Below are 63,891 nucleotides of genomic sequence, written 5' to 3'. Positions count from 1 at the left end.
TCTTTAATTTTCCCCCTTAAAAATCCGATTTAAATAAAAACACACCATTTAATTTATTTCTTTTATTATTTATTACTTATTCAGATTGTGTGGCAACTGTCGATCGCAGTATAGAAGTCACTGCAGTAAAAAGGTGAGAGGGCTGATCGTTCGTGGTAACTGAATGGTTAAAGCCTTATTTGAGCACTAAGCATGACCAAAATCGCAAGAGCAACTCCATGATTCGTTCATGCTCTTGTGGCATTAACAATTTCGCACTTATTATATTCTCATGGAATGGTGTGTTCATGAGCGAGATACACCCATACCCTTTAATCAATATTTATCCTTTCCTCTCGCAGACGAGGTATATCTTTTTTTTTTTTTGCTCCGTGTGGGATGACGAGCTAGGGTTTACAATAAACCTTACAGCTCCAGGTAATAGTAGGTGGACATGAAGGGAGGAGGGTTCGGGACTAAATACTAAATTTTGAGGAATTCCAACTGCTGACGAAAAAGCTTATCCAGAGACTGAGTGTCAAGCCATTTGCGCCTCGCAACTAACACTGGAAGTCGCGGAAGCGCTTTACAACTGCAAATCGACATAACTTATAAAACATAACCAGTAACCATATTTACACTGAACAGTTACTTGAAAAGTAAGCATTTCAGTATGCAGCAATTGGTATAATCACCCCTTTGTTTCTCATAATATGAATATGGTAAATCTGAAATAGGTCTAATGAATGACAATAGAATAGTTAAGTTATATTTAAAATAGGTATGTGGTCATGAAGACTTCGAAGGATGTAAATTGCAATCATGCAACAGAAAAAGCAATGAACTCTTGACAGTCAGAAATATGTAAAATTTAATACACGTGGAAAATAAATTGCCGAGTTTTTGGGTTTGAGAGTGTATCGGGACTGATTGGGTGCTGGCATGCTGGTTATAAATAATGTCATCTTGAGTACAGGCTAGAGATCATCAACATAATTCTAATGTGAACAGATTAAAAACATGCCATTAACGGTTTTAAAGCATTAGAGGCGGTAACAGACTTTTTCTTCTTTTTTAAATCCCTCCCCGGCTCCACTTAGCTCTATGAGGATGACAAACACTATCCACACAGGCTCACAACCCCTTTTAATAACGGTCAATGATAACAAAAATCCAAATAATTTAAAAAAATGCATGCAATAAATTTAATGTGCTTATTAAATGAAGCGTCTACTAAATTACAATACAAGTTAACAGTAAACTAACACGCATGCGAGAAATAAATCATAAAATACACGCAAATATCGCGTGTAATAAATTATATGGATTAAACGCGAAAAAAATAACTATTTATAATGAGAGAATGAAAAAAAGTACATGTCAAATTGGATATTAAAGAAACTTTGGTGAAAATGAATTAATAGAATATCTACAATGAGTACTATAAAATCACAAAGGAGAATACAATAATCAGAGAGAGTTCATGCCGTCATGAAGAAAGTGCATGCCAAATTGAGCATTGAAAATAATCGAAATACAGGGAGACGTTATTCAAACAACCTATCATGGCATTTAGATAATTATCTACAGTAAAGTAGAACATGCTTCGCTTGAGCATGTCTTCAAAAAAGAAAACTAGTCATTATTTTCATGCTGCAATTTTTCACTTCGGTCATGATGTTGGCTTGAATACTCTCGGTTTCCAGTCTAAACCTTTTATTTTCAAACACTGTACACTGACCTTACACCGAAATTTGGATCAACTTGAAACTCAAACTGAACTGAATTCAAAGACTTATTTTTGCCGGTTGAACCTCCAATCACTGAGCCAAGGCATGTAACGTCATCGGTAGACGTAGCCAATTAAAAGGCCAAGGGCAATGGTTGACGGTCCAATCAGAGAGCCAAGGGCAGAAGGAGGAGCTTAACTTTTCTGCAGAATACGGCCGCAGATGTAAACTTTCGAAGCGAGAACACTTCAGCCAAGCCTTCTACTCCCCCTCTTTCGACGCACTGAGAGTCAATGCGCACCATAACAAGAATGAAAACTTCAAAGCTATAACCCGATAACGATTAGCCCTTTCAATGATCTAATTGCTACCATGATGCTTTCTTCTATTATAAAATCTAAATCTGATTAATTAAACGTGTATTTAACTTTCGGCTCACTCTGAACCGTTAATGTCCCTTCATTACAGACACGATAATCAAAACCCAAAGTTTACTCCAGCCCAGGTCTCAATTATTTACTCTTTGGTTCACTAAGCCTGTTGCGGATCAAACTTGATTTACCCGTCAGAATCCAAGCTTTACCTTTCTTCATGTAATAACCAAACCAAGGATTATTCTATATACAGATGTAGTATAGCTTAAGTAATATAAAAACAGCCATTTCAAATAATAATATTAAAAAACATCCTTGGAATATCAAAATGAAACAGAGCTTTAAAGCTACAAAAGTACTAAATGCATCGTAATTACGAAAAAGATTTCCACATATTCACTTTATATTATGGAAAAACTGAATATTAAGGTTCTGTAGGATTTCATAACACATCAAACCAAAGCGAACTGCTAACGGACAGACACACAAAGACAAAAAAATAGACTGCTTTTTAACTCTTTCCGTATTAATTTTGAATTGAAAAACAAGATTATCTTAAATATTAAAATAAATATAATTAATATTTAATATTTTCTTCGTTAGTTGTTCGCCTTTTTGAGTGTTACATCGTTTTAAGAAAGAATAATTAAACAACCTTGAGAGACTTGACTATTATTGACGTTTGAAATGAAGCATCCTCCTGAAATCGCAGCTGTAGACAAGAACATCGCAATTGCGTGAACCTTGGAGGAAGCCAGGTGTACAGACTGGTGTCCATGTGGAATGGACAAAGGATAGAAGATGGTGGTGTTTAGAAGCCAGTAAGTACAGACTGGTGTCCATGTGGGGTGGACAAATGAGCAGAGTTGTTAGACAGGTAATGGAGTAATAGACTGTAAGTGGAATACAATTTCCGGGAACTTCAAATGCGGTCCGGAAATTAAAAATATGTTTGCTCCGATTTGCAAACTGCGAACGCGGTCACGTGGGTGTAACATCAGACAGACACACAGAAACGTCGAAAATAGTACCTCTCTGTGACATACGTCACTCGGAGAGGTAAAAATAAGTGTATAAATGTTTTATAAGTTGATTGTTGCCAGGTTAACTTAGACATGCATAAATCCTTAAGAGGCGTTATCAAAGGCTTAGTCAGTAAATGATTCACTGATAACCCTTGTATAGTTAATTCTACCGTGGTTTTTGAACTATATTTCTTTTTAGCAATGCAAAGTGTACGTGTCATGTGTTATTGAATTTAGAGTTATAAACTTGTGTTTTTACTACATAGATTTCAGGTTGTTGGAGTTCCTGATTCAAAAGTTGGCGAACAAGTTTGCACCTGTATAATTTCAGACCCAGATGCAAACTTGACCACCGAACACATCAAATCATTTTTAAAAGAATAGGTAACAGTAAAACTATCAGAGTACTACTTGGAAACATTAAGTATAAGCATACCTCAGAGTAGATGAATGAAATAGGCGGGGTTGAAGAGATACGTTAGTCGATCCAGAGTTCTCATCTTAATTGTTATAATGCCAAGACTACTTTTTCTCATGACAGTGGTAAATGTGCGCGCGAAATTAGAGATAATTAAGAAAAGACGTGGAAATTGGTTGGGATCAAGGAAATGAAGTATATCTAAAAACCAAGTGATCAGACATAAGAGTTGAGATAGGTCAGCTTTTTCCCTTTGATCGAAGGTGTTAGATTTGTCATGAGACCGGAAGTTAACCTGTCCCGCTATTTGAGACGTGCCCACTCGAATGATACACAAAGTGTTTTGAATTGCCAAAGGTAGGAGATTCCGCTCCCTTTATTAAGTCTCTTTGGTGCCTGGTTTGCGGTAGATTTAACTAGTCTGGTGAAGCAAGTAACATATCAATCTGTTCACGCTCAAGATGCCGTAAGCGTGCTGATTGGCGAAGGTGGTCTTATTAAATTATCTTCTACACAAGGTTTACCATTGCCAGTAAGGCGCTTCAAATGAATTTTAAAGTAGTCGACATCGTGTCGGGTATATAATTTTGGAAATTGTTCAATGTAAGGTCCGAAACCGGTTTGGAAAAGCAGACCGAAGCCTCTTCAACTTAGTTTTACCATAGTATCTAAAAAGGGGCTACCTCTTCCTGCTTCCAAATAGTACTTTCATGAATTACGGTTAAAAAAGAAATAAGTTAAAGTATTATCTATAAAAATACTATTTCATTTTTAGATCTCATACTTTAAAATACCAAAATACTGCCTATTTATGGACTATTTGCTTCAAACTCCAAGTGGGAAAGTTATGAAACGCGAAGTTTCGAAGCTGGCACTTCATCATTTAAAAATATCTGAAGGATTGAGCTTCGAAAATTTGACGACCGCAGTTTCAAACGGTTTTTAAGACATTTTATTCAAAACGTATCTAAGTATACGACATAAGCCTTTGACGGACGAATTGTGTAAAGTTTTAAATTTTCACTGATTTTAATGATTTTATTGGTTATAATCATGGTGTTTGTAAATAAAGATTTTGAAAGCACTACTTCCACACTTTTAACCTCAACTAAAAAAGGTTATCCACAAATTGTAAAGGATACAAAAGCAAAACTCGTAGTCCGTTTGTAGCGTCATTTGGGCTTACGTAATTGAAGTAGTAAGTTTGTCACTGGTTACTGAGAGTTTGTCGTATAGCGACGCCAGGTGAGGCGCTGTTAAAGGCTAAATGGGAAGATGGACAACAAAACCGAGTGTAGTCAATTCTCGCGTCGTTCTCGAACTAGCTTTCAGTACTAGCATTATGAAGTATAGGTAGTGTCATATTTGTAGAACATATTAACCCTAACGACGATAATGGAATTGCGAACGCATTCCGGATATAGCATACACGTTAGCTCCGATTTGCCAACTGTCAACACGGTGACAGACACGTCCAGTGTAATACGTCATCGTCACTCGGAGTGAATTTAGATTGGTTTTTATACATGTTCGTCATGTACGTTAATGCAAATGGTCGGGGAAATTTGGGGAATTTAGTCAGGGAAAGCCTGGAAAACTCAGGATAGTCTTTACACTGTAACCATGTTGTGAATATACCTTTGAACATAGAGGGAATACAGTTGAGGCGTAGACAATTGGGCCTTTACAAACATAAAGGTAATATCTCTCCAAAATTTGAACATTTACATTTTTTCCCCATTGACTGATTTCCATGTGTCCAAGACAGATTCTTATTGAATGTAAAATGTCATCTGCTTTTCTGTATGCTTTTAATAATTCGTAAATTTTTATTTCAAAAAGGAGAAATAATTCTATATCTAGGTAAATAAGTTTGTAGTAGTAGTAGTAGTCCTCTTGACTCGGAGAGGTAATATTTTGGTTTTTCCAGCTTTCTTAACTCTTCGAGTGAACTATGTTTACGGAGCGTAGGTTTGCATCGACACTGGTGAAGAGCAGTTTCTTTAGAAACTTAGACACGCACGCTCGTTACTATTTGAAAATATTTAATCAACGCGAGACATGATTGTTAAATATTTTATGTTCTTATGATGGCGTTTTGGGATTCCTATAGTTTTACGTGAGGTCAACTTGGGTTTGGTCAGGTTCGGTTGAGTCAGCATAAGTTTCGTTTATTGGAGGCATTAGTGCCTCAAACTGTAGAAGTTATAAAGAGATGAATTATTTTGCTTTTCCTAAGTGTTCAATCTTTGCAACGTAATAAAACAAGCGCTTTAATTTAAATTGATAAATGCTTTATTATAAACAAGTTGGGATACCGAAATAAGCCTCTCCGAGTCGAGACGCAATTATGAGGTTTTTCTTAAGTAATTAAATAAATATCACCAGGCATGTATGGAGGGGGGTTGGAATAACTAAAGGGGCTCCCGGTGTTCCCTTGATGGTGGAAACATATCGCGAGGCCTTATTTTTTTTTTTTTTTTGAAAAGTGTAGCTTAGCCATCTCCTGAAGGCGGTAAATGTCTAGTCGTTTCAAACTAGGGACCGAGCGGAAGGAGGGTGGAGTTAGCTGAAGAATTTTCACTTTTTTGGCAGCCAATGAAAATATTTAAGCGGGAAATAATCATATTTCGTCAGTCTATGACGTCGCTAACATAAAATAAGCCACGCCAGATGTTTCCAAGATGATTTCACGCCTATTATGATTTGACCTTAGCCATTCCAACTCCCCTCCATTCATTCTTGATATCATTGATATTATCTCAACTAATTGTCATTAATTTATCTTAATACTTGTTAAATCGTTTTTAGAAACTTTATTCCTGAAATCGTTTCAAAAAACTTTATTCCTGAAATCGTTTTAAAAAACTTTATTCCTGAAATTGTTTTTAAAATATTTATTCCTGAAATCGTTTTTAAAAACTTTATTCCTGAAATCGTTTCAAAAAACTTTATTCCTGAAATCGTTTTAAAAAACTTTATTCCTGAAATCGTTTTTAAAATATTTATTCCTGAAATCGTTTTTAAAAACTTTATTCCTGAAATCGTTTTAAAAAACTTTATTCCTGAAATCGTTTTAAAAAACTTTATTCCTGAAATCGTTTTAAAAAACTTTATTCCTGAAATCGTTCTAAAAAATTTATTCCTAAAATAATTTTAAGCATAGCAATTGTTGACGTTTGAATTCAATTTTTGGAAATTTAGAGTTTATAAAGCGACTGAGTCAAAGCTCGGAATTGCGTGAACCTTTCGTGAAAGCCCTGCCATTGGGAGGCTAGATGTTTCTCGTAACTCTTGCGAACGCGTTTGCTCCGATTTGCCAACTACGAACGCGGTGTCAGACAGAGACACGTCCAGTGTAATACCTCTCTTGTGACGTCATAGTCACTTAAGACCCTAGTAGCACTGCCGACGTAGGGCCTACATGGCCGGCTTTGTGTGTTACCGACGAGTTGGTAAAAAGTCACTAATAAGTCGGGAGAGTAATAGTTTGAAAGTCGAAATGTCCGCCTGGAGGGACGACGGCCCGCCGGTTTTCCTTCTGTTTTGAGGCTACTATAAAACGACTGTTGGCCGACTATATGTCGGCGTCATTATGCCTACCTAAAGCCGCGCTCAATCAGACGATTTCGCGGCTTTTTAGTATAGGAACGGTAAATCGTCGGTAAAGGGCTGGTAGAGTAAGGGTTTGAGAGTCGAAATGTCCGCCCCGCGGGACGACGGCCCGCCGGTTTTCCGACTGTTATGAGGCGACTATAAAACGACTGTTGGCCGACTATATGTCGGCGTCATTATGCCTACCTAAAGCCGCGCTCAATCAGACGATTTCGCGGCTTTTTAGTATAGGAACGGTAAATCGTCGGTAAAGGGCTGGTAGAGTAAGGGTTTGAGAGTCGAAATGTCCGCCCCGCGGGACGACGGCCCGCCGGTTTTCCGACTGTTATGAGGCGACTATAAAACGACTGTTGGCCGACTATATGTCGGCGTCATTATGCCTACCAAAAGCCGCGCTCAATCCGACGATTTCGCGACTTTATAATATAGGAACGGTAAATCGTCGGTAAAGGGCAGGTAGAGTAAGGGTTTGAGAATCGAAATGTCCGCCCGGTGGGACGACGGCCCACTGGTTTACACGACACGAATGAAATGCGACTCTCATCCAACACGTTTGATAGTCGACTTAACCGCCTGTCAGCAAGAAGTCCGACGCTTTTGCGATGATCAAACCTTAACTCGAGGCCCGACGGTTTTGCGACGATCAAGCCTTAACTCGAGGCTTCATTCGCTTATAGTAAAGGATACTGATACCTAGTATTGAAATTTCTTTAATACATTTTCAATGAACAACACTTAAGAATTTGTACTTTGAATATTTCAAGTAACATGCAGGTCAATTATAACAACTTCAAATATTAAACAATGTATTCGATATTACACGACTAGTCGAATGGAAATATTAGCTGCCCAGCTAATTGGTTTTAACAAAAAGTAAAATTTTTCAGGGCGAGTATAATATTTACATCAATTAAAGCATTTATTAATATTCATTGTTAATATCTTCGATGTGGCCAGTTACTATCTTTTAAATTACAAAAATCTTACTGAAAAATATACACTTACAGATTTTTTAAGGAAAAAGAAAAACATACAATTCTAAAGGGTATTACTTGACACAATTTTCTCTTAAAATGTTTGAAACCGCATAAAAATCCTCTAACTAAAACAAATTGAGATCTATTTTTGAATTCAGTATTATTTGCACAACCAAAAATCTTTAAAATACTTAATTTATAAGGTTTTTGAACTCAAAGCGCCCCAAAACACTTGCTTCTTTTATATTAAAACAAAGAAACTGAAGGTATACATAAACGTTCAAGTTTTGGTTTCACTTTATAGGGGTGTGGTTCCCAGCAGATGAGAAGCTAGGTAAAAAAGCAAAGGCTTATGCATAAAACTGGCTCTAAGAGGTAGATAAATTAATAATTCAATAACAAAATGCAAACCTTACGTGACAAACGAAGACGTTTCTAGTTTATATAGTGTGACAAAGAACCTTAGCGATGAAATTAAAAGTTAGCAAGCCTATAACTAATCATTTTCGACCACAAAAATCTCGTTTAAACATTCTAACGACCCAGCCGCGTCAGAGACTGGAAAGGCTAACTTGCTTTCGCACTAGCAGCGCCCTCTTCGATGATGACGTGCATGGCGTTACCTTAGTTACGCCAATAGAACAGAGGCGTGTCACCTGACCCGAGAAATTACAGGAGGGAAAATTCAAACTAGAAAATCAGTTGTGTTTTCTTGCTTTGCAGTTTTTTGTAACGTTATGTTTCTAGTGTTGCCAAAAATATAGTATTATCAACTTCTGCTTGTGGGTCGAAATATAGTATAAGTTAAATATATAACAAAAAAAATTTGGTGGCATTTCGGAATAGTAAAAGTCAAAAAAAACCGTCCAACCGAAAAAGAAGGCCTATACAACAGCTTCGTTTTTCATTTTACTCTTTTAAAACGTGACCATACCGACTAGCGGGAAGGAGTTGGTAATCAATTGGCAAAAATGGGTTACATGTTTTGGACGGTAGGAAAGCCAACTTCAATCCACCACAGTTCCAACTGTCGGATAAATGTCGGTTACTAAACTGCCTAAGAACAACTTTGCTTTTAATTTTACTCTTCTTAAACGTCACAATACCGACTAGCGCGAGAGAGTCGGTAATCAATTGGCAAAAAATAAGTTGGAATTTTCTAGACGGTAGGCAAGCCTACTTCAAACCACCACAGTTCCAACTGTCGGATAAATGTCGGTTACTAAACGGCCTAAGAACAACTTTGCTTTTAATTTTACTCTTCTTAAACATCACAATACCGACTAGCGCGAGAGAGTCGGTAATCAATTGGCAAAAAATAAGTTGGAATTTTCTAGACGGTAGGCAAGCCTACTTTAAACCATCTCTGTTCTAACTGTCAGATAGATGTCGGCATTGCCAACTAAAAGAAGTAGTCGGCTTCATGAGTCAGAAAAGTGTCGGAATAAGCATTGGACAGCTGACTGGACCGTAAACCGACTATTCGACCTTTAACCGACTGTTATGCGGAAGGCTTGTGCTACTGGGGGAGAGGTAAAAATAGGAAACATTTTAAGGGTCAAACATTGCCTCTTCTAATGAGGTCGGGTTTAGTTTGTGAGAATAATTTCGGAAACTTTTCACACCAAGTTTAGGGAACAAGCAGATAAATTTATTAAGATAGTATGCAAAGACTAGGCTAATGCACTTGATCTTAAATTTTTGATATGCATTACAGCGAGTTATATTTATCATCCTTTTTTCGAAAATTTCTAGTGAAATATAAAATTTGAAGTTAGAAAGCGAGGAAAAAAATATTAGTAAGCAACAACACTATTTGTTAGTGTGTAGAAACTCATTAATCACACACTCGTGTCCTTAGCAAACACTGACAAAAGTATAGAAATGCCTGTGGTTTATTTTGTTTAAATTATGATAACTTAAATTACATTAAATTTTCATAGAATACATACTATATGTTTATGAGTAGATATAAAATGACATCACATGTAAACAACATTTAAGAGCTGAAAGTTTTTCATATTTTCAAAAAACAATTTTTTCTTGTCGTGAAAAATAATACTTTCAGCGGTTATGCGAAGTGATTTAAGAATATTTCGGTTATAACAACAGATAATGTCCCTGACATCAGCATGAAGAGCATGTAGAAAGGAACTATAACGCTACTGAGGTCCAAGGCAACGGTGCTTTTCAACGGTCTCTTCCACTTGACTTGTTCGATGACGTGACTCAACTGAAATAGCAGTTGATTGAAAACTTGTGTTTCGAAAATTGGTTCTAGGCTGAAAAAAAAAGTCGTCAAGGCAGTTAACGTTCACTACCGTTATTGAACGGTAACTGTTGTCAATCCCGTTAAACGTTTTGCGATAAAATTTGCACCGACCTTAGTTGGGCGTTCTCGTGCACAAGCGGACTGCTCCTTATCCAAGAGGTGTTGTAAATAAAATGCAAGTACTCGAAGCCAACTTCATGCTGCGAAAAGTAAAATCCTCCTTTGCTCGCGAAGAAATCTTTACTCACGGAATCAGTTGTCAGGACAGTTCCCATTGCCCAAACCAGAAACGGATCCCTTGTAATCAGAGCTTTTTCCCCAGAAAGAATAGGAATGAATCCATCACGCTGAAAATATTCTAGTGGATTGCTGAAAATTTTCTTCTGATCGAGAGTGTCTAGCCATTTCCTAATAACAGGATCCTTTAATGCCTAGAGATACGCAACAATGCCGTCAGAAGAAAAGAGAACTTAACACGGTAACGAAAATTTACCAAAACTTTCAGATGGTCAAGAGTTCCGGTTTCTTATATCATAGTAGGTGGAATTCCCGATTTGATCAAGTCCGAGAGGCTGTCGATGCAATTGTAGCTTTCCGCCGTGAAATCCGTATGCAAGGAACAACCCAAAAACACAAGAATGAAAGTGACTCCGATTAGCCACGATGAAACTAGTAGACGAGAAGAAATGTGGGGCGATTCGCTGGGAATCGCTAAAAATAATTATATAAAAAAGGACTTGGTTTGCCCAAGCCTAAAAAACAAAACGATAAGAGTTTTTTCCAGTTGACTGAAGCGCGGATATTTTATTTTTCTATATAATTTTAAAGACAATCCGTATTTTACTACTCTTTAGAATTTAATTCAATCTCCTGATTTTACTGGTAATGGATTTATTTCCTATAAATTAATTGATATAAAAAATTACTTATTTCAGATTTTTCATGATAAAATGGAATTGTTGAAAAATCTGAGATAAGTAATTTTTTATATCAATTAATTTATAGGAAATAAATCCATTACCAGTAAAATCAGGAGATTGAATTAAATTCTAAAGAGTAGTAAAATACGGATTGTCTTTAAAATTATATAGAAAAATAAAATATCCGCGCTTCAGTCAACTGGAAAAAACTCTTATCGTTTTGTTTTTTAGGCTTGGGCAAACCAAGTCCTTTTTTATATAATATCTGTTCCTTCAGTCTGCATTTGTATTAATCTATTATAAAACAATTTCTTGCCTGAAATGCGAAATTTTTCACTTCTAGGACGAGGTTAAAAATGGTTCTACACTTCTACTAATTCTTATAAGATACGGCTCACAATTCGTTTTAGAACCCGAGTTTTATAGTCAAATTCAAAACCAACACCCTGCCACGATTTTTAAACTATCAAAACCGTATCTTTTACAGTCCACTTTACGATTGCAATTATCCATGACATTGCGTTCACTGCCCTTGTACGTTTACAGTGATTGGCACCGTGGACAGTTATTTTAATTAAAATACCTAGGCCACAGATCCAGTTTTAAAAATATCCTTATTTCCAACACTGATCCATCTATCCTTCCAGCTTTTACAATCACCCATTGCATAGACTCACTCAATAGTCTGCCTAAGCAGGGATTTATAATAGAAGCTTACGCTTCCTGGATATTTTACTCACCTTAAAACGCGCACAACATTTATTCCTCGTCTGAAATAGTACCAGCCTGGCACGCGCGTTTGTGACGTAGAATTTGAGGCAAATTCAGAGGGGGGTTGAAGTATTTCACGTGATCGAGTTCTAATTTTGAATAGCGCGCGCGCACGCGCGCCAAAAGAAACATTTTGCCTCAATTTCTACGTCATCAGCCCCCCCCCCCCAGTCCCCACCCGCGCGAATTTTTGTGACATAAATGTGTTTAAAATCAAAATGCCTTACTGAAGGCTACAGGGAAATATCCATGAAGCGTAAGCTTCTATTATAAATCCATGGCCTAAGTAAGGCAACTTAAGCCTTGGTCGAAACTAACATCTAAAATATAAATTAAAAAGGTATCTTAAGTATAGAATTTCAACCGTGACACATAATTAAACGAAAATTAGACACGCCAGAGAAGTTTTTAATAAATATAGTGTTATATTTATTGAAAAATATCAAGTTAAAGTTTCAAGGCGGTGAAATGGCAAATTAGCGTCGTCTACTGTAGAGTAACGAACAATTAGCGTCGTCTGCTGTAGAATAATCTTTTGAGGTACTTACATTTTTAATTAAATTAACATACTTAGACTTAATTAAATTTGATGAAACTTGAAAAAGGCACACCTTGAATAGTTACTTGATAATTTAAAAGTATTCCGAAAGCTAACTTTCATGTAGTTTTTAAATGATTCGATGTACAGGAGCACCAAAAACCCCATGTTATTCCTATGGGAAAATCGGCGAAAATCTGTGAATTTTCATTTAACATTACGGGAGGGTGTGGGATCTTATCTAGAAGGGCCTACCGGCCCTCTAGAATTATTGCATGATTATTGTGCTTGCCATCTTTCCAGGCTCTGTTTATTAGATAGCTTATTCATAACTGGCTTGCTCTACAATGTGTCGTAATGGTTTTTTTTTCAAATGTAAGCGATCACTAAAATACTTACGTTCGGCGCAGAAGAGGGACGCGTTGTCCCAGACATTTCCGACGGTTTCTTGGGCTAGTTTCTTGACGGCTTTTTTTGTGGGCAACGATTTGTATTTGTTCGTTACGAAAGAGTGAATGACGAGCAAAAGGGACAGAAGGAGCACGGTTGACACCGTTAAAATCACCAGCTGATAGAACCAAGGAGGAAATTTAGTGCATTGTTATTGATCAAAATTTACTTCAGTGTCCATATTTAAGAAGGACAAAGAAGTTGACATGACTCTCTTTGGGGCGGCGGACACGATAATTGTCCGAGCCGTATTGAATACCGGAGACGGACTAAAATATTTTGTCGACCAACGAAAAAAGACCTTGACACAGGTATTAATATGAAGTTAGCATTCTAAAATCAGAATAAGGTTCTTGAAAAATTGTGTTCTTTAATTTTGGTCCAATTTCTCTTTCACTTACGTTGAACACATCAGGCGCTGTATATATTTTACTAGCGTTTAAAAAGTTAACTTTATGCCCTTCGTAAATTGACCTAAAATCATCGACCAAATTAAATTACAATAAAATATAATAGACTCAGTTCTTGAGAATGCCGAAGTTCAATTCGGAAAATTTTATTGAAGGGGTTCGGAACCATCCATATCTTTATGATATGGCACACAAAGATTACAAAGACCAAAATAAGAAGAACAATGGGCCGCAATTGGTGCAATTTTCAGATAATCTGGTAAAAGCTTTGGTTCCATTATTTGCGGGAAATACGCTTAGAGAAAACACTATAACCTGAGCAACAATGGAAAACAAATCCGACGTTTGACGTCCAGCCGCAAAGTGTTTTTTCGGTCTAGTGAAAACCATGCTTAGGTGCTAAAATGATTCTTTCTTGTTAAGAACTAAAAAAAATACTTCATGTTGGAGATCGTTGTAAATAATCTCCCATGATTTTGAAAATTGACACTTGATTCTCCTTCTTCCACGTTTCCTGGGATAAATATTAAAAGTTTGATTTTCATCAAGAGCACAAGCGACCGAATGTTGACAAACTCACTGTGATTGTCGAGTTTCTTTGGCGTACCTATGATAACTTATTTCAAGTCAAATATGACATTTCAAATTTCAAAATACAAATTCTACCTGTATTTAAAATATCGATCTTTTCCAAGAAATTCGAATTATTTTAGTTCCATTTTGAGCTAGCATGAATCGGAAAGATGAACACTAAAGTAACAAGCCTTTAACACGCGAAAACCCTTAAATCTATAAGAGAAAATAACATATTTATTGGAAAACTTTCAATACAGTTTTGGCATTGGGTATTTCAAGACTAGAAATAAAAATGCGTTGATAAAACCTCTTAAACGTCTCTTGTGTTTAGCCATGCCTATCTCCCGCTCATGAAACTCTTGCTATGGTAATTGAAAACAAAACAGAATAACTTGGAGAAATCTTGCAGCATGACGCGATAAACGCAAAAGTTAAAGGGAATGCGAATTTACAATTTCATATCATATTTTACCACGAAAGTGGTATTTTTTTCACTTTTGAGTCTCTACTTTCAAAATATCAAGTTTTTAATATAATTGAACCAAAGTTTCGATTTTTATAATCTATTGAAAAATCAATAATTTTGTCTTGTTGAGCTTGTTCGCCCCGACTTATTACTCTCTGGTATCCGTTCACGAATTTTCTGCCAGCTTATATTCTTAGTAATATTCGAAACGTATCGTAAGTAAACAAACAGTGAAATTATATTGTTTGGTGTATAGCTGATGAAATCAAAAACTATTTACGAATTCAACATTTTCTGCTTTTCCTTTTCCATTAGATTAAAGTATATACCACTTTTAAACATCTCGGAAACCCTTCTGAAGGTTCACGGTTATCAAAATAATGAGATTGGTCACATGTTTGCCACCGCAGTAAGGGAGTTCATGAAATTTTTATAATATTTTTGATCATTCATTGACTCACATCGTAATAAAACGCTACGGGTGAACTCATGATGATTAAAGACAAAGTCTCCATTCCGTTTAAGGTTACAATGTATGATCATTCATACCATTGATTCAACCGCATCCCCTCAAAAACCATATACCTTTAAATAATTTTCAACGAAGGCGAATTTGAGACCTGTCTTTTTTCTTTCTTAAAAATACGTCACAGTATATTTTAGCAATGGTTATATAATTATGATTGCCTTTGAAATTTAGTTGCATTTCATCTCGGCTTGAGGTAGTTCCAATACTAGACAATATGTAAAATAAACCTACTATGGTTTTTGACCCAAAAATTTGCCACCATCTTAATTCGGGTAACATTCACTATTACAACACAAGAGACAGTCTCTTATTGAAAGAATAGTTTCTAAAAGAAGGAATTAGCCAAAAAAAAAGAGAAAGGATTTTAAGCGTTTGCCTTTAAAAAAGTCATTTTGCTGGGTATTGGAACAATATTAATCGTTAAGACCAGAAGTTGATGACTTCTTATCCTGGGAAGTATTGGACACTAAGGCATTATATAGTATCCATCCCTGCAAGTCAAAATTGCCTATGGCAATCGTAAAAGAGGGTCGAAATTTCCTCCCCACTAGGAAAACTTTCTAATCTACTGGAAAAAATCCCACGCCGAGAGGCTGTGGCACTCAAACTGTGGGGCGTGTTCAAAACTTCTTCAGCGCCAATCGTTGAAAAGCCGTCTGGCTAGAACTCTATGAAAATCCATTACAATCCGTGGGCCTAGGACCCCACACTAGTTTGACCGGAATTTCTAGCAGTCTATTAAAACAGCTGTTCTTGTCACCGTTTCTGATTCGTTACCTCAAACCACAGGACACACCTTAAAGTTTCGTTTCTTGCCCGCTGCTGGCGCGCAAATCAGCCTAACACCTCAAAATGAGGGAAGCGCCGTAGGTGGCGCGGTGATCGGACCTAATAAGAAGTTGGCTAACAGAGATGGTTCCGGATATGGTTAGAGTCCAATACTTCCCAGGATAAGAAGTCATAAACTTCTGTTATGACTTATCAAATACGACGAAAGAGTACTGAAAAGTTATCTTTTATCATTGCACATTCCGGTTTTTTAGCTCTTCCTTTTTACGTTTGTATTGATGATTACAGGTTATTGATATGGGTGTCGTAACTTATTCATTAGTACCCAGTGACCCTTTTCTTTATCACGTTTCTCCAACCATTTTAATGGGTGATTCTCGCATTGCAACGTGCTTCGACACAGTGAATAAACACGACACACGTTTATCCGTGGATGGTTTAGATACGCCCACGTGGTGCCTGATCGCTACGGCATTGCTAATCATGACTATGGTATCATCATTGGCTACATCCTTATCATTAGCAAAAGGTTACAGAATTCAAACAGTTCGTGAACAGTTGACTTTTTAATTAAAGAGTCAGCTATTTTTACGTTTCTCAAACAAATTTATTTCACATTGAATGCACTTGTTCTAGGATGGATACCTGCTTTGACGATTAACTTCAATCAGTATGTTTGGCAATATTTATCGGATTTCCTAGAAAACAGTTTCGAGAACATAAATTCGAAGTCACCGAGGATCATTTTGTGCGGATGGTTACTCGGGTGTTCGGTGTTGACCAAATGCTTTTCTGGTGCCTTGAAATCAGAATTGCTATTAACCAAAACAAAATACATAAATACCATTGACAATCTTTGTGAGCAGAAAGACATTACTTTAATGATACCGGAAAACAATCCTATTCACGTGTCGATGGAGGTAGCACCCTCCATTTTCATTCTGATCGTAATACTTTCAGTGGAGCTAGGGGTGTGCGCTTTCAAACTCACAGGACCGAGTTTTGGGGATGTATACTAGAGCCCTTACTCGAAAAAATAAGCGGAGGTGAAGGGTCGAGCATTATGTTCATTTTCATGAAACTATAAGGTAATATTCGAGATGGTCCACTAAGTTCTTTTACAGAAGGGGTTACTCAAATAATTATATTTACCACTCACTTATTTCAAACAATACTTAAAAACCAAACCGTTTATTACTAAAACTGTATATTTTTTCATGCTTTAGAAAAAGTAGTTCATTAATGTGTTGAAACCAATTAGAGCTATTCAAACGACATATATCGCAATTCACTTGCTTTAAAACGACTTCATCTTTTACAAATATATACCTGGAATTATTCCACATTCTCAGGCTAGGAAAATATATTATATTAGCTGTTACCCGCGGCGTCGCTCGCGTGTAACTTCCATCAAAAAGTTATAAAGAAAGGGTAAATTTTACTGATAACTAATATTTTTGTAGCACCCTAGGAGCAAAGGCACTCGGCGTTTCCCGTCAGCCCGTCGCGACATTTTTTATTACTTTTCACGCGGACATTATTCCATAAAGAAGGGTTTTTAAGTTTTTGGCCGTCATTTAAAAAGATGGCAACAAATCGAGCCCGAAGGACCATTCAGCCCGTCTACAGTTTAAAGGAAACCAGTGTACTAAATATTTGTGAAATCGGTTGAAACGCGCGGACTTTATTACGTAGAGAAGATTATTTTACATTTCTGGGCGCCATTTTTTAAGATGGCGGCGGATTGAAAAAAACTTTCTTAGTACGCGCCTACTACGTATGAGTAACGTTCCTGCAAATTTTCAGCCTTCTAGGGCTAGCGGTTTGGGCTGGGCGTTGATTATCAGTCAGTCAGTCAGGACTTTGATTTATATAGATATAGATATAAACGAATTACCCCTTCAGTGTTTCAATTGATAGAGTACGCATTGAACCGATTGGTATATTTACATATACAAAATATATATACATGTATGCAAGCGCTGTGACTAGTTAGAAAGTCATCCGCCCCTTTCCCTCCCACTAGCAGGTATTACGAACCGATTTTCATCTTTCAACCATCTAAACTGAAAACTATAAAATTATTTTTCAACCATTCAGAGAAACTCGTCATTTAGCACCAAACTCCAGAAAAAGATTGATCAAAATGGGTTCATCTACAATTACACTATTACGCTTTACATACTTAAAGAAGCTTTTCTCCGTGGCACCACTGCGCTTTTTCAAGTTAAGAAATACATTCTAACAGATTTATTATATCACGCTGGAACCAATTTGGTGAAATCAAGAAGAAAAATTTACATTGGAAAAGAGTCTTACGAGTCAAGATATTATCACTATTTCATAAACAACCACGTCCCTCGTGACATACTTGAAAACATCAACTATTTGTAAGTACTGTACTTGATGTTACCAAAATGTATAGAAGCGGTTTTGCTTCTCCGAGTGACGATAACGTCACGGAGAGGTATTAAACTGGAAATGTCTGTGAGTGGGTCTGTCACCATGCTCGCATTTGGCAAATCGGAGCTAACATGTTCGCAGAAAGCAATATTTGGCTTGTACTCTCATCATTAGGATTAAGGAGCACGCCGCGAACGGCTTGGGTTACGAGAAACGTTTACCCTCCCGATGGTAGGGCTTCCACCAAAGATTCACGCAATTGTGGGTTTTCGTATCACGTATTGTGAATCAATCGACTTTTATACCCTAAATTACCAAAAACTAAGTGTCGTACGTTTGAATTCTAACGTCAACAATAGCTATGCTTAAAATAATTTTAGGTGTAAAATTTGTTAAAACGATTTAAGTAGAATTAAGGTAAATTAATGATGATCAAAATAATTATATTTATTTAATTATTCAAGAAAAACGTCTTAATTAATTGGGGCAGTCGGCACTTATAGGGTAGGATTGCCAATGTATGTTGTATTCTCCTTTAATCTTTGTCGCCCAAAACCTGGACTAACAGGAGAAATACTTGAAAAATATGTATTCCTTTTGATATGCAAACGTGTTGATTGATTTCAAATAGTTACAGTTTATGCTATGTCTATGAAGGGATGTCCACACTAACCATTACTATTTGTTTAGATGCAAAATGATGAATTCATTTTTTTTAATCAGAACACTTATGTTTTCGGAGACTAGTCAAGGAACTCCAAAAGAAATTGAGGACGCCTTTAAATTTCGGGAATTGCTTTTGACGGTGTAGAAAATTGAGATAAAAAATGATAAATCAGATAAACAAAATAGAATATCTAGGCCTATTAGACAAATTCGTTTTTATTGGTTTTTTATAAAGATAAATACTTTTTGGACGCTATTTTTTACTGAGAAAAGAGTTTTCCTTTGAGATTGTTAATGATAAGGCAGACAGAGTTGAATTTTTCTTTTAACGTGTACTACGCGAATTGTTTTCGTGCGAATAAAACTAATTTAAGAACTATCCGTGTAAAACTTTCTTTTAAAGATCCACGCTATCACCCACCTTTAGATAATTCAGTTTAGTGCGAAAATATACGCGAAGATATATTTCAGACGGACTTCAATCAACCATAGCTGTCCGCGCTCACCTCAATTTAGCGAGCCCGAGCGCGAATTGAGCGAGGCTCTTCGAAATAATTGATTAAGTCACGAGCCCGAGCCGAGCCCGAAAGTTTATGAAAAAGTTTTCTGAGCTTGAGCCCGGGCTCACAATACGTCACAAACAAAGTGAGCCTTGAGCTGAGCCCAGGTTCGACTGTAAAATCAACGAGAGCTTGCCCTGAGCTCTCTTACAAATGTTTTGGCTTTCCTGAGCTCGAGCGAGGCCAACTGAAAACTATGAGACCGCTCATTTTGAAAGGGCGCTCACTGTTTTGAGACTGCGCTCAGCTTGGCTCAGCGCCGTATTCAGTGCCAACAGAAACTAGCGTAACTCATCGGTAGATTGAAATTTTTTTAATACAAATGAAGTGCAAGTCATTTGGATAGTAAATATGTATTGTAGTTTTGCATTTATCGCGTAAAAATAGCTGCAAAATTATTTATTTCAACATCTACACTGTTTGAAAGAAATATTCTCCGGAAATATGAGACCAAGCTCGAGCTTGAGCTTACTAAATTGAATGAGCCCGAGCTCGAGGTGAGCCTTAAATTCTATCAGTTTTGAGCCCGAGCTGAGCCCGCGAAAGATATTAGAGAGAGCTTGAGCTCGAGCTTAGCCCATCAAAATTATGCGAATGAACCCGAGCCCGAGGCGAGCTCATTTATAAAAACTAACTGAGCTTGAGCTCACATTGAGCTCTAAGGAAACATTGCTTCAATTTTGAGCTTGAGGTGAGCTCGTTGTCAATTTCTATAAAGTAACGTGAGCTGAGCTGAGCCCAAGCGATGGTGGACAGGTATGCAATCAACTGGAAGAGACCATTCCGTTGTCCCTTGGGTTTCTCAGTCCCGTTTTCACCATATACTTTTACGGAATTTCAATCGCCACTGTGGTCGCCATTTGCGAGATTTTATCCAATTTAAAGAAGCAGAATTTATTTCATTAAAAATGGATTACGCACCAAAGTCAATTTAAATGAATGATTCGAAGTAGTTGTTTTGCTCATTAGTTTCCCCTGAAATTCAAATTGAATGACCAGTTTTCTCCACTGTTATTATTAGGCAAACCATAATTCAATATATAAAAACCAAAAAAAACTTCATAAATCGCTTATATATAAATAAGAATTTACTATCATGTTCAGCAGGAGACATTAAAAACATCTTAATAATAGAGCAGTCCCAAAAACCGTACTTTTTATTAATAACATCCATATATCTCAATGAAATCTAATCTATGAAATATCAATGTACATATACTATACGCTTTTTCATTTAAAACTGAAATAAATCACCACGATAAATATTGAAATTAAAAATTAAATTCGTGGACGACACACGAGAAGACACACAAAAGAATACAAAAAACTGCTAAAAAGTTACACAAGCAAATATATAATTATTCTGACGTTACACTTTTACTCAAAACATATATAAAATCACTTTGAAAATATATAATTCACATTTGTACATTTGTGGAAACGAAGACCTTTTAAAAGACTTCGAATGCGTACGATAATTTCTATAGTTATCGATAAACTGTATGTTTTAAATATTCATTATTTTATATGAACTTCAGATAATAAAAAGTTTCACTCTTCGCATATTATTTATATTTTTTGCGGATATATATTGCTCTGATATTGAAAAGGTCTGTTTCTCGTCGCAAAAAAAAATGAAAGTGTAAACCAAATATTGTCAGCTAAAAATAATAATGTGGAACCTTTTATGACACGAGAAGTCTTTTGGCATCTTAATCCGACGTTTAACATTACTATTTTCTCTCCGGTTTACAAGACCAGGCACAAATCGTAACGCAGGCAGAGTTCCTCGAAAAAATGGATAACGAACTGATTTGATTTGTTGAACTGAAAGTATATTTTTTTCAAAGCCAAGAAATCAAATCTTAGTAGCGATGCTTATGTATTTTTTTCAGTTTCCTTTAAAAATTAAGGTAATTTTAGACCACAATTTAATTTTTGTTGTATAAATTCAAAAGCTTCCCATAATAGATGTGGAATATGTTTAAGAACAGAGGTTGTCGTTTTCACTTTCGGAACATAATGCAAGAGTTCTTAAACCGTTTCTTCGTAAAGCCATGATGAAAGAATGCCTTGGCAAGCTCACGAAACGATCGCATTATGGCAGTGGCGTCGCTAGGCCTTTTTTGGGGGGCTATAGCCCCCCAAATTCCAAACTTAGCCCCCCCAAAATAATCCGTAAACCCTACCAAAAATTGCTGTTAGCAACCTAAAATTCTGTAGCAATATATAAAAAATTTTCAATATCAAACAGTAAAATTTTGAAGAAAAAAACAGATGGAAACAAGTAAAATGTTTCATGTTCTTTCCCAATAGTGTGGACTAAAAGCTAACAAAAACTAAAAATAAACCTAAGACGAGTGAAAATCCTTTATAATCGGTTCCGTAGTCCTTATCAATAAAAGGTTGTACATCTTTAAAATACGAATAATTTCTCTTTGACACAAATTTACGGATAGTTTTAAAGGTCTACACATTTTCCAAAGAACCCATTATGCAATTTTTAGCCACATTGTAGTATACGATAGGATCTTAGTTTGACCCGAGCCGTAGTAGTACTGGCCGAGGTTTTCGCTTTCGTTATCGTCAGATTTTAGCTTAAATGGAACCAATAGTGGTAGCTGAGCTCAGTGAGAGATTTTATTTTAATTAAAAAATTTTCACACCGCACCCGGGAATTGAACCCGGCTGGCTGGCGCAGCAGTAAGACACGCTACCACTGTGGGGTCGGACACTTCTGATTTTTTGCTTAGGGTCTTTGAATTTTTTTCTTTTTATTTATGTGCTAATTAAATAGATAATGATGTGGCTACTATTAAGTCACAGCCCTTGGGCCATCTTGTTTATATTATATATAAAAGACTTGGTTTGCCCAAGCCTTAAAAACAAAACGATAAGAGTTTTTCCAGTTGTCTGAAGCGAGGATATTATTTTTTTTTTTCAATTGAATTTTAAAGACAATCCGTATTTTACAACTCTCTAGAATTTAATTCAATCACCTGATTTTACTGCTAATGGATTAGTTTCCTATAAATTAATTGAAATAAAAAATTACTTATCTCAGATTTTTCAAGAACAATTCCATTTTCCTGAAACATTTTATCATGAAGTTTTTTCTTTTCAATGGAGAACGTACTTTAATTTTCAAATAATACTCTCATTAATAATGTATTATATGCAGCCTTTCGAATACAAAAGGGGGCTGTTATCACCTTTCTTATATTTGATAAAGGTGTTCGTTTCTTCTTTAAGCACAGTCACAATTATTGAACTGTGTATATCAGTACTTGTTGGGAAGATTTTAGAAGTGTTGGTTGAGTTGCTATTTAGTTGACAACATTATGAAAACTTGATGTGTTTAAAACCTTTCGAAAGGAAAATTCTCGGAAATTAAAAAAGAAAGAGTCAATTTGATTAAATTTACACGATATTCTTCAAAATAATAAATGCATGATAAAATGATTCAGGAAAATGGAATTGTTGTTGAAAAATCTGAGATAAGTAATTTTTTATTTCAATTAATTTATAGGAAACTAATCCATTAGCAGTAAAATCAGGTGATTGAATTAAATTCTAAAGAGTAGTAAAATACGGATTGTCTTTAAAATTCAATTGAAAAAAAAAATAATATCCTCGCTTCAGACAACTGGAAAAACTCTTATCGTTTTGTTTTTAAGGCTTGGGCAAACCAAGTCTTTTTTATATAATATCTGTTCCTTCAGGCTTAATTTGTATTAATCTATTATAAAAATAATAATATGCTTGTCAAACTTCATTAATTCGATGTTCCAGTAAGATGTTCCCTCCAATTGCCTCTCATTATTTTATGGGAAAGATTAAAATTTTAAATTATTTGGCAGGGGAGTGGTAAATTAATTCACAATTGGTAGGCAGGTTGTAAATTAATTCACCATAGATAGGCGGGTGGTAACTTATTTTATATTAAAAGGCGGTTGGTAACTTATTTTATATAAAAAGGCGGTTGGTGACTCAATTAAGTTTAGTTTACCTTTTTGTATAGATTTAAAAAAAGTTATTTCTAAACCACGCGCCAGCACGCGCACATTTCATTGAAAGTTTGTTATTTAAGAATTTTCCCTTCTATATACTAAGATTCTTCATCAAAAATAGACAACGAGCTTTCCAAGACTCGAACCTGCAATGTTTTGCCTCGAATGCAAACGCGTTATCCATTACGCCACAAGCCCGTACTTCGTAAAAAAAAGTTATCCAAACATCGTATTTATAGGAATATTTCATTTATGTTGAATAAAAGATCTGTAAAAATATACACTGAGCTTGCCAGGACTTGAACCTGCAATCTCCTGCTCCATAGGCAGACGCGTTATCCTATGTGCCACAAACCCGATGAAGGCTGAACGAAATGCTATGAAAACAGTGTCACGGTTTTACCATGATTTATAAATTAATTAAAATACAAGTTGGGAAAACCAAAATATTACCTCTCCGTGTCAAGAGGTCTACTACTACAAACTTATTTACCTAGATATGGAATTATTTCTTTTTTTTTGAAGTAAAAATTTACGAAATATTGAAGCAGTATTCCAAACATAGCGAATGTACAGTAAAGCAGACGACATTTTACATCCAATAAGGATAAATCTTGGACACATGGAAATCAGTCAATGGGGAAAAGAACAGGAAATGAAGTCTACGCTTCAGCTGTTTAGCCTATATTCTGATAGCTACATTCACAACTGGTTTGCAATGTAAACACTATCGTCTCGTCTCACCTCAACAATATTCTTAGTTTGCCAACATGAATGTTAACGTTAAATAACACCAAAGCTAAATTGTAGCTAGACGCACTAATAGTCAATGCGCACCATAAAGAGAATAATAAGTCTGTAGCTACTACCCGTTCTCCATTAGCCCTTTTACTAATCTAATTGCCACCATGATCTTTTCTTCTATTATAAAATCTTAACCTGATTATTTAAGAGTGTATTTAACTTTCGGCTCACTCTGAACCGTTGATGTCTCTTCATTTCAGACACGAAAATCAAAACCCAAAGTTTACTTCACCTCAGGTCTAAATTATTTACACTTTATTTCACTAAGCCTATTGAGGGTAATACTAGATCTACTCACCTGAGTTTAGATCTTAGCTTTCTTCATGATATCACTAAACCAAGGATTATTCTATATACAGATGAAGTATAGCTTAAGCAATATGTAAACAGCCATTTCAAATACAATATTAAAAAAAATCTTTGGAATATCAAAATGAAACAGAGCTTTAAAGCTACAAAAGTACTTAATGCATCATAATTACGAAAAATACTTCCACATATTCACTTTATATTATGGAAAAAGGGAATATTAAGGTTCTGTATGATTTCTTAACACATCAAGTTATCAACATAAGGCTAACTGCTAACGCGACGCACTAGTGTAACAATGGACGGACACACACAGACACAAGGAGTATAAACCCATTAGTGGAAGCAGTATTTTTTTCCGAAACAATCTCGCTTATGTTTATCCTCTCTAAACTTCGCTAAAAACGTATTACTACTACGTAAAATATTAATAGACAGGCAAGGATTGATACCATTAAAGAAGGAGCGCAATATTATCCATATTTTCATTTCATATACAGAGAAAAGAAATTAATATGTTTCTGAGAGGAGCTTCCCATTTTGGTTGTTGTTTTGAAAAATATATCGCAATGCACGGGCCTTGATAGATATAGGAGGCAATGAATGAAATATATCGCATGCACGGGCCTTGGCAGATATAGGAGGCGATGATAATCTCTCTCTTTGCACGAGAGGTTTATCTTTAATATTTAAATAAATATAATTATTTTTAATTATTTTAATCTTTAATAATTAACATTAATAATAGTTAAATCGTTTAAAATAAAGTTATACCTATTATCATCTCACACTTTGCTAATATTGACGTTTAAAGTGAAGGGTACCCCTCTTGCCCGCTTCCTTCAAACTTTGGGGTATATATACGATTCGTTTCCATTATAATATTAAGGAAAAAGCGCAATTGCGAAAACCTTTGGTGGCGATCCCACCTTAGGGAGGCTAGACGTTTCTCGTAACCCTAGCTGATCGCCGCGTATATCCTAAAACCAAACGATGATAATGGAGTAGAAGCCAATGATACAGATTGGTGTCTATGTGGAATAGACGGAAGACCAGTGGATGGTGGTGTTAGAAGCCAGTGTAAGTGCAGACTGATGTCAATGTGGGATTGACAAAAAACAGAAGATGGTGGTGATTAGAAGCCAGTAATGTACAGACTGGTGTCCAAGTGGAATGGACGAAGACCAGAAGATGGTGGTGATTTAGAAGCCAGTAAGAACAGACTGGTGTCTGTGTGGGATGGACAAAGACCAGAAGATGGTGGTGTGAGAACTCAAGTAGAGGAGCCATTTCCGTGACTGTGAAAGCAGTTCGGAAATGGCGAACACGTTTGCTCCGATACGCAAACTGCGAACGCGGTCACGTGGGTGTAACAACGGACAGACAGACAGACAGACAGACAGACAGACACACACACACACAGACACGGCCGTTACAGAACCTCTCCTGGACTACGTCACACGGAGAGGTAAAAATACTTGCAATTAATTGTTCTTAATCAAACTTCAGAAGTTCAACATTCAATAGTTGCTTGATAATTCAAAAGTGTTCCGAACCTTAACTTCGCAGTAATTTCTGAGTTATTCGATGGAGTGGACCACCAAAAATCCCATGCTTTTTCTATGGGACGCTAAGCCTAAAATCTGTGAATTATTTCTTTAACATTACGGGACGGTGTGGGTTCTTATCTAGAAGGGCCTACCGGCCCTCTAGAAAAGGGCCTACCGGCCCTCTAGAATTAAGTTCTTATAATAACTTTAAAATAGTTTGCCCAGATTTAGCCCCCCCCCCCAAATTTCAAACCCTAGCGACGCTACTGCATTATGGGGTTTTCTGTCGGAAGTTTGGTACCGTCCGAAACGACACGTTAGCTACCAGGCGTTCTTAGAATTCAGCAGCAGCTGTATCCGCGTACTCTATATACCAACTAACAGACGCAAAGTGAGAGACGGTCAGTCAAACTCAACCGGCGTATTCTTTAATTACTATCGTGAGGTTTGCGAAGTTTCAGATTTTAGGAACGATTTAACAGTGGGACTTATACAGTTACTGTCTAGTCTTTTTCGAGATACCCTTTTAAGAAGTACAAAGGCGTAGCGCGAAGTAGCGATAACGTGCAAAGAGTGAAGTTGTGTGTATATTCCTTAAAGGAATACTCAGTAATAGATTTTTTCTATCTTAATTGAAAGAGCTTAAAAAAATCATCACTTGCAAACGTGATTCCATCCACAATATTATTGAAGATATGAACAAATAAGTTTGGGTAATGGCGTGTAATGGACACTACACGTTAGGCTTTCTCGCAAAACACTGAGAGAACCCATTTTCTTATATGATAAAAAATTAAGGTTAAGCAATGTTTAACTTCTAAGTATCTCTATATTTCAAGAGATGCTAAAAAGATGGTTTTCGTCATTTTGTTTGGTAAAGTCTTCGATTCCCGTGGGAATACCGTATAAGTGGAAAACTGTGTGCTAGAGATAAATTGAGACCGCGTTGCGAATTCGACACGTTTCCGAAGACTATACCTCAGTAGCGTCGCTAGGGTTTGAAATTTGGGGGGGCTAAATCTGGGCAAACTAGTTATTATAAGAACTTAATAGAAACAATTGCATAATGGGTTCATTGGATAATGTGTAGACCAGGGCCGGATTAAGGGGGGGGGGCCAGGGGGGCACTGGCCCCCGGGCGCAAGGCTTGTTGGGGGCGCATTGAGTTCAAGCTAGGGCTTCCTAAATTTTGCATAGAGTTAAATTTTTGAATTTCAATTTCCTCAGTTTATTATTAAAATAAATTATGTTCCTCTCGTGTTCCGTCAGAATTTTGGAGGTATGTGGGAGAGGGGCCCTGTAAATACGAAAACTGGAGCCTATTAAGAATGATAGTGAGGGCGAAAATATCGAGTTATAACTTATAGCAGAGGATTTCAGCCATTCTCTTCAGCACAACAGAGAGAGAAAAAAATCAAAAACCACGATGATCTCGGCTTTGCGCCGAGGCAGGCGCGTATGACATACAGTAAACCTTGCCGTTTAAGTTACCTTCCCTCTTTGACTCCCCTAAGAGAGGAGAGAGAGTCAGCTAACGCTTACATCGTTATACGAATACGATTGTTGATTGGAGGGCGTAAGACCCCGTGACTATGTTTCAAAACCCTCTATCCATATTTTTCGAGTGCAGGTGCAGTGCGGTAGCACCCAAAGAAATAAGACTGTTTCAATATTTTTAAATTTTTTCATTTAAAAATGAGTGAATTCGGAAAGAAATCAAGTGGTGCGCAAAATAGGAAAAGACTTTTGGAGAAAACAAAACGGGAAAAAGACCTTTTAACTAAAGTTTCAAAAATAGACAACTTTTTCATCGGGAAGCAAAAAAATTGTGAGCTTGCCCAAGTTGCCCAGCTTGAAGAAAAAGGGACTCCGACTGAAGCAACCGAGTGCGAAAAAAATGAAGGAGCTCCAAGGGATGGCGAAATATTATTGCCGTTAATGGTAAAGGATTATTTGAGATATCATACTTTTAGAGACAAGATTTTAAATTGGATCTATTATTTGTACTACTGACCAAGCTGCCAAGAGTAAGAGGCAACTAGTTTAATGACGTCATGACGGTCACGTCAGTGCCCTTATCTCTTACCGCTGCTTTTCGCTTGGTAATATTATATTTTAATTCCGGATTTGTGATTTGCGTAACATAATAGGATGCACAAGAAGAATGTGAAGAACCACATCCTCTTCTCGCTTGTTGTTCAAAATCAACAAAAACGATATTCAATTCCAATTCCGAAGAAAAACCACCTGAACATATAGAAACCTTACACCAATCCAAAAAGCTGCCCGATTCTTGTCTTAATATAAACACATTTGGAAATGATCCAGCTCTTTGGGAAATGAATTCGGAAACTCAAAAGTTGCTTTTGGCCAATCCTGTAAAACAAAATGTTGATGATATCGATTTTGGCAGAACAGAACGAAAATTTGGAGAAAAAATCAGATATTTATCGAAAAACATTTTCGAGAGAGATCTAGTCAATGGTGAAAAAATCAAAAGAGAATGGCTATTATACTCGAAAACTGCAAATGCTTTGTATTGTTTTCCATGTCTTTTATTTGCGACAGATACGAACCCTAATTGTGTAAAGTCTCCGTTTGTCACTCTGAAAGACGGATTTACCAACTGGAAAAAACAGTTTGAGAAAGTTGAATCGCACGAAAAGAGTGCTAGTCATTTATCGAGTCAATATAAATTAATTTTACGAGTTAATAGCGTAAACTCTGAGACGGCGATTGACATGCATTTAAAAAAACAATTTGAAACCGAAATTGATTATTGGAGAAATGTTTTACGAAGAGTTGTCGCGACTATTAAGTTTTTAGCCACAAAAGGCCTAGCTTTTCGAGGACAAAATGAAATCATTGGATCAAAATCCAACGGAAACTATCTGGGTTTATTAGAACTTATAGGAGAGTTTGATCCGTTTTTAGCCAAACACCTATCTGATAGGGGAAATTTAGGTCGTGGTCATGTTTCTTATTTGTCTTCTACCATTTGCAATGAATTTATAGAACTGATGGCCAAGAGAGTACAAGAAGTAATCGTAAATGAAATTAAGTCCGCGAAATATTTTTCTATAAGCGTAGACTCCACTCCTGATATCTCAAAGATAGATCAACTAACGTTGATATTTCGATATGTTCTTCCCAATGGCGACCCAGTAGAGAGATTTTTCAAATTCCTCCCTTCAGTTGGACACAAAAGCGCAGAAATGCGAGATGCAATCATTTTAGATTTAGAAGCGCAAGGAACGGACATCAAAAACTGTAGAGGTCAGTCATATGACAATGCTCGGAATATGTCAGGTGCGTATGCCGGGCTTCAAGCATTGATTCGAGAGAAAGCTCCATTTGCCGACTACATTCCATGCGCTGCACACTCTTTGAATCTGGTTGGAACATGCGCCGCTGACTGTACCACCATATCTACAGATTTTTTCATGTTTCTTCAGGCCATTTTCGTGTTTTTTTCCTCCTCAACTCACCGATGGGAAGTTCTATCTAGTCATTTAAAGAAAAAAAAGAAACTAAAACCATAAAATCACTTTCGGACACAAGGTGGTCAGCCAGAGAAGACGCGTGCAATTCACTATCGTGTGGATATGGTGAAATTAAGGAAGCATTACTTGAAATAGCAAAGGACACAATGCAAAAATCGGCCACACTTCATGAAGCTAAATCTCTTCTAGAAAAAATGTGTACCTTGGAAATCGCCTTTATGATCGTATTTTGGACTCCTGTCTTAAATCGAATAAATTCAACTAGCAAAACTCTTCAAGAAGAAAAAATAGAGTTATCAACTGTAACATGTCTGTATAACTCCTTGATGGTGTACATAAGTTCATTGCGGGATGAGTTTGATCGCTTTCAAGCCGAAGCCGAAGCTTTGTGTGGAAAAAGCATATACAAATGGGAAATAAGTAGGACGAAAACACGAAAAAGAGCAGTTGATGAAGGTAAAGCTCTGGAAGTTGTATTAACTGGGAAAGACAAAATGAAAATCCAGACATTTCTAGTCATAATTGATACATTCAAGAATGAACTTTCTAAAAGGGCTAATGCCTATCATTCCCTGCAAAGTCGTTTCAAGGTATTGCTTAAAGCGCCTATGCTCACTAACGACGAAATTGAAGGCGGTTCCACATTGCTTGCAGAGTATTATTCTAGCGATATTGAGCCCGACATTTACCACGAGTTACTACAGTTAAAAGGATTACTTCCTGCTTTCGGTTTGAAGACTGATAATATTACAGCTAAGCAAATTTTAAAGCTATTATTAGAGAAACAGTTAAGTAGTTCCTTTCCCAATGTCGAAATTGCTTTAAGGATTTATTTATGCCTTCCCTGCTCTAACTGTTCGGGAGAAAGATCTTTCTCAACACTGAAGAGAGTAAAAAACTACTTGCGTTCTACAATCGATCAGGAAATACTTAATTCTCTATCTATACTTTCTATAGAGTCAGATATTTTAAATAGCCTTAGTTGGGAGGAAACTATTAACAAATTTTCTGTATCGAAAGCGCGAAAACGTAATTTTTAATAAATTGCATTTCATTTTATAATAAACAACAATTGAGGTTCCTATTTTCCTGGCTTAGGGGTGGGCGCACATTATCTCAGACCCCGGGCGCAAAACGGCTTAATCCGGCCCTGGTGTAGACCTTTAAAACTACGTAATTTTGTGTCAACGTCAAATTATTCCAATTTTAAAGATATACAGCCCGTAATTGATAAAACGGAACCGATTATGAAGGATTTTCACTCGTCTTAAGTTTATTTTTAGTTTTGGTTAGCTTTTAGTCCACACTATTGGGACTCCCTTCGAAAGAACATGAGACATTTTACAGGTCTCCATCTGTTCTTTTCTTCAAAATTGTACTGTTTGATATTGAAATTCATCTCTGCAGAGATCAAAATTAACGAATCTATCATTATAATTTTTTATATATTGCTACAGAATTTTAGGATGCTAACAGCAATTTTTTGGTAGGGTTTACGGATTTTTGGGGGGGCTAACTTTGGAATTGGGGGCTATAGCCCCCCCCCAAAAAGGCCTAGCGACGCCACTGCTATACCTTCCTCAGGGAATAGCTATTTAGCTAAATCAATTCCTGCAGATTTCTATATGAGATTTTGTGTTGAACTCACGAACTGGAACCCTCGGTCAAACTGATAGACAATAAATGCTTTATCTCATTTCGTTTGAAGTTTTCTTATTTCGCTTTTATTTCGAAAATAATATATTTTTTGGAAAGAAACAATCTAGAGGATCTCTGTATCCGTTGGTTTCTTATCTTTCGGACCATGTTCAGCCTCGTCCTGTAATACAATGTGGGTATTAGTTTGTACTTCGACGCCGAAGAAGAAGAAGAACAAGTAGAATTAGTGCTTACGGGTTTCGGATATTGTAACATGGCAAGTAAGAAGAAATGGTTAGGGATCAATACGGTAATAGTAATCGTGGTGATGTGTAAAAAATTGAAGAATTCAAATTGGCTCTAACCTTTTATATCTCTGACCTACGGCCGGAACTACACAGCGCTTCACAGTTTTTGTGGCTTAAGTATTTGTAGAAGTATAGGATGAGACTAGAAGTAAAGAGCTCTAGCATTGGTAATAGATACTGGTACTAGTGAACAAATTTGAGGACTTTATGCCGCTTCCATCGCGCCTACACTAGAAAGAAAAAAATTGGTCGAGTTCCAAAAAATTTCCTATCCCCTTCCCCTCATCCTAAAGCCGTGGAACAAGGACGCGGGTGCTTGAATCTAGTTCGGCCGTCTACCACCGCGAGCGTCTCACGTTTTGGAGGGAAAACTCAGAAACCGCTACCAGAGGGCCAACCGTTGGTGTGTTATAAACAATATTCACTTCCGCCAAGTGAAGAATTCGGTTAGCTCGATACTTCTAGTCCCTTATCTTACTTCTGGTATTTGTTAAGGGAAAGGTTAATGGATTAATTAAAGTAAGGTTAGATTTTCATCAGAAGTTAATTACCTGAAGCGTGGTTACATTTCATTAGATATTATATTAATTTAAATAAATTATATATTAATTTAAATAAATTATATATTAATTTAAATAAATTATATATTAATTTAAATAAATTATATATTAATTTAAATAAATTATATATTAATTTAAATAAATTATATATTAATTTAAATAAATTATATATTAATTTAAATAAATTATATATTAATTTAAATAAATTATAACAATATGTCGACTTTGTGTTGAGAACTTTGTGGTTTGCATTATGGAGCATCTTGTTTGGTTTTCCTTCTATCGAAAAGAATTCTAAGAAATGCGATAAATCTATCCGAATTCTTACCCGGAGGATTTCGTTTTTACTTTAAAATAAAAATAAAAGAGAAAAATTCTTAAGTTCTACAGTAATAAAGAATTCATTAAATACATTATTCATATAAAGGATGGGCCGAACGATATAACATATCGTTTAAAAACTACAAATAATTTATTTTTCCTTGTACCCATAAAAAATGATTTGAACAAACACGTTATGTATATACACAATTAATTCAATTTCATTATAATATTTGCATATTGATTAATAAAATCGTAAGAGCAGACTTACAAGTGACAGTATATCAACCGAATTTCTTTGTTCAATATGTAGCCGTTACCCGCGATTTTCTCTCGAATAATTAGTACATAATGCTAAACGGGTAGATTTTATAGTAGCATAGTATCAGAAGTGGTATGATACTACAAGTATTGAGCTAACCAAATTCTTCACTCGGCATTAGTGAAAAGACTTGATAAAACACAAACGGTTGGCCCTCTAGTGGCGGTTTCAGAATTTCCCCTCCAAAACGCGAGACGCTCGCGGTGGTAGACGGCCGAACTAGATTCAAGGAGCCGCGCTCGTGTTCGGCCGCTTTAGGTTGAGGGGAAGGGGGTAGGAAATGTTTTTGGAACTCGACCAATTTTTAGCCATATCGTAGTATACGATAGGCTCTTAGTTTGACCCGAGCCGTCGTCGTCGTAGTAGTAGTAGTAGTAGTAGTGGCCGGGGTTGTCGCTTCGTTATCGTCAGATCTTAGCTTAAAAGGAACTTTATATTACCACAACCCACCCATTGGGGTAACTGGGCTCGGTTAGAGATTTAATTTTAATTAAAATTTTTTCAGGTCAGACCCGGGAATAGAACCCGGGACGCTGGCGCAATAGGCAGACATTCTACCAACTGAACCATAGAGACTTGATAGAAACTCCGAGTTTTTTATTATTTATTTTTATCTCTAAAATGTCGGGGTGATGTGGGGTGGGGTACCTCTTAATCTGTGGGGTCGGATACTTTTGAATTTTTATTTGTGGGGTCGGATACTTATGAATTTGTATGTTTTGGGGTTTTTATATTCGTTTTCTTTTTATGTATGTGCTAATTAAATAGATAACGATTTTCCCCGTTTCCTACCGCGCTCCTCATGTGTTTCGTTCTCGTTCGGTAGCTATCGTCATCTATGTTATGTTTGACTGGAACGTTTTGGCGGTGAATTCAAATGTGGGTTTAGATAGAGCTAACATAGTGTTAAATGAGCGTTACGCGTTTGATCATTTTAGTTTTGCTAAAGGTACTTCGAGGGTATAATCACTAAAGTGCGTAATTACTATAACTTAACTTCCTCTTTCAAAAGTTTCTGGGCATAAGTCCTTGTTAGAAATTTATAAGATGCGATAAGTGTGCATCGGCATAAGTCTATGTTGTAAACTCATCGAGGGGATTATCACTAAAACTATCTGTTCTTCGATTCGCCGGAAAATTAGAATTACAGCATAAGTAAATTTATACGGTTATAATTTATTCACTGTTTAGAGTAGGGAATCGAGGGGCTATTCACTCTGATTTTATGCACGGTAAATCATTTGAGCATTGAAAAAGATAGCGCTATTCACTCATTAGGGTAAGGTATAGGGGGATTATCCACTCATTAGGGTAGGGTATAATCAGTTAAGTTTATGCACATTGTCTACCATTTTATAAGAAGATCAAAAACTGTCAGCCCGTCATGGTATTTTTGATGTTTCTCGGGTCAAAATTTTAAAAGATGGCACAGTGTTCAACTTTTAACGCGTTAGTTAATCCATGGCAAACTAGTGAACTAAATAGTAATGAAATCGGTATTTTTCTATGAAGTAGCGTTCATAAAACGAACGCAATTGTGAGTTACTAAACGTAGTCCATAATGTCTAAACGATGGCCTTTACGGAAAAATGCCATTGAACATTTTCGACTCAAAACGCTCCATTGAACCCAATGTACTTCGGTTCTATCATCCAGTTTGGAACACCTTGTGTAGAATTAACCGGCTATTCCATTAGCCATGGAAATGACGAAAATTTCACGTAGTGCTAAAAGGGTCATTTGTCCTTCTTTTTCCCAACGTTTCTATCTTCAGAAAACATCCCCAAGAATCGCTGTAGACGTTAGCTTCCCTTTGAACCCCACCGAGGGAAAAAAACCCGAACAGAGTAGAAGTATGGCCGTTAACACTATTAACTTGTTTCGGGACTAGGCCTCAAGTTTTTTAGATGTAAAAAGGAAATAAAGCGCTTCGGAAAGCTGTCACTAGATGATAGTAATAACGCGTACTGGTTTTGAAATGATGCACATGTTTCATGACAAAATATTTTGACTAATTTTGGTGAAAAAAACTAAGATAAGAATTTTTTAAAATAATCGATGTTTTATGATCATGTCTTCAAAAGTAAAAATTTTAATATCTATTACTTCTGACAATTCATTTTCTACACTTATCTTTTACACTTTCCCGTCTTTGTCTACAATGATGGTTTTTATTAATATCTGTTACTTCAGTCTTAATATTAATTCAAATTCAGAAACCTTAGGAGAGTAAAAGTATTAGGGAATTGTGCATACATTAGTTAACGCGTTTGAACTAACCAACCATCTATTATAAAACTATCATTCCTGACTCCTTGACTTGACAATGAACGTCCGATCAAACTCAATTTGCTTTCCCGTCATTTCACATGAAAATACAGAGGAAGCTGTACATAGTTATACCACAAAAGATTCCGTACACCTGAGCACCAACACATGTCATATACTTATCAAGTTTAATTACCAGTCATCTGTAATCTGGCTTAATTACCAGTCGTCAGAAATCTAGCTTAATTACCAGTCCTTGGTAATCTAGCTTAACTACCAGTCGTCGGTAATCTGGCTTAATTACCAGTCGTCAGAAATCTAGCTTAATTACCAGTCGTCGGTAATCTAGCTTAACTACCAGTCGTCGGTAATCTAGCTTAATACCAGTCGTCGCTAATCTAGCTTAATTACCAGTCGTCGGTAATCTAGCTTAATTACCAGTCGTCGGTAATCTAGCTTAATTACCAGTCGTCGCTAATCTAGCTTAATTACCAGTCGTCGGTAATCTAGATTAATTACCAGTCGTCGGTAATCTAGCTTAATTACCAGTCGTCGATAATCTAGCTTAATTAACAGTCGTCGGTAATCTAGCATAATTACCAGTCGTCGGTAATCTAGCTTAATTACCAGTCGTCGGTAATCTATCTTATTTACCAGTCGTCGGTAATCTAGCTTAATTACCAGTCGTCGGTAATCTAGCTTAATTACCAGTCGTTGGTAATCTAGCTTAATTACCAGTCGTCGGTAATCTAGCTTAATTGCCAGTCGTCGGTAATCTAGCTTAATTACCAGTCGTCGCTAATCTAGCTTAATTACCAGTCGTCAGTAATCTAGCTTAATTACCAGTCGTCGGTAATCTAGCTTAATTACCAGTCGTCGCTAATCTAGCATAATTACCAGTTGTCGGTAATCTACCTTAATTGCCACTTGCCAGTCGTCGGTAATCTAGCTTATTTTCCAGTCGTCGCTGATCTAACTTAATTAGCAGTCGTCGGTAATCTACCTTAATTACCAGTCGTCGGTAATCTAGCTTAATTACCAGTCGTCGGTAATCTAGCTTAATTACCAGTCGTCGGTAATCTAGCTTAATTACCAGTCGTCGCTGATCTAGCTTAATTACCAGTCGTCGGTAATCTAGCTTAATTACCAGTCGTCGGTAATCTAGCTTAATTTCCAGTCGTCGGTAATCTAGCTTAATTACCAGTCGTCGGTAATCTAGCTTAATTACCAGTCGTTGGTAATCTAGCTTAATTACCAGTCGTCGGTAATCTAGCTTAATTGCCAGTCGTCGGTAATCTAGCTTAATTACCAGTCGTCGCTAATCTAGCTTAATTACCAGTCGTCAGTAATCTAGCTTAATTACCAGTCGTCGGTAATCTAGCTTAATTACCAGTCGTCGCTAATCTAGCATAATTACCAGTTGTCGGTAATCTACCTTAATTGCCACTTGCCAGTCGTCGGTAATCTAGCTTATTTTCCAGTCGTCGCTGATCTAACTTAATTAGCAGTCGTCGGTAATCTACCTTAATTACCAGTCGTCGGTAATCTAGCTTAATTACCAGTCGTCGGTAATCTAGCTTAATTACCAGTCGTCGGTAATCTAGCTTAATTACCAGTCGTCGCTGATCTAGCTTAATTACCAGTCGTCGGTAATCTAGCTTAATTACCAGTCGTCGGTAATCTAGCTTAATTTCCAGTCGTCGGTAATCTAGCTTAATTTCCAGTCGTCGGTAATCTAGCTTAATTTCCAGTCGTAGGTAATCTAGCTTAATTACCAGTCGTAGGTAATCTTCTTAACTTAATATATATGCGTGGGGTCCTTTTCCAACTTAACTTGTTAGCTAACACAAGCTTAGATTCTCTTGTTTTTTACCACCATGAAAATTGGACCAAATAGCCTTAACCGTGCTAACATCATAAACTGACTATTATCCATGCTAAAATATCGCAGATTGGAATGGTTTTGAAAATATGAAATTAAACATACTTAAACTTAAATCTAATTAATGAAAATTGGAAAGCGGAAAATCTAAATACCAGGCTTTCGTTTAAAACCGTTTTCAAGTCAAACAAGGAATAGTTATTGCATTACGGCTGCCACAAAATGGTTATTTGTAAAATATTTTCCCATGTTATTTCTATGGAAAAATTTCGAGGCTTTCATCAAAATGTCGTAAAATTTTTATGGAAATGAAAACCACCCTTATTTTTTATAAAATAAACTATTAAATGAATCTTTTTGAGATTTTAACCACATATTCAGGGTCCGAATTGTAGTTCTGTGGAATTTTTTCAAAACAGTTCATACAATACAAAAAAAGTTATATCCAATCAAAAAACCATCCTTATACATTAAAGTCAGTATGAAGTCTTATCTAAGAGAGCTACCGCTCTCATAGAATTTCCCTATCGGATGAATCTGACTTTTTCCACATACCATGGCCTGTTTCAAGGAGAAATAAAAAGAAACATCGTCCAAAAAAGTGAAGTTCGACAAGCTGAGTGCCGTTCCAGCTCGTAGTAGCTAGTGCACAGGTGGTGCGAATGCTCAAGTCCCTCGAGAGAATTGACACTTTTTTCACCTTTCTGGCCAAGAGAATCTGTAATAAAAAAGGGAAGTGCCGCAAACTTCTAACAGAAACTCATCACAAAACTTTATCGTGTGGAGAAAAACCTGAGGTTTTCCTAAGCAGCTCCATCTATTAAAACTGTGCAAATTAAATCAAAGAAAAATACAAATACAGTAGTCCAAGTATATGAAAACTTTCTGTCGTAATCTTTTTTATCTCTCTGACGAAAATAGTTCCACAATCCATATTTGGAAGCGTCTTGAATTTTTTAGTTGTTTAACATTTTAAATTTTTAGAACAAATTCGACAAACTATTTAAAATTAGTAGAAGCACTTTGGAAATTATTTTAAATTAATAGAAGCAATTTGGAAATTATTATAAATTAATAGAATCGATTTAGAAAATATTTTAAATTAATAGAATTGATTTGGAATTATTTTAAATTAATAGAAGCAATTTTGAAATTAATTTAAATTATTAGAAGCAATTTTGAAATTATTTTAAATTAATAGAATCGATTTGGAAATTATTTTAAATTAATAGAAGCAATTTTGAAATTATTTTAAATTAATAGAATCGATTTGGAAATTATTTTAAATTAATAGAAGCAATTTTGAAATTATTTAAAATCAAAATTAATTTGGCAAATATTTTAAATCAAATAAAATTAATTCGGCAAATATTTAAAATTAATAAACTAATTCATGTAGTCAATGTTTCGTTTACGTTAGCCTACATACACTTTCCTTACTACAAATGTGGATGGAGAAATAAATTCTTCTCCTACATAATTCTGAGATAGTCAACGAGAATAATAATGATAATACTGAAAGAAAATGTTCAATGTTATTATAGTTAAGGTACGTGGTGCTTTACGTTATGAACTTCAGTTAGTAGTGCATTAGAAACGAGGCGTGAGAAAAGGGTTTGCCTTGTTAATGGAAAGTAGAGTGCGCGATCCCTAAAGATACCTATACCTCTTTCTGTGTGCTTGGCCTATAAAAGTAACTAAGATATCTTGTTACTAAAAAAAACACATCAGGTTTTGGTATATGTATATTTTAATGCCGAAATAGCTACTTCTTGCCTCAGATCTTACAAAAGTTTCCTAAATTGATCTACGAACGGGAACGTAAGGGTTGAGTTTTTCATACGTAATTTACAATGAAGTCTCTTGACAATTTGTAGAAGATGAAGATACGAAGTTTTTGGTGAATTATTAATACCTCTTTTCCACCATGGAAGAAGAAGGGTATATGGAAGGGTCCTATAATGTTAAAGAGAGCGCGTTGAAAAATCGTAACTTTCCCCTTTTCATTCCCCCCTTCCCGAGTTTATCACCAACGTTGAAAGCTTCCGCGCAGTCGCATCAGTAGTACTGGCGGTAGAGAGCGGATCTAAGTATCCCTCTCTCTGTGGCTTGCGCGCCAATATTGCGCAGAGCAGTAATCGCGTTACAGCTAGTGCCGAGAGGAGAGGAGAGTTTTTCCACGTGACCCTACATTTCGCGTAGCCGTCTGCCTATTCACCTCGCCGTTCCATTACCCTTCTTCTTCCATGCTTCCACGGAGGGATTTTGAGCCTTTTTCCGTCTTTTTTTGGCGGAATTCACAATTTGGCGCCGAAATCAGTGGTACCAACGTGATATATATGAACACAAGACCGAATATTAGTCCCAAGTGTTTTTGAAAGAAATTTCTTTAACTGTTTCTATTACATTATAGTTCAGTTGCGATCAGATTCGAGGGGTCTCAATTTGGGTTATTTTAACCTTTAGCTTCGCTTACGATTACTATACCTATTTCCACACTTACAGTACGGGAATCGGTTCAGAACTAGTTTGCCCAACTAGTTATAAAACCCTTTTCATTACCGATTTCAACAGCCTTGGTTCACACTTAACGAAGCTTTGCTAGGTCTCAATTTAGTATTGCCTGCTAAGTAAGACCAGCGAATATATCCATAAGACTTATCTCATCCCAGCTAAAATAACCCTTAAATATAGTCTCATCCCAGTTGAAATATCCCTGAAGTGTAAAAACTGACCTCCAAACGCAACTTAAGTTGGTTTGCGAAGCAGTTAACCGCATTTGCAATTAGTTTCTAGAGTATCAGTTTTGTTCACTTTTTTTAAATATAAGCGTTTTGAATCGCTTTGAACCAGTTTCCCAAGTATGTGTGAATATGGCTTTAGTCATTAAACTACGATAGTTTCTGATACAATACTGTTAAATTGGATAAAAACGTATAGTTGATAAAGTTTAGAAGTTTGCATTACTAATGATTTAATCGAAAATATTTCAAGAACAGGAAATAAAATAGGCACAGCTCGGCGTAACTAAGATAATTTCTGGTTGAAATATCTGCTCCTCGCGACTGTCATTTGCTGCATAGATGGTGCCACGCACGTGGGACGCAGTGTCTAAAGCGACACGGTAACGCCATAACGGTGTCATTTTGATTAAGAGGTCGCCAGATAATTTAAATAACAAAATTTTAAAAAAAACTGATTTCGAAAGAAGAACAAAGTTTTCTTTTCTATATTGCACTAGTAGCAAGGCACCCGGCGTTGACCTTCAGCTCGATGGTTTTTTTATTACTTTTCGGTGTGACGATGATGTGACGGAGAGGTATAACACTGAACGTGTCTGTGTGTGTGTCTGTCACCGCGTTTGCACTTGGCAACGTGTTCGCATTTCACAGAAAGTAATATTATTGGCTTCTACTCCATTATCATCGTTAGGGTTGAGATGTACTCGGCGATCTCTCGAATCGGAGAAGTTTATTTTGGTTTCCCAACTTGTTATTTTTTAAAAGATGATGGAAAATCGAACCGCAAATGCCACAAGGTTCGTCTATAGGATAAAGGTAACCAATTTAATAACTATTAAAGAAATCTGTTGAAATGTACGACAGTTAATCCATGAATAATGTTTTGTTACATTTCCAGCCGCCATTTTTCAAGATGACTGCGGATTGAAAAAATCTCTCTTTTTGCGTAACTACTACTCAAGAGTAACGTCCCTGCAAAATTTTAGGTATAGTGGTTTGTACTGGGCGTTGATTATCAGGTAGTCAGTCAGTCAGTCAGTCAGCACTTTGACTTATATTTAGATACAGATTAAAATAAAATGTATTTATCCAAAATTTAATAATAAACCCTTCTCATTGAAAGTAGTACTGGATAAGATACTCAAGGCATTAAAGTAGCGCTTTCAATTGTATTTTTCCTAACAATACCGGTGCCAAAGTGAATGAAAGCATATTTACACCTTTCAAAAGCTAAGAAGACGACTAAAAAAATCTAAATCCATTTTAAACAAGAGGTTACAAGTAAACCCTTACAATTTTGTCGCGCTTTCTAATGTATTTTAGCAATGTATAATGAACTCCATATTGATTTAATAGCAAAGGATAATTATTACAAAAACTATATTTAGGCACTGTATAATTAATGCCTTACTTATATACAGTAACATTGCTAATTAATATTGAAATCGTATAAAGAATATCTCCTCAACAAAAGCCGAGATACAACAAACCCCAAAAAATCCTTTTATCTCAGCCTGTTACGGCTACAATGACAGGGAGCCGAACATAAAGAGGTCACACAAAAGACACGTGTCCTTCGAATGACCCATATTAGTTTAAAACACGTTTCCGCACAATTTAAATGAGATCATAGTGTTTAGCAGACGGCATAATGAATTTTAAACTTTTTAGGACGGTCTGAGACAAGGACTAGGCAATATCCCCGTCGGCGTTACAGCGTCAGTTTCGGCGAAAATGAGCCAAATAACGATGAAACCGAATTAAAAACAACGATGAAACCGAATTAAAAAATTAAACACCGTTAGCGGAATGCAGTGAGCAACAAAAAATGTCGAGACCGCACGTTTAATTACCGAAATTCCAAAAATAACAGCGAAAACATGAGAGTGGAGGTTTTTTTAGTAAGGTCTCAAACACAGTTATAGAAAAGCCCCGTCATGAGTCCCGAGGAACAAACAATACGAGCTTTTCCAAGACCTATGGCAAAACGCTGCCAGTAGATAAAACCAAAAGACGGCGATAACACGAAAAATAGTTTAAATCACTGAAAATTAAGTTTGATTACCGTTAACGGAAGGCTTTAGAAGTCGTTATGTGCAAAAATCAAACGAACCCAACTCGATCACGCGCTCAGCAAAAAAAATCCTTATTTCTCAGCCTGTTACGGCTACAATGCGGCTCTGGAGCAATGAGTTAGATCTCTATGAGATAGATAGAGTTACAATTCAAATACTCGCGTATGCGTATTTTATTTAACACGTTTAAAAACTATCTTGACAGCTTGTTACACAGATTATAGCAGCAGACGTTAATAAAAAAAGTTCTTAGGGTGGCGCCACCCGTATTTGATAAAGATTCATGCTCGATAAAAGGTGTATTGCGAAACGTCGATCTCGAGATCTCACGTTGTGACTCTAGGTTTCATATATATATTCTATCTCATTGCTCTGGAGTAGTTTAAAGAGAGCGAAGGCGAGACGACGACGAAGGCGGAGCTGACGACGAAGGCGGAGCTAATCTTCCGTTTTTATGTCTTTTATGTCTCCGTAATATTTTTCTCCATCATAGATGGCGACAAAATAAAAATTGAAGGCAAAGAAGTTATCATGGAAAGAAGCGAGTGAGGCGAGGCTAGAGCGTTGAAATAAAAAGCTGCGAAAATTTCCAAAGTGTTTCTTGAATTTCATCTCGCAAAGTGGACTGAAAAGTTTTTTGGGTGGAATGAGGTGGTTGCTGTGTAAGAAAGAAGCTCTGTGTATGTCCGTGTTGGCCCCGAGAATGAGGAGAAAGCTTTAGTAAGGCGAGGTACACAAAATCCACCTTAACAGAGGACGATTAACTGAGGTAAATACTTTCCAGAATATCTTAGTTAAATTTCACTTTGAACACGGTTTAAAAAAGTCTTATATAATTGTTTACTTTAAAGCCTTTGGTGTACGAAGAATGCCACAAAAGCTGGCAGTGTCTTTTAATATTATTGATCAAATTGTAGATTACTTTTGAAATTTATTTACACACTTTAACTTATTTGGAAGGAACGTTTCTATTTATCAGAATTATTTCTAATTTAGTCAAAGATCTTCATTCATAAATATTGAAGTATTTAGTAACCATGGTTGGAGCAATTTTTAAAACTTAATGGAGGAGGTTTTATAAAAAGAAGGAAGTTTATTAAATCAATTTACAACGCAAAAATTCGACTTAGTTGTTCATTTCTGTGAATATGTATAAGATTTCCAAAATTATGTCTGCCTTCGAAAGACAACTTTTGGTGAGAGATAATGCTACCCATAAAAGTACCCTACTATACCATACTTATTAATAGCTTTTCAGTGAAAAATTAAGTATAATTCTTTGAAAATTTGCTCAGTTCTAATAAAGTAACTCCCATTTAATCCGATCTAAATTTGAGAATGTTTCCTTCGTCTGAAAGACTTCTGTATTTTAGTGTATCTTCATCAATTCCTAGTTTAAGCTCAATTCAGTCACAGTCCTCGAAAAGCGACGAGGATTTCGAGGGGGTTGACGGACTTTTTTTTCGTTCTTTTGTTTTAAAGGCTTTTTGAGGCATTCGGGCGAGCTTAAAGTTTTTTAAGTCTTCTTTTCCAAAAGGGGAAGGGGGGTGAGATAGTGAAAAATGGGTCATCGGGGATTGGGCCGTTCTAGAAGAGGAAGAAGACGTCTTCAAAGACTTGGGCATAAAATATCCCCCCCCCCTCTTTTCCATCCTCTTCAAAAATATTTTATTTCTTTTTTTCTTTCGGCCTTTTCTTTTGAAAAAAGTGGAAAAACACTTTTAAGAAAAATGGATGTTAATAGTGACGGTTCTCCATGCTCTTCTTGTATTGCAATAAATCGTAATCATTTTCTAGGCAAAGACGACTTTCGACCCAGTTTCCCTAGGTTTCTAAACCAAGAGATCTAACAAATTTGGTTTGGCAACTTCAGGACAATATTATCGTATATAGAGAGCTTTATGATTCGAATATACAGGGTGTTTCTGAAAAGTCCATCACAAATTAAGGGGCGTGTTTATGGGACCAAACTGAGCGGAAAGTACCAAAGAACATGGGGTGTACAACATTTTGTTACGGAGATATGGCCTTCCAAACATTCGCCCCTAAAACAAGGAAATATCCAAAAATGAGGAGTAACACTTAAGACCGACTAACCAGCTTGTTTAAAATTACTAGACAATTTCAATAGCCTTTAATCGAACAATTGATTTCTACCTTTACTAATCAGAAGCGTATAAATGAGTAGAAGTTTGCCTACGGTGGTAATGTAAAATTAATCCCAAGTGACATGATGTTTCAAGATCTTCCCAGCACCAAGTAAAATGGTTCTGATTGAAGGGACTTTTATTAGCACAGCGTAAACAACGTTATTTTCAGGAATTAGTCCAAATGTCCACGGGTGGCATTACAAAAACGAGGCAGTCTTTCGAATGATACTTGGACATGTTGGAAGATCCCTGGCTTGTTCCTGTTATCTCAAACCGTAAAAAGCTACGCAAATCTTCATCATCACGGACAACACTCTTGTACGTTAGGTATGACCTTGAGAAAACCTAAAAGGACATCTCGAATGTATTTGAAAAACCCATCTCCAATTAAGGGGCGTGTTGTTTGTTTCCAACAGAGTAAACTCGCCCAGAGAACAATTACAATGCAGAGCCACGTTTCGGCGTTAATGGCCCACAAAGGTGGTCCCAAACAAAAGAACAAACTTTAATTTGTTTCGTTCAGTAAGTATTTCATGTGTCATAGATAAAACGCCATGATTAATGCACAAAGAAAATGTTATTGACAAGTTTTCGGACCGCGATGCTGAAATGTGGTGGTGCACCATCGTGCATGAACCACATTCTGTTTATTAAACCTAAGGGTACGTCTTCGAGTAGTTCTGGTAAATCGTCCCGTAAGAACTACAAGTAAGCCACACCGTTTAACCTGGGCTCTAGGAAATATGGCCCAATTAAATTGTCACCCACAATACTACACCACACGTTTAAGCTGAATTGTACTTTGTGAATTCTAACGCAAGTTGCGTGTGGTTTTTTCTTAATCAGCAAACCAATTGGCGGCTGCTTGTTTTTGGATCGTCCTCGAAAATAGTGAGAACTTCGCCTATTCTTAAAAAACAGAGCACTAAAACAGAGCACTATGTTTTTTAAGAAAGGAATAAAAGAGGTTTCACGTACATGTGTTTGTTTTATTAAACTCATAATTCAACGAAGTCTGTTACAATGCCTTTCTTCACAAATGCCGAATATGCGGATATGCACCTAATGTATGGACTAGCCGAGGGGAATGCCGCTGCAGCTGTACGCTTATATCAGGAAAGATTTCCGCAGAGGCGACTACCAAATCGACTGACGTTCGAGGCTGTGGACAGACGTTTGAGGCAAGATGGACGAATCCAACCGGCTGGACCTCAACCTAGAGCGAGAGCCATCCCAGAGGCCGTAGAAGACGAAGTTCTCACCATTTTCGAGGACGAGCCTGAATCAAGTACCCGCCAAGTTGGTCGCCGATTAGGCGTAAACCACACGCTCGTGTGGAAAATCCTCAGAAGCCACCGGTTTCATCCTTTCCATGTTCAAAAAGTTCAAGGTTTGAATCCAGCGGACTACCCACGACGCACGGCGTTTTGTCAGTGGTTTCTGGCTAAAGTAAACGATATCGATTTCCCACGGGATTTGTTGGTTACTGACGAAGCTAACTTTTCACGGGATGGTATTATTAACTTACATAATAAACATCAATGGTCCCAGCTAAACCCCCACGCAACTTGCGTTAGAAGTCACCAAGTACAATTCAGTTTAAACGTGTGGTGTGGTATTGTGGGTGACAATTTAATTGGGCCAAATTTCCTAGAGCCCAGGTTAAACGGTGTGGCTTACTTGCAGTTCTTACGGGACGATTTACCGGAACTACTCGAAGACGTACCCTTAGGTTTGGTAAACAGAATGTGGTTCATGCACGATGGTGCACCACCACATTTCAGCATCGCGGTCCGAAATTATCTTAACGCGACCTTCCCTTTGCGGTGGTTAGGTCGAGGTGGACCTGTGGAGTGGCCTGCTCGATCACCCGATCTGAACCCTTGTGATTTCTTTCTTTGGGGCCACCTGAAAGACTTAGTTTATCAGACTGAAGTGCCCGATGTTGAAGAGCTACGTCGACGAATAATTCACGGCTGTCAAACAATTCGCGAAACTCCAGGCATTTTTCAACGTGTAAGGGAATCATTTGTAAGACGTGCTAATGTGTGCCTTAACGCGGGTGGTGAACACTTTGAACAATTTTTGTAACTAGTTGCAATTAAATGTTAAAACTTGTCAATAAATTCATTTTCTTCGTGCATTAATCATGGCGTTTTATCTATGACACATGAAACACTTACTGAACGAAACAAATTAAAGTTTGTTCTTGTTTTTGGGACCACCTTTGTGGGCCATTAACGCCGAAACGTGGCTCTGCATTGTAATTGTTCTCTGGGCGAGTTTACTCTGTTGGAAACAAACAACACGCCCCTTAATTGGAGATGGGTTTTTCAAATACATTCGAGATGTCCTTTTAGGTTTTCTCAAGGTCATACCTAACGTACAAGAGTGTTGTCCGTGATGATGAAGATTTGCGTAGCTTTTTACGGTTTGAGATAACAGGAACAAGCCAGGGATCTTCCAACATGTCCAAGTATCATTCGAAAGACTGCCTCGTTTTTGTAATGCCGCCCGTGGACATTTGGACTAATTCCTGAAAATAACGTTGTTTACGCTGTGCTAATAAAAGTCCCTTCAATCAGAACCATTTTACTTGGTGCTGGGAAGATCTTGAAACATCATGTCACTTGGGATTAATTTTACATTACCACCGTAGGCATACTTCTACTCATTTATACGCTTCTGATTAGTAAAGGTAGAAATCAATTGTTCGATTAAAGGCTATTGAAATTGTCTAGTAATTTTAAACAAGCTGGTTAGTCGGTCTTAAGTGTTACTCCTCATTTTTGGATATTTCCTTGTTTTAGGGGCGAATGTTTGGAAGGCCATATCTCCGTAACAAAATGTTGTACACCCCATGTTCTTTGGTACTTTCCGCTCAGTTTGGTCCCATAAACACGCCCCTTAATTTGTGATGGACTTTTCAGAAACACCCTGTATATACTCGTAATTTTATATCAAGTCCTATACAACCCATGATTTTGATTTGATTTAATTTTATCACCTATTGCCACGTAATAATTGCCTGACTTTGTTAAAACAAATTTTAGAGATAAGATCAAAAGCTCCTCTGAATGTTATTTTGTTTGGTTAACGTTATCAGTTTCGTGCGTAATTGATAAGTATCGATACCTGCAAAAAGTATTTTGCGTTGAATAATTCGTGCTTAATTCGGAATTAGAAAACTATAGAAAAACCAAAATTGGTTAGTAATTGATCATTTAGAGTGACTGGTAACTTTGTTGGTGTCACGGATTCATAGATTTGTTTAACTTGGAATTTTAATATATCTTTTTCTAACCCTTTTCTGCTTCAACTAAAGGGGAGGAGTTGTAGACGTCACACATAATTTACTTGAACTTTGAAGCCAAGTGACATTGACGTAGCCATCGACCTATCCGTGCCGAAGCTGAGTGTAAATAAGTTCTCTTTTCGTCGTCTGAACGAGTAAAGCTAGGGTGGAAGGTTTGTCCTATATATGCGAATAACCAATGAAGCGCGAGGAAGGAGGAGCGGACGGTTTAACAAAGTTTTATGCCCTTCCCCTTACCTTCAATCAGATATTAGTATGGAGTTTATGACCTCTTAAAGTATCCAAGTAAAAGAAACATAATAGAATAAAAATAAAACATAGAATTATTTATAAATAAAATTAGAACAATAGCTCGAACTATGAGGCTTTTAATGGACCGGTACCGCGATGCTCGTAAAATATGGCTGCTAAGATTGTGTCTCGGTTTTCAATTTCAGTATTAATCTCCCAGAAAGATAAAAACAAAATTGTCGGAACACGAGTTACAGTGTTTTCCGTCCAAGGATTCAGTATAGAGGAAGGGTATGTTCAGTAAAGACAGATTAAAGAGAATTACATAAGGATGATTTTTTTCATCGTTTTTATACAGGAAATACCTTTTCTAACGGAGCCCCGCCAATCCTCCATTTCCGTGTCTAGAAGAAGTTATAATAAATAGCATTTTTAGGAAAAGGAATACGCGTTACTTAGAGGTTATCAATCGTACGGAAAGATTTGTTTTCATATTTTTTTTATTCTTTCCGACTTCTAGAGTTTAAATTTTCCTAAGAGCTAGTCCAAACTATTACAAATGCAAAGCGTATTTGCCTAATTTCGCAAATTTAGGGTGTCTACTTTGAATAGTACAGCGATGATTAAGCGACGAAAAAAAAGTTGAATATATATTATTTTTTGTCCGTACCCTATTTTAGATTTAAAGATAGCAATTTCTAAACCAAACTTATCTAAAATGGAAATTCATGATAAATAGTACGCCGACTTATATCTACAAACAATTTTTTCTTGTCAAAGGAGAAATCAATAACGCTTGTTTACTTTAAGAAAGGTTATGTTTTAGTTTAAATCGATTATATTGGCTTCAAGAAGATGTGAAATCCATCAAACTTTGAAATGCCGAGACATTTTCATCAGATTATGACAGAAGTAAGATGAGACTAGAAGTAAAGAGCTCTAGCATTGGTAGTAGATCCTGGCACTAGTGAACAAATTTGAGGATTTTATGCCGCTTCCATCACGCCTACACTAGAGAGAAAAAAATTGATCGAGTTCCAAAAAATTTCCTACCTCCTTCCCCTCATCCTAAAGCTGCGGAACACGGAATCTAGTTCGACCGTCTACCGCCGCGAGCGTCTCACGTTCTGGAGGGAAATTCAGAAACCGCTACCAGAGGGCCAACCATTGGTGTGTTTTCAAGAATATTCACTTTCGCCAAGTGAAGAATTTGGCTAGCTCATTGCTTAAAATACCACTTTATGATGATATACCTCACAGAAATTTGGATTCAATATAAATACAGCTTGTTTCTGACAAGTCTGTGCGTGAAAACTTCCAACTAAGGTTAGTACGATTTACATGGTAAAATGATTAAAGCGCTTGATGAGAATTTTGTTGCAGCGTATAACTGACGTTCTAAACTCAAGCTTTATACAGTAGTATCGGGATTTTACTTATTAAATCATATTTGAAAGAGTCAAGTGGAAGAAACCGTTATAAAGCATGCACGACTGACTTGGACCTGAGGAGCGTCAGAGTTCCTTTCTACTTTCTTTTCAAGCTGTTGTCAGGAACAGTAGCTTCGGTCATAACAGAAATATGTTTTAACCATTTTGATTAAACACTGTCTGAAAAATTAAATGTCATGACACGAAAGAGATTATTTCAAATACATACAAACATGCATTTTTCTGCTATGAAAATCTTACGTCATTTTATATATCCTTGGTATTTTATATAGGGTAATTACGCTTTTAAAAACAATATGGTGTTCAATCTATTGTGAACTAAATTAGCATGGCAATTAAGACTATATTATTTTCTTTAGCTTAGAATAAACTGCTGGTAAATATATAGTTTTCGTTTCATCAATAATATCAACAAACTTACTGGTCGAATATTTTGCCTAGTACGTCAAAATTGTAGACAGTTGTAATTTATAGATGGAACTTGAAAAATATAGCGAAAACTGTATTTGAATTAATTGAAAATGGTCGACACGAAAAAAAATAAATGAATACCAATTTTCAAATCTGAAATATCACCGATGATTTAAAGGGACTGTAAAGAGGTCGGCGGACCGTTGAAGTTTTTTTAAAGAACACAAATCCTCCCCTCTCTTGTGATTGGTTGAGTGCCGCTCTGCTTCGGCGTTCCCCCAGTTCTGACCCGCGAGAGTCCGAGACCCCGCTGCGTTTGCTAGAAGGAAAGACTTTCGTTTTGCTCACCCCCCCGGGGATTGTGACATCAATAGCGACGTTTTCAAAAAAAAAATTCCAACGGTCCGCCGACCTCTTTAGAGACCCTTTAACTAAATTACCAGTAAATAAAGGTAGACCAAAGAGACTCAGATTAAATCTTCAATAAAAAAAGATAATATTTCACATGAGTGAAGTTTCATACGCTAAATTAATTGATTTAATTTCAATGATTGAATTGTACCGAAAGTCAAAATATATAAGTGTATACACAAATAGATATAATTTTGGAAGCAGGAATGGAGAACAGAGTAATCTGAGCACGCGTCAAAGTCCCGGACCCCCCTTCCTTGGTACGGGGGTATGAAAGAAGAGGCGGATGGGTCATAGCGACAGAGGTAAAAAGGAATTACGTATTTTTCGCCGTCCCCGTCAGTAACGTCATCAAAACGTAGTTTAAGTGAGACAATAAGATAATTTATACTTTTCGTTACGTGTTGGAGGGAGGGGCTCTATACTAGGCTATGAGTCGAACTGAAGTAAATAATAACCGTTCTCCATTCCTGCTTCTAAAATTACATCTATCACTGGTGTATACCACGAATTTCCAAGTGATAAAGTGCCCGACGAAACCGAAATTATCCAACTAACTCCACGAATCTTTTACGTGACACACGTGAACATTTTAATTAAGCTAGCAAACATACTTCACTGACGTGTGAATGGGCCTTAAAATCTGACCTACATTACTTTCCACTAAACAATCGAACAACAATTGCAGTGGACAACCTGTTGACCATAATGTACTTTTCACGATATAAACAACATATAATTTAATGTTTGAATTAGTAAATATTCCCGTAGAAAAATTGATTTACTCTCTTCCACGTAAACCTTTGCAACTCTTTCAATCTTGGATTACTTTGGAAAATATTGACCTGATTCTCTGGACTATCGGAAAAAAAGTGAGAATCGAATTTAAATTAACTTCTATATCGCGTCATGCTTCAAGATTACTTTTAAATATTGACCATTTTCATTTCAGTTACCCTAGCAACAGTTTGAGCGCGGCAGCCAATGTATGGTTAACAACAAGAAAACTTAAGAGTGGTATTATAGTAACGCATTACTAAATCTCTGTACACTAAGGCGAATACAATGTTTTTTGTTTTTTTTTTCTCCTTTTCAATTCTGTTAAATTGCTATCGCTTTCTCACAAAACTTGTTACATTTGTTTTCAATTTTCGTATTCATAATAGGATTTAAGTTGAATGCAAAAATGGCAAAAACAGAATTTGAATTTATGGGAAATGATCGATATTTTAAATACAAGTATTCTAGAATCTGAAATTTCAAATCTTAAATTTTATCATAGATTTTTAAAATTACTTTTTATATGGGTACGCCCAAGAGACTGCAATAAATGTTTCGTCAATGACGGTGGGTGACTGGGTGTATCAGCGTTCGGTCGCTTGTTTCGGAGACCCAATTTTAATGATGATGATTAAAATTTAATTTTTCTTGTCAGGAAACTTGGGCGACTTACAAGGAATTTGACATATTCACGGCGGATTATTTAAAACGATCCCTCAATATGAGGTATTTTTTTGTAATTCGATTCTGTAGTATGCGAATACTCTAGAATGTGAATATTATTCGTCGGTTTTGACTTGATTAAAACTGGCGATTATAAAAAACTTTTAACAATTAATCCAGGAATTGGTATTCATTCGTTAAAAAATACGATTAAATTAACCTATAATTTTAATCGTAATCAAAAAAATTAGGCGTCCAACTTACACATTGCTCTTATAATTAACATAATTTAACTCTAAAAGTTTTCCAAACCGTTTCCCCTACGTGCGGCTCTTAGTATACTAGGGATAGATGTAATTTTAGAAGCAGGAATGGAGAACGGTTAGCATTTACTTCACTCCGACTCATCTCTCCAACACGTAACGAAAATTTTAAATTATCTTATTGGTTCACTTAAACTACGTTTTGAAGACTTTGGTGACGGCGACGGCGAAAATACGTAGTTCCTTTTTACCTCTGTCGCTATGACCCTCCTCTTCTTTCATACCCCCTTTCTCGTGGAAGGGGGTCTGGGACTTTGACGTGCGCCCAGGTTACTATATTCTCCATTCCTGCTTCTAAAATTACATGAATCCCTGGTATTCTCTGTTATGTGAACTATATATCTTACAAAGAATATACCCTATATCTTACGGTGATTTAATTTTTCGATGATTTTAGGGAGATTTTCGAAGGGCATAAAGTGAACATTGACCGGGCTAAAGAAATATATACTGCTCCTGATGTTTTCAACGTACGATCAAAATCTAAATATACTAAAATGCACATATTAATTAACCCTCTCATTTAGAATGCTAATGTTATCATACGAACCGCGCCAAGGTCATTTTTCTACAGTCGAGAGAAATATTTCAGTCCGTCTCCGGTGATCGGAACGGCCAGGACGTTTATAGTGTCCGGTCCCCCAAAGAAAGTCTTGACCACTTACTTATCCTTCTTAAATATGGACACTGAAGTAAATTTTGATCAATTACAATATCTATTGATTATTGAATTATATTTTTGTTTCAATTAGGTAGTGATTTTAATGGTGTCAACCGTGGTCCTTCTGTCAATTTTGCTCGTGATTCACTCCATCGTAACTAACAAATACAAATTGTTGCCCACAAAGAAATTTGTCAAGAAAATGGCCCGAGAAACCCTGGAAAATGTCTGGGAAAACGCGTCACTCTTGTGCGCCGAACGTAAGCAATGAACTTGCTTGATTATGTTTGAAAAGTATTCACCTTATCGCGAGCCTGTAAAAGATCCTTTTAATGATAATTACGCTCCGTAGCGATTCCCACCGTTTTGCCTCACATTACTTGTCGTCTGCTCGCTTCGTCGTGGCTGATCGTAGTGACTTTCATGCTGTTTTTCTTGGGTTGTGTCTTGCGGACGGAGTTCTCGACGGAAAGCTACAATTGCATCGACACTCTCTCGGACTTGATCAAATCGGGAATTGCACCTACAACGACGAAAAATAGCCGAACTCATTACTATCTAAAATATTTGGTAAATAGGTGTTTCAGTGTTAAGTCCTCTATTTTTCTGACGTAATTGGTGCGCAACTATATAGGCAGCCCATGATCCAGTAGTTAAGGAATGGCTAGACGCACAAAATGAGGAGAAACTCTTCACTACCGTGACGGATTATATGAAGCTTGATGGATACATTCCGATTCTTTTCGGGGAAAAAGCTCTAATCACTGTGGATACCAATGTGAACTGGATAATGGGAGAATTCATGACTTCTGATCCTGAGAGTAAAAAGCTCTTGGTCGAGAACGGAGGACTTTACTTTTCTGAACAAGATGTTAGCTTCGAGTACTTGCACTACATTTTCAACACCTCTTGGACGAGAAGCAGTCCACAATTGCACGAAAACCTCCAACTAAGGTCGGTAGGAATTTTATGGTAAACTGATTATGGGGCTTGACTTCAGTTTTGTTTCAGCCTGCAACCGATTTTCTTAGAAACCCAAGTTTTCAAGTATATGGGTTTTAAGGAGCAATACTTAATTGAATCAGTCAAGTGGAAGAGGCCATTGAAAAGCACCACCACCTTGGACCTCGGTAGCGTCTTTGTTCCTTTCTATTTGCTCTGAGATATTTTTATAGCATACTCAATGTTGGCACCAAAACAAGGCGTGACATGATTGGCTAATACACAAACCTTAATTTTTCTTACAGTTTGCTGTAGCTGAAAAGTAACGCCGTAAAGTTCAAACGCACTAACACCATGGGATTATTATTCACACGGCTCATCCTCAACATTATGAAGATTTATTATATACCTGTCCAATTATTCAAATAGAAATAAAATATATAAAATACAATAAATAAAAGTATAATATATGAATTTCGAAATATTTATTTCATGAATTCAAGTATTTTTAATTAACTATTTCGAGCATATATATAGGGTTGAGACCAGCGAATTGATCCCATTAAATGTTCCGTCAAAAGACTAAAACGTCATTTAAAATGCTGCGACATGAAAAAAATCGACTAAATGTAATCAAAAATGACAAAGAAAGTGGATCAAAATGTTGCTGAAAACGTTTCAAATGACTTTTCAATAAAGAAAAGTGACGTGAAATTACTAATTATACAAATAGAAGTTAGGGTTTTCGGATAAAATACACTTCAAAGCGATGTTAAAAATATAAATGTGATGGCTATTGTTGTTAAGATACTAAAAATTAAAATCCTTTTACGATATTGTTAAGTTTATCTTTAGAGTCAGGAAGTGTGACAAGGAGCCTTAGACATTTCTGTAGTAAGTTTCAAACATAGTCCAGTCAAGGATTATTTAAATAGTCCTTGGTGCAGTGCATTAGGATTCGAAGTTCGACATATTTTCCTAACACTGAATGCACCAAAGTTAGAGCAAGGATTATTTAAAATGTCAATGTCATTTTAATTAATCCTTGGTCAGAGGGGGTGCCATGCACCATACGAGTATTTCTCTCAGGTGGGTGTTTTATTCGGTGGTAGCACCCACTTAGGACTCGGGATTCTGTCTTTTCCCTGAAAAGGTAGTGATTTTTCTTCAATTTGGAAAACCTACCAACAATGAAGCGACCGTGCCGATTTTCGAAGCGCCCGCTGGGTCAAAATTTGGAAGGGTTCTCGCTAACTGAAGCCGTGCAATGTGGTTCTAGCGAACTGAAGATGAACAATAGAAATCCATTTAAATTTATTTCCTCTCGAATTTTTGCTTTCCCCTGAAGGAAATTCTCTATTGTGTATCTTCAATTCGCTAGAACCACATTGCACGGCTTTCAGTTAGCAAGAACTCTTCCAACTTTTGACCCAGCGGGGCTTCAAAAATAGGCCTAGTAGTTATCAGTTGAAACTTCAAGAATGGCTCAAACAGCCCTTGAATAGTCAATATAAATAAAATTAACCTGTTTTGTTTTAGTTGATTAAAAAGTTAGTTAATTATGATGAAACAAAGAGACTCAAATTAACTAAACAAAAAACATTTCTGAATAATACCGTGAAAATATTAAAAATTGTTCCATGCATTGAATAAAACCTGACTATTATTCTGCCAAGAAGGAATTTACTATAAGAAGGCCTAAAAAGGGGTCCGGTGCGCGCGTAGTAGTCAACAATCCCCCTCATGGGTGGGGGGAGGCTGAAAACCAAGGCGGGACTTTATATTTTATCTTACTCTATGTTTTCCACCATCTATCTCTTTTACCTTTCCGTTCAGCCTTTGTTTGGTTTTTGGAACTCACGAAATCATAAGTATAGTACACTTGATTCGATTAAGAAACAATTATAGAACGAACGATTTTCACGTAGAGACACTTATTCAAAATCCATTAAGTTAGGTTCAAAACCTTTAACTAACTTGTTAATGGCAATTAAAAACCATTCCCTAAGCGTTTCAGCACCGCTGGAAGTCTCCATTTTCTGTTTACTTTTCTCGAGGTTTTTTTCTCTAGTCGGAATACGTCAATCGCGTCTGTATGACCTATCCCCACGGGATCCAATAGGAATGCGCAGAGCAATGACGGACATGAACGGGGTGGGGCTTACTTGTCCAACGACACCGACGTAAGAGTAGAAGCGTAAAACTTTGGTACTTAGGTCTTCTTATAGTAGAGAATATAGACGCCCGTATACGGACAAGATTGTCCGTATACGGTTGTACTTAGTGTAGCTGGGAGGAGGGGCTCATCCCCCCCTTTTCGTTCTTCTCTCTAGGAGGTGGTGCGCCAGAGGGGATGGGAAACTGCAAAGGGTGGATTGACGTCACGTACCACGTGATGTTGTTGGCGGGAAATTTGAATTTATAGGGGATTTTTTCGTGTATTGATATGACGTCACGTAATTTATTGGTATTGAAGACATTCAATGTCCATAGTGGTATTATTTTGGTATATCTTTAGGCTATTGTATACATTTAGTGGATGATTTACGGGTAATTCCATAGGTTCAATAGATCCTTTCTACACCATCCTGTAATGCTATTATTATTAAGGTCTCTCCATGTATGATTATGTTATATTACATGAACTAGTTTTAATTGAGATAGGGTTTACATTGCAAAATACATTTACAAATTAAGCTACGACGTTGGTCTAGGTGTACTCATGTTTTGTATTGTTATTATTAGGTGTATCTTTAGGATATTGTGTACATTTAGGATATGATTTATATAGGTTCAGTAAACCATTTCTGAACCATCCTGTAATGCTATTCTCTGTATGATTTTAAGGTCTCTCCATGTAGGCTTATGTTATACTCAAGAACTAGTTTTAAGTGAGATATGGTTTACATTGAAAAAAGGTTCAACTAACAATATGATGCGGTTCTAGGTGTTCTCCTGTTTTGTGTATTGGTTATCAGGTTACTACGTTAAAACAATAGTACACTTTAGTATCATAAACGTGGTATTACGGCAGTTTTTGCACAGTTGGGTAGTTGATTAGAAGTTAAAATGAAGCAGTACTGCTAAAACATCAGAAATAAAATTTGATTCACATTAGTTTTAATACGAATTTGGAGAATAAGTACAATTACTTGAGTTAAAATGCGAAATATTACTAAAAAAACATCAGAAAATACGGGTTGCATAGAATACATGGTAAATAATCACAATACTAATTATTAAATTAAAAATCGTCATAGGATTGACTGAAAAATATATATTTTTACTACGCGCTAAAATATTGATATACAGTTAAAACGCCCTATCGTTACTAAAAAACATCATTAGAAAATACGAATTACAATGGTTTTGATATCAAACAAATTCACTAAAATGCAAAATTAATACTACTTCAAAAAAAAATCGTAGTACAGTATGATGAATCACATATAGTTGCATAAGCATATGCCATCATCGAAAGTATAGCAATATTACTGCATGCGAGATTATTATTAAGTACATATATACCCGTGTACCTTCATAGAAAATATAGCAATACTACTTTTAATATGATTTAAAAGCTACAGTGTTTATTGTACGATTTTAGTACAAATATTAGGCTAATTATTAAACTAAAATGTTCACAGGATAGACGAAAAAATATATTTTTCTATACACGCTAAAATACTGATATACGATTACGGATAAAAATATCGAAATATTACTAAAAAACGTTACTATAATTATCATCAAAAAATAAAAATTACACTTATACAAAACAGTATAAATTCAATACTAATTTTTATACCGAAGTGCTAATTAATATATTAATTAAAAACAGCTTATTAAATGCAAAAATATTACCAAAAACGCTGCGTATTCGTTAAAATATTGTTACATGTTGATAGTTGAAATACGTTAATATTACTATAAATAATACTTGAAATACGTTAATATTACTATAAATAATACTTGAAATACTAATTAAAATACTGCTACTGGGTATCTAAAATATATACAAGTAACTTATGTCGAAAATGTCAAAGATTCTAGTTAATATAACCGTATGGGGTAGTTTTATAGTCAGATATTATTCGAACTTTATCCACTACGACCTGATATGTTTTGGTCTGATTGATCGTGATCAGAGTGTGATCTTGCAGACGTCTGATTTGTGGGCCAATAGGGACTTGAACCGAGTTCATTAGAGGTTCACCTTCATTGTTTACTCCCAGTAGTTTCTTCATTGTTTCGAAATTTATATAATTTTCTGTAGAGGCGTTTAAATAAAATCCTTTAACTTTGATAATGTTAGTTTTAGCGCCGGTTTTAGGGTCTAGAATGTCCATAGAATAGTTCTTTGGTCCAGCACTCCCCCATTCACAAATATAAGCGTCTTGCCCATAAGGTTCTAATTCATTTTTAAGTTGCCCCAAATAATCGCCTGTGGGTAGCAAATGAGCGCCGTCTGGCGAGAGGTACACTAAACTGTCAGTGTCATAGTAAAAACAAAGGTCACCGACCTTTTCAAGATGCTTTAACAAATGTAATCGCGCCATAGATGTTGTGTAACAAGCGATAACTACGTTTGTGTGTTTGTGCACCAGCTCGTTTTCTAGGATGTGTTCGTATTTTACAAGTACTGTGCTTTCGTTAATTGTTAATAAACTTTTAACCTCCAAGTCTGGATTTAATATTAGTGCGTATAATTTGTGGGCATCTTTGATCAATTCGGTAGAGATGTGTCTTGTTTTCTGGCCGAATTTACCCCAAAAAGAGTTAAGCATAAGTTTGCTAAGGCATCTGAGACCTTCATTTTTCTCTACTTTCGTGATATCGAGTTCTACACCCTCTTCGTCTTTGAAGTTTTTGATATATTCCTCTTTGTCTTCTTGAGTCTGGCAATCTGCAGGGAAGCCACTAGCTTGGGCTTTATACTCTAAAAAGGTATTAACGTAATCTTTAAACAGTCCTCCCTGTTTTGTTTTGGGATCATATTGCGTCACTTTGTATGACCAAGCCTCGTACATTCGCGTGATTTTGTAGCCATTCTCTACTGCATGACGTAACTCGTCGACTACCCATGTGCCTCGCAATTCTCTTTGTTCTGTAGTATGGTCGCAATCACCTTGAAATTGGGTTTTGCAGCAGGTGTAACATAGTGGAAATGTTAATTTCCCGTTAATACGAGCAGGTAAAACTGGATGAATCAGGTTTTGTGTCGGTAATACGTCACACTTGAGAAGACCATCAAACGAAAATATGTCAGGAAAATCGTCTAATATGATTTCAGGATGTCCTATAGGTATCTTGGTGGTTTTATTAATGAATGGGTATAGACTTGTGAAATCCACGTAGTGAATACGCTCCGATCCTGTTGTTTTATGATATAGTTTTGTTGCGCAACATCTTCCTCCGAAGAAAGCATCACGGGGGTCTAATCTTTTTACTACTTTAGGCTTAATGTCATTACATTTTAAAAACTCTATTATTTCAGGCTTATTTAATTTTTCCTGCTGCCATTCACACTCCCATTTGACATTCACTGTATAACTAAGGGATTCTAATTTGGTTAACATGATCATGCTTCTAATATATCTGGAATTCAGAGTCTGTGCAGGGTCTCCGTGCAAAGCCTTGTTTCTGTTTAAGGGAAAGTGTATTTTACACCCATGATAGAAACACCCCCAGTACTCGAATATTTCCTTGTTGATTTCACAAAATCCGTCTACTTTGAGTTTTTGTATTCTGGTTTCTTTACCTCTAAAGGATGATTTGATAGATATATTTCGTTTGTGCGAGGTCCACTCTAGCCATTCTATAGCCCCTATCGACTGATTTTCGCTAAGTCTATAATAATTAGCGGGTATGATGCCTATAGTATCGGGTTTAAGATAATTCCTGCGAAATACGTAAGAGCAAACGCCAGGAAGAGTAATTGCGCCGCAATTAAATGGATCTACGCCTGTTACTTTAAAGAGTAGTGTACGAAACGTTATACATCCAAGGAATAGTAAAATTGTGTCGTTCTCACAATAATAATTGAGCTCGTTCAGGAAGTTGAAACCTTTACCTTTACTATCTTCTGAGTTATGCCATTTTAAGAAGGCATCTAAATTTTTCCTTGTAAAATATTGACAGCCATAAGCTTCGATGGGGGGTAGATTACTTTCTATAACATAGTTGGTTTCCTCCTGCCTATTTACATCAAATTTATGTTCTATTACATTGAATAAAAAATGTGGAAAATACCCTTTAGCGGCGTCTGATATGCCAAAAGTGGCGGGAAACTTTGCTAAGGCCACAGGAATGAAATTATAAGAATCCAGAAATAACAAGTTAAACAATTTCATTTCTAAAATTCGAGTTCCGTTAATTTTCAAAGATGGAACGAATTTTTCATCCCTATTAATGATTTCTCTAATTAGTAACTGATTATCATAATTGCTGCCAAAATGTGACAGTATGACGACGTTCTTAACGGCATGCAATTGCATTAAATAATCTAAAAATAAAGCTATAGGATTACCGCCTGAAAATTGTTGTTTACGCTTACCAAACTGACTACACATAATACAGTTAAAATTTAGGGATGTTTCATCTATACAAAACTCACACACGGTTATACTGACTAACAGGATAGCCTGGTGTTCATAGGCTCCTATTTTTTCCTGGCACATCTTCGTTTGTACGCATTCTACGTCAAAGAAAATATACATAAGGTTAGGCTGATTAGGTCTAGGCTTTTTAACGGATGATACTTGCAGAGGTTTATCTTGGATAACCTGGATATAACATAAGTGATTGCTGGGCTGATATTTCTTACAGATCTGACAAAATATCTCACCACACGTATGATATTCGGATCTTCGAGAAAAATCAATAATATTTAAACAGTCTTTACAATGAAAAAGACGCTCACATAGCGGCTTTTTACTGCTGGAAGGTGCTAAGTGGCTTTGATAGCAATCAGCGCCTAAGAACTTACGTAAACAAGACTCACAAGCTATCTTGGGGCCTTGACAGATAGTGGGTCTCATGCAACTAAAACAAAAGTCATTACATTTATGGGACTGTATTCGCCAATAAGGGATAAGGCACTTTTCACAGAATCGGTCGTGATTAAAAAGTGGTTTTAATTTTGTAATAACGTTATAATGGTTATTTTCCTTTAGTAAATAGAGGCGGGGCCTAGTATCATCGGGATCGTTTTCACCTAAAATTAAGATAGGAACACTATTTTCGAATTTGTAGACGAAAATCGAATATTTATTTAATTAAATTTTGAGCTTTTGAAAAGTTTCGGCAGTCCCGCATTCTTTAACATTTACGCCTGCCTTATAACAAAGTTCTAAAGCAGCTTCTTTCTGCATTTTGTTCTCATATCTATATTTTGATATTGATTCGTAATGGGTTTTCATCGCTTTGTTGTTTTTGTTGTTCATGTAGTCACGATGAGAAACAGCTACACAAAGGGATCGGGCTAAACACAGGTTGTCAGAATTGAATATACGTACAATACCTCGCCTATCTTTGCAAAATAGATTGAAAGGTTTAATACCTCGGCCTTCAGAGCGCCCTTGGCCCTCTGGCAATCGTACAATGCTAAAAATAATTTTAACAGGACCTAGGAAAAATGCTTCCATTTCGTCATCATAAAGCATACCACTAAGCTGGTCAAAAAGAATATTGGGGTCGACTTGATCTGCTCTTCTAAAAGAGAATTCTAGTTCGGACCTACAAATATTTGCCGCACTCTTTAAAGTAATCTGGACGTAATCTGTAGGCCTGTACCTACTAAGAAGGCATTTGGTTACGGTACAAATACTAGCGACGGGATCTTCAGTAACTCTAAGAACTACCTCTCGACCATACATGTTAAAATGTTTGTAAAATCTCTCACTTTGTCCTATTATCTCGCAAGAAGGTACGTTGTCAATAGGTATGGGCTGGTTAGTTTCTCCTCCTCCCCATTGTACATCAATTGCATCGTCAAAAATCGTCTCTTCAGAACCGTTCTCCCTCTCTAAGGTATCGTTCAATAGTGTTTCCTCTGTGTGTGGTCCTTGCTCCGTTTGGTCTAGAAACTCGGCTATCTCTTTGTCATATAGCAAGTTGTTGAAGTCGGCGATCTGTGCTTCCTCTTCCCGTATACCCCGCTCAATTTCTTCTTGTCGTTCCGCTAGGCGATCTGTGTATTCATTTCTTAAGGGACTAGGAATTAGATTCCTCAGGTTTTCCAATTCTTCTATGGTAGTACAGTCCTCTGGTACTCTTGCAACTGTTTTCATATACTCAAGTAAGTCGAGGCAAGCTTGAATGGCATTTAAGTCAGCCTGTACTACGAGTTGTGGTAGAGTCTGAGGTCCGTACACCGGATCTATTCGCAGATAGGCGCATAGGTAGAAATAAAACTCGTATATTAAACGTAACGGCCAAGGTCTATTTATAGCCAGTTCGTTCAAAGTTGTACTAAGAGTTTCAGGGTCCATGTTTAACTTTCGGTGTTTGAAGATCGACTGTGTATTTTGATCATTTCCTCAGCCGCTTTTATACTAAATTTCTTAATAGACACGCCCACATTCCTCAATAATTTAACAATAGCCTGATTTATTGCTTATCAGTCACCAGATGTTTTCTCACAATGCATTTCGGACCCATGCCTGTTAATAGTTTACCGATTTTATAACTAAAGAACGTTGGATTTGCTTTATGTCAAATAAATTGTCAACAAAAGAGCGGCCTATAAATAGAATTTTGTTATAAACACTGCAAATAAGGGACAATTTTATTGGGGTAATAAATAAAAAACAGGGTGTGTAAAGCGTTTATAGAGATTCTCAAATGAGAAAATATCCTTTGTTATCTTCAAGTCTGTTAAATAATAACGTTCCGAATTTCTCTGATAGGTTATAAAAACCATTGTACATTTTTCAAAAAAAATGCCACCTTAAGCTAACGAAATTTCTTAATAGACACGCCCATATTCCTCAATCGTTTAACAATAGCCTGATTTATTGCTAATCAGTCACCAGATGTTTTTCTCACTATGCATTTTCGGACCCATGCCTGTTAATAGTTTACCCATTTTATAACAAAATAACGATGGATTTGCTTTATGTAAAATAAATTGTCAAGAAAAGAGTGGCTTATAAATAGAATTTTGGTATAAACACCGCAAATAAGGGACAATACTTTATGGGGGTAATAAATAAAAAAAAATGGTGTGTAAAGCGTTTCTAGAGATTCTCAATTGTGAAAATATCCTTTGATATCTTCATGTCTGCTAAAAATATCTTTTGTTCCGAACAGGTCGTAAAAATCATAGTAGATTTAAAAAAATTCTACCCTAAGCTAACCTATTACCAGATAGTTTCTCACGGTCTTGAATAACACTATGATTATGTAGGCGAGAAGTAGGCCTACGCAATTAAAAAAGCAATGAATCACAAAATAAATTCCATTGGTAACAATACAACTGGTTCGACCCCCCCCCCCCCAAAGTCATTAAGACACGTCCCGACGTGTTTACGGAATAGGCTATAAAATATTTTTAATCAACCAGGTAGCAACTCGGCATGTTAACATATTTAATTCCTTAAGAGGCTAAATTTCGAAAGTTTTATAGTAGAGACAGCGCCAATTGAGCTAGTATTCGTTATGAAAAGGTTTATCTGCGGATCAAAATTCTCAAAACAAGTCGCATAGCAAACATTAGACGTCTTTCGCAAGAATAACACAAAAGACCTTTCTCCACCGATGTGTATACAAAACTGGCATAACAAAAGGCGTATAACTCCGAAATGCTATTGATTGGGTTAATTTCATAGTACAATGATAATTTTCGCTACGGGCTAGTATAGTGATGGAACTGTAATACCTTTAAAAAGGACACAGTTGATTGTGAAAGGTTTGTAAATAAAGAAAGCTAAACCTAGAGCAATTTGGTCCTATATGGACAAATAATTCCAGTATTCCAAAATAAAATTATGGTTTTGTCTGAAAAACGTCACTGTCCGTCTAACGAGGGATTAAGACTTTGAAGCACGTAATTTTAAAAATGTTAACGCATTCGTATCATGGGGACGATAGAGTCAAAGGATTTCTCTTATCATTCATTAATACAAACGGCACACAACAACGTTTCGTCTTCTAACGTTTATTTGTAAACCCTAATTAAATAAACCTGTTAACCTCACTAAAAAATCAGAGACTTTGTGAGAATGACTGACAAAAACAAGGATTTGAGCGTGATTTTTCTACCAAAGTATTCTTAATCTCGTCAAAGTTCTGTATAGGCGTAAATATCTGGCAAGGACTGTTTTACTCTACCCAACTTGTTAACAATGTTGAACCCCCAACCAGTATTTAAGATAGGCTTAAGAGACTTCATCGAGCGGGAAAATCACAATATATTGTATGGTTTGCGATAAAAAAGGTTAAAAATGTACTGTTTTTTAACAAATGTTTTGATTAATCCTAGATTGATACAGCGTTTACTTGAGATGTAAGCACTGAAAGTTTTTGATTTAGCTGTCAGATTGAAGGTAAAATGGGGTATTTAGGATAGCTTTGTTACATTATTTGCTACGTTAAAGATGATAAAAGAGCGTTATTTCCTTTAAAAAAAGAACGAAATTAGTCTCCTATAGTTCTGGAAAATACTCATATATTTTCATGGTTTCGGTTAGCGCAACAAAGACATAACGTGTAGAGACTTGTCAGGATAATGGCTTCGGGGCAAAACTCCTCGAATCAAATGTTTCGTGGTAGGAAGAGTCACCAACTAACAA

General features: G+C 36.4%; 3 protein-coding genes and 3 long non-coding RNA genes across 6 annotated transcripts; 3 read left to right on the top strand and 3 right to left on the bottom strand.

The window, feature by feature from the left end:
- Positions 1 to 3,370: 3,370 nt before the first annotated feature.
- Positions 3,371 to 4,613, top strand: LOC149719840 (uncharacterized). The gene is made up of 2 exons (XR_016380829.1): positions 3,371 to 3,492; positions 4,302 to 4,613. It is a non-coding gene; the product is annotated as an uncharacterized LOC149719840 (long non-coding RNA).
- Positions 4,614 to 10,124: 5,511 nt separating this feature from the next.
- Positions 10,125 to 11,045, bottom strand: LOC149719839 (uncharacterized). The gene is made up of 3 exons (XM_089864129.1): positions 10,884 to 11,045; positions 10,502 to 10,821; positions 10,125 to 10,400 (listed from the first exon to the last, which is right to left on the bottom strand). Exons 2-3 carry the CDS (start codon positions 10,663 to 10,665, stop codon positions 10,190 to 10,192), a joined length of 375 nt encoding a protein of 124 aa, XP_089720255.1. The 5' UTR covers positions 10,666 to 10,821; positions 10,884 to 11,045; the 3' UTR covers positions 10,125 to 10,189.
- Positions 11,046 to 13,499: 2,454 nt separating this feature from the next.
- Positions 13,500 to 14,158, bottom strand: LOC149719838 (uncharacterized). Its single transcript, XR_016380502.1, has 3 exons — positions 14,060 to 14,158; positions 13,918 to 13,993; positions 13,500 to 13,855 (listed from the first exon to the last, which is right to left on the bottom strand). It is a non-coding gene; the product is annotated as an uncharacterized LOC149719838 (long non-coding RNA).
- Positions 14,159 to 27,836: 13,678 nt separating this feature from the next.
- On the top strand, positions 27,837 to 29,683 carry LOC149719837 (zinc finger MYM-type protein 1-like). Its single transcript, XM_089862792.1, has 2 exons — positions 27,837 to 28,082; positions 28,292 to 29,683. Exons 1-2 carry the CDS (start codon positions 27,837 to 27,839, stop codon positions 29,681 to 29,683), a joined length of 1,638 nt encoding a protein of 545 aa, XP_089718918.1.
- A 107-nt stretch (positions 29,684 to 29,790) lies between these two features.
- LOC149719836 (zinc finger MYM-type protein 1-like) lies at positions 29,791 to 30,684 on the top strand. The gene has a single exon (XM_089862681.1). It carries the CDS (start codon positions 29,791 to 29,793, stop codon positions 30,682 to 30,684), a length of 894 nt encoding a protein of 297 aa, XP_089718807.1.
- A 461-nt stretch (positions 30,685 to 31,145) lies between these two features.
- Positions 31,146 to 33,045, bottom strand: LOC149719835 (uncharacterized). The gene is made up of 3 exons (XR_016376215.1): positions 32,743 to 33,045; positions 31,538 to 31,820; positions 31,146 to 31,463 (listed from the first exon to the last, which is right to left on the bottom strand). It is a non-coding gene; the product is annotated as an uncharacterized LOC149719835 (long non-coding RNA).
- Positions 33,046 to 63,891: the final 30,846 nt, after the last annotated feature.

Source organism: Phalangium opilio, unplaced genomic scaffold (assembly GCF_054372755.1).
Source record: "Phalangium opilio isolate 3A_F unplaced genomic scaffold, DU_Popi_V2 ptg000002l_1, whole genome shotgun sequence".
Taxonomy (NCBI): domain Eukaryota; kingdom Metazoa; phylum Arthropoda; class Arachnida; order Opiliones; family Phalangiidae; genus Phalangium; species Phalangium opilio.
This window is presented reverse-complemented; position numbering and strand designations above follow the sequence as displayed.

Excerpts from the sequence above, each read along its gene's own strand:
- LOC149719839 (XM_089864129.1), bottom strand. The coding sequence starts at position 10,665 with ATGGGAACTGTCCTGACAACTGATTCCGTGAGTAAAGATTTCTTCGCG. Across the intron at positions 10,401-10,501 it reads CACGAGAACGCCCAACTAAG|CCTAGAACCAATTTTCGAAA; the intron begins GTCGGTGCAAAT and ends TTTTTTTTTCAG.
- LOC149719837 (XM_089862792.1), top strand. The coding sequence starts at position 27,837 with ATGAGTGAATTCGGAAAGAAATCAAGTGGTGCGCAAAATAGGAAAAGA. Across the intron at positions 28,083-28,291 it reads AAATATTATTGCCGTTAATG|GATGCACAAGAAGAATGTGA; the intron begins GTAAAGGATTAT and ends GTAACATAATAG.
- LOC149719836 (XM_089862681.1), top strand. The coding sequence starts at position 29,791 with ATGCAAAAATCGGCCACACTTCATGAAGCTAAATCTCTTCTAGAAAAA.